A 70,718-nucleotide genomic window follows, 5' to 3' on the forward strand; every position below is an offset into this window, starting at 1 on the left:
ATTGTTCAGAAGAGGTGACATAAAGTTCTGCAGGCCATTAAGCTGTTGTCATATAAACATGGCGGGCAACAGAAGGCTTCACAAAGGGTTTGTGGAGAAGCTGGGTAGAAGTATCAGGGTATGGGAACGGTTTCCAGACCTACGGGAGGCTTTGCAGGGAGAAGGTGGGCCTGGGGAATTAGTGTGAGTCAGGGGACAGCAGAGAGCCAGAGACGTGAGTCTGGGAGCAGTAACTAGATGCAGGCATTGTGATTGGCCAGGAGCCCCTGGACCTCGTCCCTCATGGAGAAGGGCCTGGCCATCCAGCAGGAGACCTGGTCCTGAGCTGCCAGGCTCTGCCAGACCAATGTGGAAACTTCATGGCTTGGCCTGAGCTGCAGCCTGGGAATGTGATGAGGCTGCAGAAATGGGGCCTGGGCCCAGGGGGAGGCAGGGGCCCCGTCCTCAGCAGGGTGCCTGCTGCTTCCCAGAACCAGGGCCTGCCTCACCCATGGCCAACAGTTTCAGAATGAAGCCGGAGTGGAACCCGCTGCCTGGGTGCAAGTCTATGTGGGGGTCACGCTGCACTTCCTCATGTGACAACACAGACACCAAAGACCCCCTTGGTGAGGAGGCTGAAGAGGAAACTCTTACAGAGATGCTCATCCTCTTCTGGCCTGTGGTTGTTTCCACTCTATTCCAAGAGAAACCACCCAGGCTCCGAATGTCAGAGCAAGCAACAGGGTTGAACTGGTCCTTGTCATATTCCGAAGTATCGGTCACCTTGTAGCTGAGGCATTTTGCTCTGACTTCTGTAACCTCACCAAACCTTGGTGTTTCCATATGTAAAATGGAGTCAATGGGTGTCTTGGGGGACTGTAACCCTTTCAGTAAAGCAGTGGGTGGAGGGGGGCTGAGGGTGTAAGTTGGTAGGTAGAGTGCTTGTCTCACATACAGGAAGCCTGGGTTCAATACCCGTTACTGCCTAAACCAGGACAGAGTGGGAGGGATGTCATCTGTCATCCAGCACTCAGATCTAGGTGAGGGAAGCAGATTATAAGGTTAACATCATTCCAAGTTAGAGGACAGCGTGTGTCTCCTCGGTCTCTATTTTTTTAAATTTTTTTTTTTTTTTTTTTTTTTTTTTTTTTTTACCCGAGACAGGGTTTCTCTGTGTAGCCCTGGCTGTCCTCGAACTCACTCTGTAGACCAGGCTGGCCTCGAACTCAGAAATCCGCCTGCCTCTGCCTCCCAAGTGCTGGGATTAAAGGCAAGGGCCACCACTGCCCTTGGGTCTCTGTCTATTGACAGACATGGAAAGACTCAATAATTGACTACGGCTCCAACCAGCCAATGGGAGCTGGATAGGTGGGACTACCCACACAGTATTTACACCCACTCCCTAAATCCACATCTTCCAAAACTGCCCTCCGTACGATATACAATGCCACTGAACCCTCAGGTCCCCAAGCCCCCACCTCTTTCCCCTCTCATTTTGTTGCTCACTGAGCAAATGGGTATCAGGGAGGCTGGTGGGTGCTAGGCATTGTTCTGGGTGCTGGTACCCCAGACATTGCACACAGCATGGGTGTGCCTGAGATGGGGGAGGGGCGCTGCAAACCCCAGAACTTCATACACCCACTCTCTTGGCTTGTTTGGTTCCTGCCACATTGCTATTCCCCAGGCCTGCTTGTCCCAGGCGGAAGCCACAGCCATAGCTGAAGGGTGGGAAGTAGGAAGGAGGGGCAGAGAGCCTGCTGGGTCTGGATTTACTAATTAACTGGGAAAATCTAAGGCGGGTGGTGTCTGGTGAGACTGTTTTAACTTGCTTCCAGACCTGGAGCCTTGGGGGAAGGGGCTCCCCACCCAGCATCCTCTAATTGCAACCTTGGCCTCTATCTGGACTTTGCTAGGCCCATCAAAGGGTTGCCGCGGTCCCTGCAGCCTGGAGCCCAGGAAGGGCAGCTGAGAAGACCGAGGGAGGTCAGAGATACTGGCTCTTTTTAGGGTGGGAATGAACAGGCGGGTGTCGCAGGGCTGTTGACAGCAGGGTCACTGAAGAGTCGTATGGTAATGCAGGCGGAGGAGGCTTATCCTAGCCAAATGAAGCCCAGGTGTGGAAAAAGGTTAGCCACACCTGCAGATGATGGGTGTCGAGGCAGCACTGGGCTCTTCTGGGGTACACTCTTCCCCCCTCAGCTCCCTGGCTGGTCCCTGCCTTGCTTAGCCTCAGAAACCCTCTCTGGTTTCTTTTCCTAAGCATAAGCCTTACTCCCGTTGTCATGGTTACCACTTCTGCTGCTGAAGTCCTGGTGGAGACAGCAAGTGGCCTCAGAGGGGTCTGGATCAAGCCTGGTCTCTGTGCTGGCCTCACAGAACAGGAGTTTTAGAAAAGAACCAAATAGCAAGGCATTTGGGTGCCTGGGAGTAGACAGTACTCAGGGTTGGTCTAGAGCACCCCAGATCTTTGTCTCTGTCTCCCCACGCCCCTTTCCCCTTTGATCTGAGTCAGGGTCTCATGTAGCCCAGGCTAGCCTCTAGCTCCCAATATAGCAGAGATCTTCGAACACCTGATCCTGTCACCGAGTCGATAGGTGCGCGCCACCAAGTCCAGCCGCTGAGACCTTGTTTATGGAGCCCATGGTTGGCAGAGCGGGCAGCTTCCTGTTATGGTGATTGAAGATGGCACCCGGGAAGCTGGTCTTGACTTTTCTCCCTAGAGAGCTCAGTGGCTCTGGCAGGTTCCACACTGCCCTGGCCTCAGTATTTAAACTTTTTAAATGGGCCATCAGCAGCACTCACCTGGAAGGGTTGCTGGGCGGATAGAGTGGCACAAGCCAGGTACTCAGAGCAGTAAGTAGGTGGTGGCTGGCAGCCAGGGGTTCTCTGCTGTGCAATGTTTCCCTTTTACCCACAGCACTCTGGCAACATCTGTTTGCTTTTAACTGGCGAGGTTGACTTTGGTCCTTGGTTACAGTGACACTTGTCAGCTTTCCCCCACTGGAGCTCACCCTTCTCTTGTAAGTCTGACTGTTCTCCTACACTTCCTTAAGATTTTGTTTCTAAGCTGGGTGTCGGTGGTGCACACCTTTCATATCGGCATTCAGGAGACAGAGGCAGGCTGATCTCTGAGTTCAAGGCCAGCCTGGTCTGAAGTGGCTTTTAGGACAGCCAGGGCTACGCAGAGAAACCCAACTGGGAAAAAAAAAAAAGATTTTATTCTTAATTACATGTTGAGTATATCTGTGCACATAAGGGCAGTTGTCTGTGGAGGCCAGAAGAGGATCCCCTTGGAGCTGAGATGACAGGTAAGCTGCCATGTGGGTGCTGGGGATTGAAATCAGGTTCCCTGCGAAAGCCACTGAGCCATCTCTCCAGAGCCAACACTTTCTCTCTTTGGAAGAGCCGACTGTCCATTAGCAAGAGAGCAGGGACGTGAACTCTACCTAGGGTAGAGAGAATCTATGTGAATTATTTGGAAATCTGTAATATCTATCTGCCTATCTACCCATCATCTGTCTATTTTTGAAACAAGGTCTCTCTGTGTAGCCCAGGCTAGCCCCAAACTCATCATCCTCCTGTTTCAACCTTCCCGGTGCTGTGATTCCAAGGTGTATCACCATGCTTGACTCTCCCCCACTTATTTGTTAACTCTGCTGTTTATTTGTGCTAGCATGAACTCATGTGTGTTTCTTTCGTACTTTGGGCCCTACAGTGATGTCACCATATTTGCTCACCTTGCCCTAGGTCCACCCATTGGAGGCTTTGTCACCTTGTCCCTGTGTGTCAACACGGTTGTCTTCTCTGGAGGCCTTTCTCAGTCTCTGTAGATGGTCTCAGCTCACCTTGGAGTTTCCTAAAGTTTCCTGGCTATAAGGGGTGTCATTACATCCAGGCTGCCTAGGGAACACCCTTGGGGGTGCTTTCATTTAAAGAAGAAGTTTGGGGAGGACAAAATGGCTCAGTTTGCAGAAGTGTGTATGTGGATCTCAGAATCCCAAGGTTGAAGGAGAGAACTGACTACCAAAAGCTTCCCTTGGATTTTCACACCTGGACTATAGAGCGCACACACGTGTGTTCACACATACACACACAAATACACACACACACACTATACACCGATGAATAATGATACAATCCAATGACAAGTTAACTTTTGCTGATTAAAGCATTCGTTGGGATGTATGCCACCCCCTTCAGTCCCCTTGGCCTCTTGAGCACTGGGCCATCTTGTGTCCCCCAGTTGGTGCCAGCATCTTCCAGGTCCTTAGGAAAGCCTTATGTCCATCCGGTTGAAGGCAGAAAGCACAAGAGGCTGACACTCTTAATGCTGAACCACCTCCCGTCCCCATGCCTGCTCATGGTGGGACATCAATAGTTCCTTGAGGACAGGACCTTCAATGATTGTTTAGACTCAAGAACCTAGACTGTCAGTGGGGACCCTGGCTCCTCTTCCAAAGTGACACTGGTCACCCTGGCTAAGTCAGATAAGGGTCAGGCATAGAGAGCCTGATTCAGCCACTGTGACTAGGTCACTCAGGTGGTCTAGCCTGGGCCTAACAGGCAGGGACACAGCTGCCCGAGTGTCGGTGTGTGACCCAAGTCCAGCCACACCTGACACAGGCACATCTCACGAGTGTTGAGTGGGTTGGAACCCGGAGAGGTGCCAGACTGAGCAAGGAGCGAGGACAACACTCCAGAGTAAGCGGGGTGCTTCCTAGTCCCTCCTGTCTCCCCACAACTCCAGGCTGACAGTCAGGAAGCCTGAGCTCTGAGCTTACCTGACTCTAATCGTGCCACGCCCTGCTTAAACCTTCAATGGCTCCCTCTGGCCTCCGACTTAAAGTCCTCACTGCGGGACCTGCCTTACGAGGCCCGGGAGATCGCTCAGACACACCACGTCATGCTTTAATAACATCAAATTGCTTGTGGCTTCCTTGCACAACTGTGGTTTCACGCCCCCGCGCCGGCTCTGCCTGCCCGGCTCCCTCCAACTGCCTCTCTGGTTCTGCCTAGTACCGAGAGGCAGCCCAAGAGGCTTCCCCTCCTCTAGGGAAGCCTTCCTTTGGAAGCTTTGCTCACTTAATCATTCCCCCTGTGTTCTTCTTCTAAAGTCCCCGCTATGAACAACCTGACATGGAAATCCAGGAGAGGTAAATGCTTGGGATTTGAAATGGGGCTTCTGACTCCTCTTGAGGCTTTTGCTGTATGACTTTGAGCAAGTCTCTGCCCATCTCTGAGCTTTAGTCTCTTCATGAGAAAATGGGGCATTCCCAACCCCTCTTTCAGTTCTGCTGTCTTTAGCCTATGTGGCCTTAGGCAGGTTTGGTCATTGAACTCAGCCTCAGTTTTCCTCTTCCATAAAATGGGGATGCCCACAGAAATTCATGAATGCTAAAACTCCAACATGACAAAACTTGTGAAAGGCTTTGTAGCCAGTCGCCCTCCTCTTCTCCACAATGGCCACACACTCTGGAGTGGGAGGGAGGCTGACAGCTGCTCTCATTGGCCCCCCCCAAACCCTACAGAAGCCTCGAGATCAAAGGTGATCAGGCCTGTTGCTGTGGAGGCTGGGGGCATCATGCTCCTGGGCTCCTGCCTATTCCTTCTCCAAGGGAGATACAACACTCTCCCTTGTAGAAGCAGCTCTATTTAAACACTGGGACTCCCAAGGTCCCCTTTACTCCCAAAGGCAGCAACAAACTCCACTGAGCATCCAGGAATGAAAGCCAAAATCACTTTGAACCATCTGCAACTTTATTCCAGAGCAGAAATAAGTCATTTTCTAACAATAAATATAAAAAAAATAATAATAAGTTAAGGTTCAAAAACAACAACAACAACAACAACAAAAAAAAAAACAAAAAAAACAAAAAAACAAAAACAAAAACAAAAACCAATAAAACAAATCTGTAACACTGACAGCGACAGTTGTCCAGAGGGGCCGGAGACGGGGTGGCTGGGTGGAAAGTCTCCTGCAGGTCCGGCCAGCCCCAGCCCTGGGAACGTCTGTTGCAGGGTATCCTCTGTCCCCAGCCCTGGCAAGGTCTCTGCCACACACTCACTCTTTCCACAAGTATAAAATATATATTTTTAAAAAAACCTCAACACAGCCAAGCATCCTGAGAGGGCCCTAGGAAAGCAAGAAACTGGCCCTCGAGGGTGGAGGGCAGAGCCCTGGGTCTGTAGAAGGCACTGGGAGACTGCTGTGGCCCCACCCAGCCAAGTCCAAAACCTACCCTCTAACTAGGGGTGGGGCTTACAGTGCCCTAGTCATATGGTCCTGGGCTTAGTGCTTAGCCTCAGCTCCTGAGGTGGCCTCTTGGGGACAAAAGATGATGAAGTGGAAACATCCCTCATCCCTCGTGGATCCTGATGGTCTTGGCGGAACTCTAGCCTCCTGGAATGCTGGGAATGCCACGGCAAACTGTTAAGTGCTTAGCTGGGTTCTTTGCAGAGAAAGAGAACCCTGACCAGCATCCAGGCATTTCCTAGCTCATGCCAGGGTGTCATTCAAGAGCCTCCCTGCAGAGTCCTCAGGGAGGCATAGGCGAGGAAGACAGAAATAAATAAAGTTCCAGTGGCCCAGCACCAGGTCGGCAGGGAGATCACTGTGGCTCTTCAAGTATTGTTGGTCAAGGTGGGGCCCCGGCCCCGTCGGCCTCAGATGGGAATTCCCACTGTGTTGACCTGGTCCTTGAGTCCCAGCAGGCTGTAGGCAATGCGCTTCTGGTGGCCAGGAAGACGAACTCCGATCCTTTTGATGTCACTGTGGGTGAAGAGGAAGAGAGGGAGGGTCAGGGAGAGGGGGCGCTTTGCAGACCTGTGGTAAGGGGGATCCAGTTATGGAGGCTGGAGGGTTCATATTCTAGCATGGTCTGCCACCCATCCAGAGTTGAGAACATGATATGCTCACTCAATCAAGTCTTTACAGGGGGTCTGGGATAGGTGCTTTGTGTGTGTGCATGTATTCACATGTGTATGTCTGTGCACACGTGTGTACATGCACGGGAAAGCCAAAGCACAATCTTTTCTTTCTTTCTTTCTTTTTTTTTTTTTTTGGGTTTTCGAGACAGGGTTTCTCTGTGTAGTCCTGGCTGTCCTGGAACTCACTCTGTAGACCAGGCTGGCCTCGAACTCAGAAATCCGCCTGCCTCTGCCTCCCAAGTGCTGGGATTAAAGGCGTGCGCCACCACTGCCAGGCTTGCCAAAGCACAATCTTAACTTAGGAGCTGGCCACTTTATTTTGAGACAGGGTCTCTTGGCAGCAAGCTCAGAGGATACGTCTGTCTCCTCAGCACTGGGATTCCAAAGGGCAGCCACTGCGGCCAGCTTCTTTTTGGTGTGGGGTTTGGGGGATTTGAACTCAGTTCCTCACGCTTGCCAAGCAAGCACCGTGTGGCTGAACTTTGCCTGGCCTTAGATGTTCTTACCCATCTTGCAGATAAGGGAAGTGAAACTCAGAGAGATGTAGAGTTTTAGATTCTGAGGCCATTCAGCTAGGAGGTGCCGGAACTAGTGACTAACTACACCAGTAGTAAAGAAATGTCGCCCTGTCTCCTTCCCTTGCTGGTGAGCTCCATCCCTCCCCCTCTCTAAGCAGCAGGAGGCATCTTTAGTTGCTAATGAGACTTTAAGTCTAAGACTCTGCTAGACTCTAGGGATGAGGCTCACACAGGTCACCACAAGAAAAGGTTGCCTTTCCTTGTGGGACTCTGCGGGACAATAGTGTCCTACTGAGAGTTAGGATTCAGTGCCAGGCTGATGATAGGTCCCAGGGGCCCCACAGGGATAGACTGTCCTGGCCTCCCCACCCCACGCCCTATTCTAGGTAGAACCATGTCAGCTCTCAGGAGCTGTCAGCACAATGTCTGTTGCTAACTCCGGGGAGTTTTTCTCTTCCACGGCCCTCACCCGCCAGCCCTAGCTCATGAAAACACCCAGGTTTTTACGGGCCAGCTCTTGGCTGTAATTGGAGCTAATTATACGGTACAAGCTCCAGGAGTTCGCAATGCTGGAGACACGACTTTCCCACAGGCTTGGAAAGAGCCGAGCATTGAGCAGGGATGGGCAGACCCAGGTGGGGAGGGAGGGAGGGAGGGAGAGACTGCTCCTGCTGCAGCAAGAAGGCTGGAAAGTAGATATGGGGGAGAAGCTCTCAGCCTACCACCTGGTGGGGTGGGATGTTTTGCATGCCCCTGAAGGGACCACAGTGTGGGGGCCTGGGTAAGCGCTGAGTAACCAGAAAAGACAGGGTACTGGGCAACCCCAGACTCACTGGGCCTGATCCCACCCCGTGCAGCTGAGTAGATGGGTATGTATAGGAACACCACTGTAGGCCTTAGCACCCCTCCACCTTGAGGCCCTCTCCCAACAAAGCGGTTCCTTTTTACGAAGACAAGAGGCTTGGGTGATGTATTTCTAAGCAGTGAACTCCTTCCACCAACCAACCAACCAACCAACCAACCAACCAGCCAACTAACCAGCCAGCCAACCAACCAACCAATCAATCAACCAACCAACCAACCAACCAGCCAGCCAGCCAACCAACCAACCAACCAATCAACCAGCCAGCCAACCAACCAACCAACCAACCAACCAGCCAACCAACCAACCAACCAACCAACCAACCAGCCAGCCAACCTCCCTCCCTTGAGGCAGGTCTCGCTGGCTAGTCCTAGCTGGCTTGAACCCATGCTCCTCCAACTCAGAGACCCACTTGTCTCCACCTACCTCCCCAGCAGTGTGAATAAAGCCCACCCTTTCTTGACCTACAGACAGAACAATGCACTAGCCTGAGAGTCACAGACAAGCCAGGGTCCAAGCTGGTTCCTGCCCCAACCTCCGTTTCCCTCTCAGGGACCCCAAACATGCATCCCATTAACTCTTGTGCAGAAAGGAAGAGACACAAGTCACTCTGTACCCTGTCTCTCCTCTGAGGCAGAAATCCCACGAATGTAAGTGCCAATGAACACCTACCTACAGTATATGTGTGTGTTGGGGGGGGAGGGGTGTAAGTGCCTGTGAACACCTACTGTGTGTGGGGGGAGGTAGGTGCCTGTGAACACCTACTGTGTGTGTGGGGGTGTATAAGTAGTGCCCATGAACACCTACTGTGTGGGGAGGTGACTGCCTGTGAACACCTACTGTGTGTGTGTGGGGGGTGAGTGTGTGAAAACCTACTGTGTGTGGGGGGGTGAGTGTGTGAACACCTACTGTGTGTGGGGGGGTGTATAAGTAGTGCCCATGAACACCTACTGTGGGTCAGGGGAACATGATAATCCCCAGAGACTCAAGAGTTGTATCATTCACAACCAGCGACTAGATTCTGCTTTTTAAGATCCATCCAGTTGTGTGCGTACAGCTCGAACACAATCCGGAGCTTTGACACTGGGCAGGGCTGCCTTTGGGCCTGCTGTTCTGTTCAAGGTAGAGGCCAATAAAACATTTTCTATACTTTCTTAAAAAGCCGATGTGAGCTCATCAAGCTCATCAATCCCCACACAGCATGTCGGGAACACGGGCGGAGAACAGCTGGAGGCTACAGGGGAAGAGGCCAGGTCCTTTGAAAGGGAGGCTGGAGCAGAGCAGGGCAGGGTACCTACATCCTGACCCTAGCAGGAAGGGAGCTGATTTCCCCTGTTGCCCGCTCTTGTTGGGCTCCATGGCATGGTCAACAGTCTGTGGGTTTAAAAAATGCTCAGATCCAACCCCACATCCCTGCAGGGCATCAGAGGCAGCTCCATGAGCCAGTGGGTCTGACCACAGGAGGAAGGAGTGCCGGACGACTTCCGGGCTTTATCCAGATACTTTCCAAATAACCCGTGAGCATGCACACCGCCTGCCTGTCTGTCCAGGAGCCAGTCCCAGCTCGTGGGAAAGGACTTTGTGAGGGGTGCCCCGGGCTATTTTGGGATGTCTACGGCCATGTGTTTCCTGTAAACCTGCTCCATGCCCTCGGTGCTGGTCACAGAAGAAAAACTGTGCTGTCCCAGGGGAGGGGAGGGGAATACGGGACCTGATGGAACCCAGGGGTCTGACCCTGGTTGCCAAGGAAATGAGAGGGACTCAGGAACCAGGGCATAGAACTATGATTTACAGGATCCTAAGAATGGCAAAACAGAGGAGATATGGATACCAAGGTCTAAGTCAGACCAAATCGCTTGCACAGCAGACATGGGACATAAATTCAGGTGTTGTCTGCAAAGCCAAAGTCTGAGTCCAGCCGCTGGCTGGCAGCAAGAGGTATCCTAGGACCTGAGATTTTCCTTCAGTATTCTTATACCTCCCTCTGGTCAATTTTCCCGGTCTGATTCCCATGACCCGCCATTTTCTCGGGTTGGCCACATTCATGGTCAGCAGGCCAAAAGCCAAAGGCCCCAAAGAATGTTTGTGTCTAAGCCCAAGTCCCAGAACATCTAGAGCCCAGGAATATGGGAGGCCCAGGTCACCTCCTCTGAGCAGTTCCCAAAACCTTCCGCCCCAGGGCCTGTTTCTGCCACGGCCTTGGACACTTGGATCCTGGGCTGTTGGGATCTACAACTATTTTTAGAAGCAGAAAGGCTAAAAGGACAATGTTTTATCCCTCCAGGGACGGAAAGAGCTGTCCCTGCCAAGGCTGTTCGGAGAAGGGTCAGTGATGGAGACGGGGTGGGGCCAACAGTGAGAAGAGCTCTGAGGACTAAGGTCCAGAGCCAGCAGGGAGCGAATGCAGGCCAAGAATCAGCCACACAGGGGGAGTGGCCTGGGAGTGGCACCAGGAAAGGGATGCAAGGCTCTGGGTCCTGCTTGGTCAAGGCTAGACTCTATGCCCCTGTTGGCTGTAGAATTGGGGGAACAGGTAACCTTCCGAGTCTATATAAGCAACGGTTCCCTGCACTGTAGCCCAGGGTGGGCAAATACATGACATGAAATAACATACATGACATGACAGCTTTGGGCTGGCTATATATCATCAAGTCTTCCCATTGTGGAGGGAGAGTCTGGAAGGGAGGGCACCCAGGAAAGAGAGAGAGGTATATGCACACACACCATACCCACAAACATACCATATACACACAACAAACACCCCACACACACACCTCCACAAACACCTACACACACACACACACACACGCACTCAAACACATACCACATATATACACACCACACACACATTCCACACACCCTCACCACACAAACATACCAGTCACACACACACCACAAACACACACACCACACACCCACATACCCGTACACATAATATACACACACCTCCACACACACCCCACAAACACACATTACACACCCACACACATACCACACAAACACACACCAACCACACAAACACACACTACACACACACCAGACACACTCCCCACAAACACACACCCACACACATACCACACAAACACACACCAACTACACAAACACACACTACACACACACACACACACCAGACACACTCCCCACAAACACACACCCACACACATACCACACAAACACACACTACACACACACACCACACAAACGCACACCCCATACACACCATCGAGGGGGAGTGACACAGAGATCTGAGGCTGTCCCCAGTGAGCGGTAGGCAGAGTCACCAAGGCGTGTACTCACTCGTTGGACATTTGCACCACTTTCTCAATGGCCGTGTAGCCAGCCACCATGAAGTGTTCCGTGTACTGTTGCATCTTGATACTTTCCAGCCACTCGGACACCGTGCGGAAGGGGACTCCCTCTGAGCCACTGGTGCTGGGCAGCCGGATGGACACTCTGGGATGGAAACCCACAGATGAAGGCCTGCTGGACATGGCTACCCCAAGCACCTACCCTTCTATCTCAGGCAAGGCATACAGCTGGCTGTGCCTCAGCTGCCTCCTCTGAGCCACTGAGGAAGCCCAGACAGAGAAGGATCTGCAAGATTCCTGGCTTCTTGGTATTATTGCTGCTGCTCCATGCCTACCATCGCTAGAAGCTGTCCCACCACGCCCCCCATTACTGCTGGGACTCTGGATCCTAGAGTCTCGGTTTCCTCATCTGCATAGAGCCCACCTCAGGATGCTTCAGCAAGTTAGGAATACGGCTAACGTTCAGCCCAGGGCCTGCCCACCATTTGAGCTGATTTCCTACTGAGATTACTAGGCCATGCCTGGCTAGTCCTCTCCGCTTTTTGGTTTCTGGGGACCGAACCTAGGGTTTCCATGCATTCCAGGCAAACAATTTGCCGCTTGGTCACAGCCCCGTGTGTCACTTCTGAGCCCTATAACAGCCCTGACTCCGATTCCCACTAGCCATCCAGTCAGCCTGAGAGGCCAAGGAGTCCACACGAGTAAACATGGATGCCAGTTACCATAGGCACGGGACGTAAAAGACTCACCTGGGATCGAAGTCAGCCAGGGTCTTGAGGGAGTCGGGAGCTCGGATGAGCTTGTCCAGGATGCTAACGATGTCAGCAAACTTGGGCCGGCGTGAGCGATCCTGCTGCCAACACTGCATCATAAGCTGGTAGATGGCGGACGGGCAGTCCATGGGCGTGGGGAGCCGGAAGCCGTCGTTGATGGCTTTCATGACCTAGGGGACACAAGCATCGGGGTGGCCTTAGCAGGGGGGAAACCACATGGAACTACGACAGAGACCTCCCTTGGAGGCCCCAACATGGGAATAGAGAGGAGAGCCCAAACGGATAAGCACCCTTTCCTAAGTACAAACACAGTTTTAAAGCCATCCGTGGGGCAAGCGCTGACGGGCTGTCTCAGGGCCGCAGAGGTCAGCCCCGTGTACCCCACAATTCAGCCTCCTTCTATCTCTGCCCCCACAGATGGGGCCTCTCCGTGTCTTAGCCTGTCTGCCTTACCATCTCCTAGGTCTCTGCAGGGATATGACCCCTACAAGCAAAATCCCCGGCCTCCAGTCTAGGCAAGGCATCAGGTACATGTAAATGTGCATACATATATGTATATACACATATACACACACACACACACGTGTATATGTACATACACATCCATATACCTACATGCAGATATCCACATGTTCATATCACACATAGGTATATACACATGCACACCACACAGGGGCTCGTACACACACTCCTCCCTTTGGTTGCCGTTGTATTCACTGTAAGCAGAGGCTGGGTTCTCCCCATGGCAGTCCACAAAACAAGGACCTGTGCTGTCTCTACTCGATGCAGATTGACCCCAGAGTAAGCCTGTCAGGGAGGGCCCCAGGGTTTGGGAACTGAGGGGAATCTGACAGTGGATGGGTTTGGGAGAGAGAGGGGCTTACCTCGTGGTTTGACAGCTCCCAGTATGGCCGCTCGCCGTAGGTCATCACTTCCCACATGACAATCCCATAGCTCCACACGTCACTGGCTGAGGTGAACTTGCGGTAAGAAATGGCCTCCGGGGCTGTCCATCGAATGGGGATCTTGCCGCCCTGTAGGAGACGCAGCCCAGTTACCCCTGTCCCAGCCAGAACTCAGCACCCTTCCCCTTTGAGCTCAGAGACTCATCCTCGGCCCCTCAGGCCCCGAACCCAGGGTAACACGTGTGTCACCTTCGCGCCCTCCCTCCACACCCTAGGTGTGACCTCCCGGTCTCCGACTCACACTAGTGGTGTAGGTGGCCTCAGGGTCGTCCTCCAGCACACGAGACAGGCCAAAATCAGACACCTTGCACACCAGGTTGCTGTTGACGAGGATGTTGCGGGCGGCCAGGTCCCGGTGCACGTAGTTCATGTTGGCCAGGTACTTCATGCCGGACGCGATACCCCGCAGCATGCCCACCAGCTGCAGTACGCTGAACTCACCATCCTTCTCCTGCAGAGACAGGCCCTCAGTGCTGACTGGCTCCAGGCACCTAGCCTCTCCCTCCCCACCACAGACCGTGAGCTTACCCTAAGGAACTTGTCTAGCGCTCCGTTCTCCATGTACTCCGTGATGATCATCATAGGCTTATCTATAGGGCACGAACACAGGAGTGAGTGAGGCCAGTAACCACGTGGGTGGGGGGGCAGCCAAGGTTAGGAGGTCCCAGGAAGCAGCCCCTTTCCCTGACCGCCTGGGCCCACCCCACCCCCCAGCACGTCCCAGGCCGTACATTTAGAGACAACGCCCTCCAGGCGAATGATATTGTGATGGCTGAACTGGCCCATGATGCTGGCCTCACTCAGGAAGTCCACCCGCTGCTTCTCAGTGTAGCCGGCTTTCAGTGTCTTGATGGCCACGGGTATCTCCTTCTTCCCCGAGGATGACTTTAGCGTCCCTTTATAAACCTCTCCAAACTCTCCTGCAGGCGGGCAAGGTGTGAGAGAGAAGCCATCTTTAGTTAAGCCTGGGCACTGGGCAGGCCCCATCTGAACCAGTCAATCTGTTCCAGGCACACAGTAGGTGGGCCAGCCTCACCTGCTCCAATGACCTTCTGCCTTGCAACACAGGATGGGTGGATCTCGGTGGTAAACTTGAGAACAGCCTGGTTGGGGTCTTCATAAGTGTGAGGGTCCACATATGTCTTCAGGGGCTTTAATTGTTCTGGAAGGGGAAAAGAGAAGCTGAGGCACAGGTCAGGGAGGAGTACCTGGGAGGTGAGGCCCTAGAGAAGGGGAAGCCACAAGACTAAGAACCTCAGGATGATTTGGATCAAGGAGATCCAGCCAGAAAGATGCCAAATGGAGCCTCTAGGTCCACCACAAAGCTGGGACCACTCCTGAGTAGGGTATATCTTACCTGACTTAGAAAAATAGACGTCTTCAGAGGACTGGCGGGCCCGCAGGTTCCTCCTCCTAGAAGAAACCGGGGACAAGACACACGTGGTCAATACAGCCTGTACTGGCCAAAAGGACATCCCAATCATGCTATGGTCCTACAGCCCCCGTATGGGGAAGAAGGTAAGAGGGAAAGCAAGTCCACTGTCCCCAGTGGCTACATATAAGTAGACATAACGAGCCATAAAGAACTAGGTAGCTCATCCTGCCCACTCATCTATACCCTGTCCCATGTCCAGGGGAACCGTGGACACTCCATTAATGAGGAGCACACACAATAGCACTGACCACTGTGGTCGCTAAAACTGTCCATCCCACAGGGTTCCCATGGGCTTGAGCCTCTCTGCCTTTCTGAGCCCAACCCAGACCCTTGTGGAACCCGGGAGGAGGTTTGACAAACCTTCGATGGATGAAGAAGCCAACTCCCGCCAGCACTAGAAGCAAGACCACGCCAACAGCCACACCGCCGATCACCGCCATGTTGGCAGATCCTTCCGTGGCTGTTAGGGGAGACAGGCTGGTTGAGAGTTCACTCCAGATGTTACAGACACACCCTGCCGCACCCAAAGCTCTCCTAAAGGACATGAGAAGCCTAGGGACCAGCAGCATGCGGGGTGCTCTACCTTCAAGTTTCCTAAGAGTTTGTTTGTTTGTTGTTTGTTTTTTTTTAGATAGGGTTTCTCTGTGTAGCCCTGGATGTCCTGGAACTCACTCTGTAGACCAGGATGGCCTGGAACTCACAGAGACCTCTTTTGTGTGCCCCATGGCTTAGCATGGATTTTTTTTTTAATTCAGAACTATTTTTTAAATATAATATATTCTAGTCGAACCCAAGGCCTTGCGGATGCTAGGTAATTGAGCCATACCCCAGCCCAACTCTCGTGCTTTCTAGGCAAGCTTTGAACTCAGGCACACCCATGTCAGAACCGCAGCTTCCCACAGCTCTTAACACTACCCAGAACACACATGGTCCTACATGTCTGTCTCAGTGCTGACTACACCCACATACGGCTGTTCCGTGCCCTGGCTAAAAGGAAGGGCATTTCTAGACTTCTGGACCCACTTCCTCCTCAACAATGTCCGACTTAGTTCAGGGTCCTCTGACTCACATAGTGTCTGGAACTCATGCACTTTGCTGCCGGCGCCCTGACCCTCCTGCGTCAGTGCCTGCACCTGCACCAGGTATGTAGTATCAGGAGCGAGGTCATTGAGGGTCACAGAGAAGCCTTCCGTTCGGCGCACATTATAGCTGTTGGCATCCCCCTGTGGTGGGGAGAGGAGAAGGCAGTGAAGCTAAGAACCAAGACCCCACCCCGAAAGGTGGTTTCCTGTGTTATCCAACCAGGCAGACAGTCTCAGGAACAGGAAACTTCGGTACAGGAATACAGACTCACCAGAGGCCAGATAGGGAATATACATCCCCAGGAAAGTCTTAATCCCAAGAAGCCCATTCTAACTGGCTCTGAGAACCCAAAACAGTCACCCCTGTAAGCTTCTGTAGTGCTGCCCTGGAAGACTTCAGGCCTCAGTTTCCCCAGACACAGAAAGAAGGAAACACCTCCAAATTGCTGTGCACTGAATATCGCCATGGCCTGTGGCAACCTTCATCAAGTTACCTTCTTGTGGTAGGTGACTTCGTACTTCCACACACGGCTCTGCTGTGGCACCGGGATGCTCCAGGTGACAGTAAGGGAAGTGGTGCTTCGGTCCTCCAGCCTCACCTTGGGGGGCTCTGGGCAGAAGAGGGAGGGGAGGAATGTGAGAAGCCATTCAGGGGTGAAGCAGAGAGACAGAGTACCATGCCCTTCAGGCCCTGCCTGGGGTTCTTGGATTTCCTGTTATAGATGCTGCCCTGACGGCAGAGGCTAGCCCATCAGAGTTGCTCTGGGGACGTTCATGAACATATAAATAATAACTAAGACACTAGCTGACTGTCACTGAGGTTTTCTGGAGATCAAGCAAGGCTTGAAAGGCCTTATATGGTATATTCTATTTCTGTGTGGTGCATGCATGAACCCATTTGCATGAGTGCATGATGGTATGCAGGCATGCATGTTAAAGAGACAGATTCACTGAGCCTGGAGTTCTCATTCAGTCAGGCTCGAGCTTCAGGGATCTGCCCATCCCCACGACCCCGGCGTTCAACCACACGCAGGTGTTTGCCGGGTACCACAGTGCCGAGGAGCCAAACACAAATGTTTGTGCAGCAAGCACTGTACTGAGTGAGGCATCTTTCCATTCCCTGGTTTAAAAAAAAAAATTATATTTTCAAGAACATCTCTACTTCTGAAAAAAAAAATTTTAAAAAAAATCTCCAGAAGTAACTTGCAGTCCGAGGGCTGAGTGACTCGTCCATGCATGTCACTGGGTGTGAGTTCACATGTGTGCACATGCACACGTGTGGGAGTACGTGCATGTGGAGGTCAAAGGTTGTCTTCTTCCACTGTTCTCCACCTTGTATTTTGAGGCAGAGTCTGTTACTGAACCCAGACTTGACCGTATCAGCTGGGGATCCCCTTGCTCTGCCTCTATAGGTCTTAGGGATCCAAATTCAGCCCTCAAGCCTATGCAGAAAACACTGTAACACCTGAGCCATGTCCGTGTTTTCCTTTGCCTCGCACCAGCCTTGAACTCATTATGTAGCTGAGGATGGCCTTGAACTCCTGACCTCCCTGCCTCCACCTTCAGAACATGAGTGTTGGGATATGCTGTCACACCTGGCAGGAGTCTTAACTATGTATCTCTGGCTAGCCTGGACCTCACTATGTAGACCAGGAAGGACGGAACTCTTAACCACTTCCTGTTGCTTCTCTGAACACAGCTGAGTCCCGGGTTCCTATCCTTAAGTCTCGCCCAGGCAGGTCCCCTTGGATAGTCGCTACCACCCCTGGGCTCACCTGTTTGGTTAATGCTGACACTGGCAGTCCGGAAGCTTCGGCTAGTCACCAGGTCTGAGACGCCATTGCGGGCTTCAACAGTGAAGGTGTAGTTCATATGAGGCTCCAGGTCAGTGACTGTCACACTTGTGCGGGTCAGGGCCTGAGGAGATTCTGAATACTGCACACTGGCCTCACAGGGCCCACACTCGCCAGACTCTGGCCAACACTGTTGGCAAGTGACGCTGTAGACAATGTCCTGGCGGCCACCGGTGTCCTCGGGGGCTGTCCAACGCAGTTCTACTCTGGCACCCATGCCGATGGCCGTGAGGTAGTGGGGGGCAGAGGGTGGACCTGTCCAAAGAGTGGAGGTCAATGGAGCTGCTCCTCCCCCCCCCCTCAGCCATCCCCTCCCCCATCTCTGTAAGACTCACGTGTGCAAGGCACGGACAGTGGGTCCTCAGGTGCCCTGAAATAGCCTTCTTCACACTGGCAGGAGGTGGCACCCTCGGTGGATGGCAGGGTATGCTCCGGACACTCCAGGCAAGGGCTCTCAGTCGCTTCAGACTTGAAGAATCCTGGAGAACATGCTGAGAGGCACAAGGAGAGATAGGAGGTCAATTCCGTATGCCGTTCGTGTTCTCGCTGATAGAATATCACACCCATCCATGGCCAGCGTCCTCTGGACACCAAAATAACCTGTCTCAAGTGCCCCCAAGTTCCCCAAACCCCGGCACATCAGATGCCAGCTGCCTCTTGCAGAAAATGTCACACCTTCAAGTATAGCGCTGGAGGGCCACAGCTCACCGTCCAACACACACACACCTTCCTGTAACCTGCTTTGTGCAGACTGGCCCGGCGGGATCTCAAGTTGTACAGATTCTAACTGACCAGGGTGGAGATTTTATCTGTGTACCCCCCCACCCCTGACGAACCAGCTGGCCTTGCCCAGTCAGGATGCCCCCCTGTCAAGGCCCCTCCACCCTAGGACTCCATCACTTTCCTGTTCCAGGGCTGGCCTCCAAGAATCAGGAAAGGCCGGGCCCAGCTCTTTCCCTGGACTCATTTCCAAAGCCAGGTCATTTCTCCTTTCAGAGGGCTGCCAGGAAGTACCTCTTCCTCCTCCTTCTCCATCCTGGCCAGCTGGCTAGAGGGTCAGGCACCTGACTCTGGGGGCTTCTTCCTCCCACCACCTTACTCTGCTCCCTGTCCCAAGCTCTTTCCTGGCTTACAGGCAGGAAACTGCTCAGACAGGAGGCTCACCTCACAGGACTGGCCAGGCCCTGGGTGGCTTTGGAAGAGGCTGTTCCCGGGTCCTGCAATGCCCGCTTTCACTTTTTCTACAGGGAGGGTCCTGAGGCACCATTAACTTCCTGCACCAAATCCCCAGCCCCACGTGGTTCATGGATGCGGAGGTGAATGCTAACACTCCAGTACAGAGAGGAAACGCACGTATGACATGTCCGGATAAAGTGGCCGGCAGAGGTCAAAGAGTGTGGCCAGGCCTCTGCGGAGCCAGAGAGGATACTTCGGCTGGGGTTTAAAGGCTGTGTAGAAGTTTGTCAGGGCTAATGCTTTAGAGCAAGGAATTAGGGTTAAGCAAGAGCTTGTCACACAAAAGGTATGAGCAGCCTTCTAGATACAAATAGAAGGAACCGTAGCAACAAATAATGCAGAAGAATGCCAGGCAAAGAAGTCTGAGAGCCACAGGCTGCCCGACAGGTGCCACTCCATGCCTGATATAGAAAATGGCAATCACACGCACTGTAAGGAAAAAGCCCTGGACAAAGGCTTCTGGATGTGAGGCAGGCCTGGCCCTAATGGCCTAGGGACAACCCATCCAGGGAAGCCAATTTCAAGTCCCCTGCCCTCATCGGAACCTTTGACCAAGCCAGGCTGGAAATCAGATTCCCTCTCTCCTTGGGAAATATAAGTGTAAGGGAGATGGGACTGAGAGTGACACAGGGCTCCTTCAAGGGCTAGCCTACACCCTCCATCTGCTAGAAGTCAGGCAGACAACATCCTGACTCTTTGTGGTCCCTTGAGGTAGCCCAGGCTGGCCCAGCAGACACACACAGAGTGAACTTGGGTACCTATTGGGAGAAGGGCAGTTATTCAGAAGCAAACAGCAAGACAAAGGTACCCACCCTGAATCAGTTAACCTGCACAAAGCTTGAGTTCCTAAGGATGAAGCGCCTACTGTGTGCAGGGCCTGGACTCCACATCTATTGATTTAGTATTCAAGGGGATCCTTTACATGTGGGTGTGGCTAGTAGCATCTACCCCATTCTGCAGGTGAGAAGGCTGAGGCTCTGACAGGCCAATTTGTTCAAAGTCTCAAAGCCAAAAGGTAAACTGAGGATGCTTGAGCACCTCTCCTCTAGCCCCCTTCCTGTTACCAGGACTCCTCAGTTTGGAACAAAGTTCAGCGTTGGTGCGACAGGAATCCGGCTGACCCCTTCACCACCAGGAAGTCCAGGAAGCAGCCTAGAGCGGAGCGCCCACATCACCAGGACCACCCAGGGGGCTCTGGAGTTAGCTACACACATCTCCAGGCTACACATCTGTGTAGCCTCCTGGTGGGTTTGAGAGAGCTGTGTCTCTGGCTTCACTCCCGTTACATCCTAACATAGCTGTTACAATACGAAAATAGCTCTCTCCTTCGCCTAACTTTCACACCAAAATGAGACGCCAGAACACCAGGCCCTGCTGGTCCCGGCTTCTCATTCCCCTAATGCTCTCACTTAAACCCAGCGACACCTGCAAGAGAGTAAGTGTTGGTTCACTGGGGACCAAGGTCAGGGGACTGGTTGATGGAAGGTCCAGCCCCAAGGCTCAGCCTAAGAACGGGGTCACAAAGGCCTGAGCCACCAGCCAGCCTCCCCCTGGTACCCACATCTCAAGCCAGGAGAGGAAGTTGGGGAAGAAATGGGTTCTATTCTTTGGCCCCAGTGCCTGGGGGTGGCCTGCCTAACGGCAGGAAAAAGGGAATTTGGAGAGATTTCCGCTGCGGATATGCCAGATAATGCAGGGGAGGTGGCGTCCACGGGGCATGCTCTTGCCTGCTGAAAACACAGTGGCCCCCTCCTCCTCCAACCACAGAGCTCTGGGCATCCACAGGCCCTGCCTGCCAGAGTTTGCAAGTGTCTGACGAGTCCCAGAACAGTCGGGAAGACCACCAAGGACCCTAAGAATCTCCTAAAATTCCCCAGCGTCTAGGGAAAGCAAGCAACCACGGTGTCTCTCACACAATACACCCACCACCCCCAAGTACCACCCCGCTTAACTGCTCTATAACCTTCACTAACTGCTCAGTTTCAGGGCTCCTGGTGAGCCAATGGGACATTGATTGCTCAGGTTCAAGTTTACCAAACAGAAACAAGCCCAACCTACGTGTCTGGCACAATGCTGAGAACTGGGCTGTGGCGGTGTGACTGAGCGATTAGCATCTTTTCAGCTCCAGGGGAATTCACAGCCTAGCTTTTATGCCTCATTTGAAATTATCTGTGCACATATGAGGATCCTCTGTGCTCTCCTCTACCTCTCCCCTCCCTCCCTGAGACTGGCAGCTCCGAGGGAGCAGGAGTTGGTTTATCTGCCCCGTGTGTGGCGCAGCACACAGGAGAGTGAAGGAGGTCTCAACGAACCAGTCTTGAATAAATATATGAAAATGTGAATGAAGGGTGAAGGAGTGAAGGAAGGAGTGGAGGAATGAAGAAATGACTGAATGAAGAAATGAAGGAGTAACCGAATGGTAAACTCTCGGTCCACAATGAAACACACCACGGGCTGCAGAAGCGCCTCCCCAGGAACATCATCCACTTGGACACCCACCCAGCTGGCACGAGCCTGACTTGGGCACACCTGGGGCACCTGTGGAGTGCATCTCTGGCTCCAACTGCCTGGCAGGCCTGGGCCACTCCAAGCAGAACTGGGCCACAGGCACTGCAGCTAGGGCTGTACCCTGGTTTTTCCAGTTCCCAATGCCCGCCCCTCAGGTGGCAGTGCAGGGTGACTCAGGGACAGACGCCCTCTGTGTGGTGCTAATCCAGCTCCTTGTGGAGCCCCTCCCCAGGCCCTGCCGCCTCCCAGACTTTGGGTGGTAAGGTCGTGAGGTCAATAGGTCAGTCCTGGAGGCAAAGGGCCTCCCCAAGACAGGAGCAGCTGGCAACCAGAACATCACCTCGCTAGCTCAGCCATGCACGTGGAACCTGGACTTTGTATCCTGAGAGCGAACATGAACTGAGAGTTACTGACCCAGGGAGTGGAAGGGGCCCCCAACAGGCCCTGTGGTGTCTACAGGAAAGGGGAGCCCCATTCCCAGTTCTCAGGCTCCATCTCCTCTCCTGTATGCCCCAGGCATATCTGTGGGAACATCCGCCACCTAGAAGATAAGCTAGGCTCTCCTCCGCCCACCGACTCCCCCACCTCCAGCCTTTATCTTATTTGCTTTCTCTGCGGGCCTCCTTCTTCCGCTCAGGGGACCCACTTACCTCCGGTAACTAGGGAGGGGCTGAGCCTGCTTGGCGGGGCTATTAGGGCACAGAGATCAGAGCACAGGGGTGAGGCTGGGGGATTGCCACCATGACCCTTACCCCTGAACTCCACAGAAATATGATCTGGTATGACTATATGGAACGGGGGGGGGGCGCATGTGCCTGAGAACTACTATCAATAGATAGCTCTTAGATCCCCCAGTCCTACTGTAGGGCAAGATCTGTGGGGCCTGGGCAGGGAGTCCCTTCTCACTATCACATGTAAATCACATGTAGTATATCGCATGTAAACCACATGTAATAGCTCAGACAGAGCTGATCATAAGGTGGCCAGGTCCCTCAGAGCCACGTACAGACAGTAAGAATAAAGCCCAAAGGGGCACTACCATAGTTACAGGGCTCCACAGACAGAATTGGGGATGGTGTACCGCCATCTCCTCTCTGGGCCTTGATCTCCTCATGTGTAAAATGGGAGAGTCCTCACCCTCTCTGAGTGCATTGCGGACTATAGATCTTACCTGAGAAATGTTTACTCTGGTACCTGGCATGAAGTGTCCCTGCATATGAAAGGTGGCTATGAAACCAGAGCCAGGCAGGGACATCCTCCAGAGGCTGGCCTTCCAGCTGCTGGGCTGAGCCTCTGGCCTAGGCCGCTGGCCACCTGCTCACCTGGCTTCTGTCTCCCTGGGCTGAGGCGAGGTGCCAGTTGGGGGGAGGTGGAGGGGCTGCAGAGGCAGAGGCAGGCAGGAAGCAGAAACAAAGCAGTGCCTTCCCTCCCCCCCCCAACCCCCCACCCTGCCACCCCCAGAGAGGGCAGCCAGCCTGAGTGGCTCCACAGTTCCCTGGACAGAGCTGGGGGTGGGCTGGCTCATTCCTGACATAGCTCGCTCCGGGTAGTGTGTGGCAGGGCAGCATGCCCACCTGTCCACCTGGAAGGCACATCCTTTCCGCTGACCACTTAACCCTTTCCTGAGCGGCTCCAGTCTTCATCCCAGGGAGAAAACCTCCAGGAAAAACAGATCCACAACCTGATGACTGTGGAAATGACCTTGACTTGGTGCAGGATGACCTCAGGGTGCCACGCCCCCTGTCATCAGTAAAAGCTGTAACTGAAGCACCTGAGGCTCCAGGCAGGAGAGAGTCAAGTGAATTGCTCTTGTGCCCCCCCCACCCCCAACTCACATCCCCAACACACCAGCAACGGCCCTCCAGTCACCCAGCCCCTCCCTCTGGTGAAGCCCCAGTTCTGATGCCAAGACCTGCCATCCCAGAACTGCCCAGAGAGCCCATCTCAGTGCCAAGAGCTGAGTCAGGGATTCCACAGGATCTGGTCATTTCCTGTCCTACTTCCTGACCCACGGCAGCCTGGGCACTGTTGTGCACCATGAGTTAATAAACCCTGACATAGCTGTGTGATTCCAGGCAAACGGAGCCTCAGTTTCTTCATCTAGTCAATGGGACTACCAAGAGTCTCATACTCACAGAAAGAGCACACCACTGTTAATCCCTCAGTACCACTGTCCCAGCCTGCTGAGCAGCACGGAGAAGCAGGAATTTTGAAATTAACTGTATTTATCACGATTTCCTGCCCATGCACTCTCGGGCACTCACACATTCGTGTATGCCATGCATGTGTGCAAGTCAACTCCGTGAAGCTGGTTCTCTGAGAACTGAACTCAGGTTGCCAGTCTTGCACGGCAAGACCCTTTACCTGATGGGAGGGGCTGCTGAGAGGCAGAGCCAGGGCTGTAGGTGGCTAGAGCTAAGAGAGTTATGCCAGCTAAGTCAAGTGCCCCTCTGGGGATTGGTCTTCAGGCTGAGCGAGCCTGAGTCCTCCCAAGGGGGGCTCTTTTATAAGCTCTTTCTAAACAAGCTTGCCAAGAACCCTGATCCCCACAAGAAAAGGGAGCTAACTCACTGCATGAAGACCCTCCTCCTAACCCCCACTTATCTCTACAGGGTCTGAATCACCAGGGTGGAAAGTTTTCAACCACCCCTCCTCCAGCCCTGCATTCTTGTGTTAGGATGTCATGGAGGAGGAGCTCCTGGGCCCACTCGTTGTCCTGTCCTGCACCCCCCCTTCCATGGTCATTGTCTGAAGCTGAGAGTGTGCATCTGAGGTCACCTAAGCAGGGGGCCAGCTAGGGAAGGGGTCTCACTCAGCAGAAGGCAGCTGGGAGGAGTGGGGTGATGGGCGGTCACGTTGCCAGAAAGGCTCATAGGAAACCCCTCATCCAGGGAGGGGGCTTATGTTCTGTGTTAAGCAAGGTTCTGAGATCTGCCCAGGGAAGCACCCAGACCACCTATTAGAAAGGCTTCAGGGTCTCCCAGCCTCCTTCGTGGAAAACTAGATCTATAGGTGGAGGTGATTTTTTTTTAAATCCCATTTTACTCAAAGGAAAGCTGAAGCCAGAGGTGAGGAGGGAACTCCTCAGCCTAGGGTCAACCATCGGGCTAGGCACGGAAGCCCCTACCCCCCAATTTCTCAATACCCAGCTTATCACTGGGAAAGCAGCTCCCCAGGGCCTTTCAAAGGTCAGCAACATTCCTCACGCACACGTTCTGTCCCAGTTGCTTCCAGAGACATCCACTACAAGCCCGTTGTACATTTCCGCTGTCACAAGCCTTGGCTGTCCCCACAACTTCCTGTGTGTGAGCTCACTAATGCCCAGACCTGTTCTCAGAGAGTCACCCAAATAGGGCCCTTTGCAGTCTCCATATGTCATCAATAAATCCCAAGAGAGGATCTCGGGGTCCAAGGCTCTCCTGAAAGCTGACTGCACCCCACTTCACAGCTCCCCCCAATACACTCCAGGTGATTCCAGCATACCCTGGGTCTGAATCAGCACACAAATAAACTGCATGAAACAATGAGCCGAAGCCCAGAGAAGTTGGGCAATCTGTTGGAGGCCACACAGCAAGAGAATCAGAAGCAGCTCCTGGGAATGGACTTCAGAGCCTCAGCAGAACAGCAACTATTCAGGGGATGAATCAAAAAATAACAACCGCTCACCGGTATTTATGTGTCAGGCGCTGACGTAAGTACTTTACGAGCATATGAGGTCATGTGATTATCACAACTTCCCCCCAAGACAGATACTATGACCCTCTCTCTCTACTTTACAGATGATGAAACTCAGGTCGGGGAGTGAAGGAAATGCGCGAAACTAGAAGCCCTGGGAACTGGAAGACAAGCTTGGTCATCCTAGAACCCTAACCCTGGCTCACAGCCCCCACAGGGATCTTCCGGTCACGGGAGCACCACCTCCACCACCTGAGACATCCACTAGAGCAGCCACATTTCCAATGTACTAAGGTGTTCCAATCCCAGCGCCCATGACCTCCTACCCCAGCCGGGCTTCCCTGCCACCCCAGGAACCCCCACCCCACTCACCTCGGCAGGCATCCTCAACCTTCTCATAGCCTTCCTGGCACACGCACCGTCCGATGGGCACCAGCCACTCGCCGTCCACCGTGCAGTGCATGAGAGGCCCCTCATCCCTATTAGGCACCACGGCATTGTCCACGCAGGTACCGGCCACCCTGGCCAGGGGTTGTGCATCCGAGACGGCAACAGCAATGGTCTCGGGAAAGCGAGCCAAACTCTGCAGCATCTCGGGACACTTCTTGTAGTAGACCCGAACGGAGAGCAGCGCCACGCAGGCGCCAATGTCCTGGAAGGCCAGATAGAAGCCCTTCCGGGTAAGGGGCCCCACCATGCGCTCCTCCACGTTCAGCTTGACGTTGCGAGCCTCGAAGTCGCTACTGACTGTGATCTCGTCGGGGGCGATGGTGTCGATCTTGGTGAACTGGCGCTTCTGGAAGTTGGTGCCATAGTCCACGTCTGATTCTGCATAGTAGAGGTTGAAGGTCTCTTTGCAGGAGCTGGCGCCACCCGGGAAACTGTTGCAGTCTCGCACCGTGAACTTGAGCTCAATAAAGATGCGTTCGGCTTCCTCCCGGTACACCCAGTTGGTACGGAGCCAATTGTCCTGGTCACCGGACACCACGTTGCATACGGAGTACATGTAGATAGGCATGTCGTTCATGATATTCTGCATTAGGTCCCACTGTGTGTGCGTAACAGGTGAGGGTTAGTGGGGGAGGGAGGGCAGGGACTGGATCCCATGGGCATGGCTTCATAGTTTTTTCCCTTTCCGGTATTGTTGTTCTGTTGAGAACAACATGTAGTCCAAGATGGCCTCAAACTCACTGTGTCATGAGGGATGACTCCCAACATCTAATCCTCCAGCCTCTACTTCTGAAGTGTTAAAATGACAGGTATGGACCGCCACACCCAACTCTCCGTTCTTAGTGCCTTCATTCTACAGGGAAGAAAACTAGGGCCTAGAGGAAGGCAACCAGAAAACAGCCAAGGCCAGGACTAGATGACTGTGTGTCTTTTTGGCCCTAATGACTGGGTACTGAGTCAGTCTCCCCATCAGTGTGCCTGGGCTAGAGTCTGGGGCACCTGCACATCATGTGAGCCTTCTAAACCCAGCGTCTCCATCTCTACAATGAGAGCGGAACTGTTGTAAGCATACATGACAAAACGCTGAGCACAGAACAGGGGCGCTCGGGGCTACAACCACACGAAGCAGCTAGCACGTGTCACCGTGTAGGGTCATTGCTGTGTGCCATGGGTGTTGACAGATACAGTAAGTGAGGACAATGGATGACCCTCCCAGCACCTGATGGTGATCAGCTCGTGTTGACAATATAGTTCAGGCTCCTCCATGGTGCCCGGGAGGGGCCATGTTCCCCTATGAGCTTCACGTCCCCGCTATCATCGTCCCCGCTATCATCGTCCCCGCTATCATCGGGGAACTTGGCATATGGTGACACAAGCCTGGCTTCCAGGGCTGTGTTCTGAACTCTTCAACAACTGACTGAACTCTGAGTCCCCAGGGCCTCCTTGGCAAAAAGGGTGGTCTCAGGTGAAAGAAATGTGTGAATAAAGGAAAGAATACAAGTCAACAAGTAGGGGCTGGAGAGATGGCTTAGTGGTTAAGAGCACTGACTGCTCTTCCAGAGGTCCTGAGTTCAATTCCCAGCACCCACATGGTGGTCCACAACCATCTGTGATGGGATCTGATGCCCTCTTCTGGTGTGACTGAAGACATATATAATGTAAACAAACCTTTAAAATAATCAACAAGTGAATAAATAAAGGCGGAGGCCTGAAGACCCACATGCCTGGGGCTCAGTTTCACTGTATGTAGCGACTGGGTTGGATAAGGCTATCTGCCTCCAGCCTCCAGCTAGATCTTCCAGGAGCCTAGAAGTCTTTTCAGGATACATGCAAATCACTCAGATCTGGCCAGCAGTAGGAACTGTCCCTAGAGATCCCCAGAGACACACCCCTCTCCCTGCCTCAGAGTCCCAGGACCAACTAACTTATCATGGGTAACTTATAAGGGAAACTGAGGCCCAAAGCACAGTAGTGTGTTTCCCAAAGTCCACAGCCCCTTGGACTAGAAATCTGAGGTCAGGACAGGACCGTAGAAAGCATAGCAAAGCCGGGCGGTGGTGGCGCACGCCTTTAATCCCAGCACTTGGGAGGCAGAGGCAGGCAGATTTCTGAGTTCGAGCCCAGCCTGGTCTACAGAGTGAGTTCCAGGAAGCCAGGGCTACACAGAGAAACCCTATCTCGAAAAACAAAACAAAACAGAAAACAAACAAAAAAACAACAAAAAAGCATAGGGGAAAGGGAGATTCCCCAGTTGGGGGGTGGGGCAGTAAGGCAGAGTAGAGAAGAGAAAGGGGCCTAAGGCAGGAAGTCACTGTCCTGTATCTCACTTCACAGCCTTTAACCCCACCCCAGCCCCACACACAGAGGCAGACAGAACCACTGGAGCATCCCACTCTGCTGGGGTCCTGAGCTGTCTCCCCAGGTAGGCCACCTATAACAGTCCCTGCCTTCTGCCCAGCTCCAGTCTGGGCCGCTAACTCAGTGTAGTAAACAGTTTGAAGCTTGGTTGATCCAGAGTCTGATCCAGGCTCCCATCCTCCATCTCTCAGCCCTCCTCCCACCCACCCTCAGCCCTGAAGGTTTACTCACCCCTTTGCCATAGGGGTGTGTGAGCCAGCCAAGCTCCCCCTTCATTGCTGCGAAGTCCAACAAAACAACTGTGGGAAAGATGGGGGAAAAAGACCAGTGAGCAGGGGCTTTCCCAGGGGACACACAGCAGAACCAGGGTGGTGTGATGTGTGTGCACCTCACACCCCAACAACCCCAACCCAACCCCAACCCCAGGATCTAGACACGGCTTGACCTAGGAAGAAGTGGAACTCTGTGCCACATAGCCGCCTGTCACCAGGCTTTCAGCTATGCTGTTCCCTCAGCCCCCAGCTGGGCAGGGGCAGGGCACAGCGGGAGGTCGGCAGCTGGGTAGTGTGCTGGGGTGAATAGGATAGAATGAGAGTCCACTGCCCCATCTGCTTCCTTGAACAAGGGAACCCTTCACGCGGGTCACAGAGGACGGGACCGTCTGCTTCTGCCTCATCCCCCTGGCATAGAACACCCTGACCCAAACCAGGCCACCGAGCACACACAGTAGCAGAGGGTACATAGACGTTGACTTACTCCATAAGAATGGGTTGTTGGCCAGGCCTGGCAGCAGCACTGTGTTAACCCCCGCACTAGAGAGGCAGAGACAAGTGGATCTCTAGGAGTTCAAGCCCACCCTGGTCTATATAGTCAGTTCCAGGCCAGCAAAGCTACGTGGTCAGACTCTGTACCCCACCTTGCCCCCCTCAAAGAAAAAGAAAGGGCAGTTAACACGAGGGGACAAATCTGGGGTATCTTCCCACCACAAAGTCACTGATTAGGAGAACCTTAGCTTTGAAGACACGGAGGTCTCTAGGAGGGGCCCAAAGCCATCACTGGCCAGGTCTCCCTGGGAAAGCCATTCTTAAGCCTGGCAGAAGCACCTGGAAATGATGGAAGAAAACCCTCACAGGGGACTGTTCCAGCCTAGAGGGATCAGAGGGATCAGGTGCCAGGGCCACACTATTTCCTCTCAAGAGGCATCTGGAGGGGGCTGGAGAGATGGCTCAGCAGTTAAGAGCCCCTTAGCTGTTCTTCCAAAGGCCCAGAGTTCGATTTCCAGCATCCACGTGGTGCCTCATAACTACCTGTAACTCCAGTTCCAGTGGATCTGATGCCCTCACACAGACAATGCAGGCAAAACACCAATGCACATGAATATAAAATCAATCAACCAATCAATATCAATCAATCAATCAATCTGGAACTGCTAGGGCCTAGCCTGGCCCTGGGACTCTTTCCTCCGGCCACTCCTACTTCTCTGCCTGGTGCAGCAGCCAAGACTCAAGATTCTGTTTCTCCTCTATTCCCAGGTAAAGGCTAAGTCCTATCACCCCGCCCAGAGAGCAAGGTATTGGGGAAAGTGAGGCTTTGGACCCGCATAAGGTTCCCAGGTCCAGAAACCAAGGCCTATGGTTGAAGAAACCGCAATGTAATTACTTTGTGGTCAAAGCCAGGTTCAAGATGTGGCCCCAGAAGCAACATTCCTCCATACTAAGAGCTAGATTGTGTCTCAGTGGGTAACTGAGGCAGGCAGGCTAGGGTTCCAGATATAAGAGGAGACTGCAGGGGTCGGGTCATGGCCCTAAGGACAGTGTAGCTCAGCCGATGAGTACATGCTTAGGAGGTAACTCCCTGAACCACCACCACAAAAAATAAACAGTTAACCAGGTGCTTGCCCAGTATGGACAGAGCTTTACACCAACATAAACCAGATGTGGTGACACACACCTTTGATCCCAGCACTCCAAAGGCAGAGGCAGGCAGATCTCTGTGAGTTTGAGGACAGCCTGTTCTTACAAGGCAAGTTTCAAGTTAGCCAGGGCTATATAATGAGACTGTCTCAAACAAACAATAAATATCTTAAAATAAAACTAAAACCAACGGCTGTGTATAGAGCCAAGAGGATTTCTGAATTGAGGCCAGCCTGGGCTACATAATTTCTGAATTGAGGCCAGCCTGGGCTACATCATGACATTCTGTCTCAAACAAAGAAAACCCTTTCTGAAGTTAGACTGTCTCTGTCCTAGGAAGCCCTGAAGCCTGGTGAGCACTGTCGCCCTGGTCCTGGACTCACTCACACCTCTAGCAAGGGTCTGGCGGCCCAGACAAGGAAGAGGAAGTCTGAAGTGGCTCAGACACTGTACCACAGCCGTGGCAGAGACTGTAGTTAGGTAGTGGAAGGTGCGGTGGGTAACAGTGCGGATTTGTTCAGACATGCCCAGGGCCTGAGCTTGAGAAACTCACTATGCTTATACAGGAATGGTTCTGGGGGCTCCTGACTCCAGCTGGGTAGGAGGATGAGGGGAGTGCTGTTCAATAAATCTAACACATAGTACACAGATACCACACACACACACACACACACACACACACACACACACACACACACACACAGCATATACACAAGCAGTATGCAAAGTTCAAGCTAAGCCCCTTGGGGCAGGGGCTTTGAAGGGTTAAACCTGACAGGCAGGCCAGCCCAAGCCTGGATCTAGAACTATCTGAGAAGAAAAGAAGGCTTCATGCAACCCAAGGCTTGCCAACCACAGCCCCCTCCCATGGAAATTCCCTAGAACCAACCATCAGGAACGGGAGAGCCCAGCCATCCCCTTGTGACAGAGGCCCTGGGCTCTGGTAATCAAAGGTTCTGGCTTGCTGAAAGCAAGGAGCTTTGAGGGTCCCCCTTCATGATCTTCTCAGGGATTCATCATAAGGCTGACATAGATGGGGGTACTTCTTAAGTCCTCTGTCCCCTGAGAGACACTGGTGGCGGGGAATCTGCTACCATAATGTCACCCTTGTGGGCTATATTACTTACAAGCTTCCCCATAATGCAATATGCCCCTTGCCACCTCCCTGCTAACCTCATCCCTCTTTACCCAAGATCAGCTTACACCTAAAAAAGGAGGAGACCAGGGACTCCGGATACAAACAGGCAAGGGACTGGGAGGCGGATGAGGCACTTGCTGAACTAAGAAACCCAGCCTTCTCCTGTGGCTCCAACCACCACCCATCCCAGCGGCTCTAGAGTCACTGGCAAGCACTTCTGGCTGGACGAAACAGCTAGATGTGTGGGCAGACCCTCTGTGCAGAGGGCCCTGGCTCACCAATACTGGGCCTCCCTCACTCTCTGTAAGGGAGGACCAGGCAGTGAGGTGGCTCAGAAGGTAAAAACACTTGTCTGTCACCCGAGTTCCATCCCAGAGCTCACATAGTGGAAGGAGAGAGAACCAAGTCCTCTTGCAAGCTCTTGAACTCCACACTTGTGCGTACACACACACACACACACACACACACACACACACACAAGTGTAAGAAAAAAAGTAAAGGTCACTGTAGGTGGTAGATTCAGCAGCTGTCAAGGACCTAACCGATTCCCCTGGTTTTCCAAACCCAGCAGAAAGCAGAAGAGAAGTCTGCACAGCTGTGCCCAGGCTAGAGAGGAGACAGATCATACCTGCCCTCAACTTCCCCTCAAGGGAAGTGCAACCAGCTGGCTCATGACCCCACTCCCAACCACCACCCACCCCAAGACACAGTGTTCCTGGGGAGTCCGGAGCTTAGAAAAGAATTTTCCACAACCACGGGCAATATGCACCCCTTTTCTCCTCCATCCCATGCAGAACGGGATTAATCACAAAGGCTGGAGCGAGGAGGACAGATGCACCCAGAAGCACAAGTACAAGATTGTTTGAGGCTTCCCTGCTGGGGGCTGGGGGCTGGGGGCTGGGGGTTGGGGGCTGGGGGTCAGGAGCCCGCGCCCAGCAAAGCAGACGTCTAATCCTCAACTCCGTGGCAGCCTAGGAAGGGCTCTAGCAAAACCAGCTGTCTTTCCCTTCTCCCCAACTAGTTCCCAGGAAAAGCCACAAATTGAATGAGGGAGAAGGGAGTGAGGGTCTCAGAATCCCGCCCGGTTCACACCTTGACAAAAGCAACTTCGGGCTGGGGGGGGGGGGGGATTCTTTATCTGTCCTCAGGATAGGGGCAGGATCAAACACACCATTCACCCCTAACTCTCTCCACCCTCCAAGAGCTCCAGGCTGGCCCTTTACCCTCCCAACGTGGAAGGGGAAAAGAATAAAGAAACTTCTCACCCATAAGGGGTTCCTCCGCGCTCCCCACCCCCGACCCCCAGCGGGAGTCGTCGGGAGACTCGCTATGCCCAAAAGCAGGGAAAAGTTTTCGCTGTGGGAAACGGAAGCCAGCTCCGGCATGGTGGACAGGAAAATCCTCGGCCAAGGGCAGGGAAGGAATCCCCACCCTCTCGGAGACCCTAGCTGAGGGATAACGCCCCTAAGCACACCCCCGGTTGCGCCTTGGGCGAAGGCAACCTCTGCGGCCCCCTCACCTTGCGTGGCTCCAAGACGCTGGGGCGGGGGCAGGTGATTCACTCCCCCACCTCCAGGTGCCTGGTCTCCCGGTGGCCCCGAGATGACGGCTCCACATCGCGGGAAGCCGCAACCCCACCTGCCGCATTTCCTCCTTCTGAGTCACCCCTTGCTCAGAACACTTGACTTTGGGACTTCCTGTCCTCGCTCCCAGCCCTTAACCTGTCTCCCGAACCTGGGAGGGAGGCTTGGGAAGGAGGGAAGGTATGAGTGGCCAGGGCTAACCCGGGCGCTCCCAATGCTGGCCCAGAGGATCCCAGTGAAAAAGCGGATGGGGCGCAGAGAGACCCTTTTGCTTGGTACGGGGCACCGAGAAGACCCCTCCCCAAAAAGCAGGGCCTGCATCCAAATGCCTTCCGCGAGAAATCGGGGCAGATGAGTTAAGAGAACCCGAGTTACTAAGAGGCTGATCGCCGGGAAACCCGACTTAGACCCCTTCTTTTCCTCTGAGGGACCCCGCGCGTCCTGCGGGGGTCGCGTTCCAGAAGCCGCCGCAGGGCTGCAACCGCGTGGAGGGCGCTGCGTCCCTCTTTCCGAGGCCTCCGAGGCATGCGCGCCCCAGCCGAGATCCCTTAGACCCAGAGAACCTGAGATCTCAGAGAATGGGTCCCCGAGATCGTCCCCGGCCGCAGCCCGCGCGCTCTGATTAACCCTGCGCGCTGAGACCCAGCAGCCATAAGTCAGCTTCCAAAGGTGCGCCCCAGAGAGGAGGCTGGAGCGCCCGGGGTCCCGTGTCCCGGAGTCCCTGCTAGCTGCGGCCACCGTGTAGACACTCACCTTCTTTTCCCTGCGCTGCCGCGGCCGCCAGTGCACAACCCCACAGCAGCGCCAGGCAGAAACCGGCTGCCCGGAGCTCCATGCCGCACCCCTCGCTCCCCGCGATCCCTGCGGTCCGCACGCTTGCCTCGATGTCCCGTTCCTGCTCGCCCGCCGCCACACACAACTTCTACCCTCCTGCCTCAAGTCCTTAATGGAAGTTGGGTGAGAACCCGCTCCTGTTCATTCATGCCCTGCGCTGACGTCACCGAAACCACGCCCTCAGGAATGTCTTTAAAGGGGCCGGACTGACACCCTGACTAGAGGGCGGAGAAGTCAGAGGGAAGTTGGGGGTGGGGAGAGGGCAGGAATTTGGGGAGGATTGTGGGGGCCTGTGTACGGGTCTCCGTGTGCATGTGCATGGCCTGTACAAACCTTGAGGAGTTTGCTCACTTCAAAGCGCCACCAAGGGTTAGTCCCCAAATGTGTGCAATGAATCTGTGCCTACTCTCCCCTTTCGCTCTTGGGCTTCGGGACGTGAATTGTAAATCTGAGAAGTAGCAGCCTCCTTAGCAAAGGGCCTGGAGAAGAACTCCTGATAACACACACACACACACACACACACACACACACACACACACTCCTGAGACCTCCAGAAGATATGCCACACCCAGGAAGGTCCTCTAAGCTGTGTTCCAAGAGCAGTGCCTCTGGGAACAAGTCAGACATGCACGAGTCTTTACTTTACAGTGGAGGGTTTAAGGTTCCTAGGTATCCTCGAATGCCCACAGGCGGCACACCTCCCCAGTCATAGTGATAGTGGCAGGACTTGAAGCTGGGTCCAGATCTGTTTTAACCACTGTTCCATTTGGGGACCCTGCAGCACAGACCCTCACGGGTACCTCTTGACCTCTGCCTCTGAATTCCAACAGAACACCCTTGTCCCCTGATCCCTGGATGACAGAATGAGATTACCTTTTGATACCCTGGAGACGTTTACCTCCTACCCACCCTTTCTCTGCCAAGGTTCCTCAAATCTGAGTTCATCTTTTCGCTTGGCGTCTAGAGTCAGTGAAACAAACGGACATGAAGTGAACTAAGCAGCTAGTCCAGCCGCCCACAACTGCCTGTTGCTCTGTTACCATTTGGCCAGTGGGAAAGGAACGGTTGTAGCAGGCTTGGTTCTCCATGGACCATTCTGCCTACCCTTTAGTCCCTGGTCTTCCTCTCTGTGACTCCCCTGTCCCTGGTCATCCTGGTCCACACTATACTACTCTGGTACCAGGTCCTCCTGGGTCCTACCCACCAGCTTGGCCTTGGCGCCTGTTTCTGAGAAACGGGTCCAGACATTTCCCCTGGAGGGGGAGAGAAAGGGTTAATTACAAGTGTTGGGGTTAATTAAAGTCTTTGATCAGGGATGATGGGAGAGGAGGCTATGTCTTCTGAGAATGAGAGTGAGTGAACATGTGTGTGTGAGCATGTTTGAATAAAGTACTGGAGTGTGTGAGCCTGGCCATAAGGGTTAGTGTGTGGGAATCTGTAAGCCCCTTGTGTATCGAGCGTGGACGTGTGTCAATGCAAGTGTCCATATGTATGTAAGTGTGTGCTCAGGTGTGAGAGGACCTGTGTGTACCCGAGTGCGCCACACACGTCCCAGCAGTGGGGAGCACAGTGGAAGAGGCTGTAGTCAAAGTCTGGACAAGTCATTTGGCCCCTCTAAGCCTCCCTGTGCTCCCTAAGGACACAGTAATCTACTTGGAAGAAGTCACGGAGAAGATCAAATAAGGTCGAGCATGGAAACCGCACAGTCTGGGACACAGACCCTCGAGTCAAATCTCAGCTGTTATTACGGTTACATGCGGTTCAGCAAGAGGAAATCACATCTGGGGTGGCAGGGACTGTGGTGTGCCAAGGTCCTGTGGACAGGCACGTGCACGTGTGTCGAGATGAGTGGAACATGTGTGTAGTATACACATGGCATGGGTAAGTGTTCTGTTGGACACGCTAGGCTGGGGACCCTGTGGTTTGTGTTAAGATTTCCTGTCAGTTCCTTTTGTTTTGTTTTGATTTTTTTTCTTGGTATGTGTGTGTTTTGGGGGTGCCTCTGAGGCCAGAGGACTGCACGGGATCCCCTGGAGTTGGAGTTACAGGCGGTTGTGAGCTACCTGATGTGGGTGCTTGGATCCGAACTCAAGTTCTCTGAAGAACAGGAAATGTTCTTAGCCACTGAGCCCGCCCTTCAGCCCCTGGATCTGACTGTTGAGACAAGGTCTCACGTAGCCCAAGATGATGTGGAACTTACTATGTAGCAGAGGCTAGCCTTGAATTCCTGATCCTCCTTCCCTGCCTCCGTCTGTTGTCTGTAAGACCTTGTATATACATGTGACATGGTATTTATAGGCTCTGGATTTTAAATATTCGAGTACTAGAAAACTTGATGTGTGCCAGGCATCATGGTGCACGCCTTTGATCCCAGCACTGCGGAGGCAGAGACAGACAGATTGCTGGGAGTTTAAGGCCAGCCTAGTCTATATAGTTATATAGCTAGTATATAGCTCTGAGCTGGCCAGGGCTACATCATGAGACCCTGTGTGAAAGAAAGAAAGAAAGAAAGAAAGAAAGAAAGAAAGAAAGAAAGAAAGAAAGAAAGAAAGAAAGAAAGAAAAAAAGAAAGAAAGAAAGAAAGAAAGAGAAAGGAGAGAGACAGAGAGAGGGGGAGAGAAAGACAGAGAAAGAGACAGAGAGCCGGGCAGTGGTGGCGCACACCTTTAATCCCAGCACTTGGGAGGCAGAGGCAGGCGGATTTCTGAGTTCGAGGCCAGCCTGGTCTACAGAGTGAGTTCCAGGTCAGCCAGGGCTACACAGAGAAACCCTGTCTCGAAAAACCAAAAAAAAAAAAAAAAGAAAGAAAGAAAGAAAAGAAAAAGAAAAACCAAAAGAGAGAGAGGGAGGGAGGGAGGGAGGGAGAGAGACAGAGAGAGAGAGAGAGAGACAGAGAGAGACAGATAGAGAGAGAGAGAGCGCGCGGCGCGAGAGAGAGACAGAGAGAGAGATGTTTGTAGAAAACAGACAGTACCCATCCAGCGTTCAGATACTTATCCAGAAACTCTTGTTGAATGAGTGAAGGTGTAAGTGAATGGGGTGTTGGCCAGTTCTCCAAGCACTGGTTCCTGTGTCGAGTTGGCTGTTTCTCTCTGTGCCATGCATGTGCTTTATGCATACCCCCAAAAGTTGACCCTCCCCGACACGCCAGGATGCTGTCAGGCCTCCTCCATGTTAGGGCCATATGCTGAGAGACGTGTGCTGGAGTCTGGTCGGAGCACAGGCTGTGTGCTCACCCATCTCCACCGTGGACCATGAGCTGAAGCTGGTGTGGAGAAGAGATTTGTGCAGTGGCAGGCAGGAGGCGGTCGCTTTAGTCACCCACAGGCTGGCACTCCCTTCCCCTCTCCTGACTGGCTCTGGGTGACTGATGCTAAGGGGAAAGTTCCCTAGTGAGTCTCATAAATTGGCCAGGGAATGTGGGATTTATTGCAGTGTAATCGGCTGTAATGCAGATGGAATTACCCAGTAAAGGCCCCAAGGAGCCCTGGGGGCCTAAGTGCTACTGCAGCGGGCTAGGCTTCCCAGGACGGGGCAGGTGGAACCAGAGAGAGAGCCTGCCAGTTCACCTGCTGGCTCAGGTGCCCACCTTTGCTAGGCTCTGCTTCGGGCTGGGCACAAGCAGACCACCCATAAGAATGTTGACGCCTCCGTTTCCCTACCTAGCTTTGATTTGCATATGCTCTTGGTCAAGAGCCAGATAGAATCAAAAAAGGATGAGGACTGGAGCTATCTGGGACTGAAGGGCTTACTTACTACGGGCTAGGCTCAGTTCTCAGCATTTTGTCACGCTCATGTCTGCCTTATGAGTGCAGGGGGGAGAAGTGAACTCAGGGAAGTTGGAGACTGGATCTCAGCCAGTTCGGACCCAGTATATACCCTTCACCTGTCTCAGAATCCCACAGCCCTCCACCTGGAATGACGGATCTGCTTTCTGCAAACCAGGACTTCCAGGTCACTGTCATGACTGTACTCTTAGTGGCTTCAGGGGACAGGTCCTTTCCTCAGCCTCTGAGTCCTCCTGAAACAATGAAGATCTTCAACTGGGCCAAAGGAACTCTTTCTCAGATTCCTGAACCTCTAACGGTCTCCCAGACAGCCTGACTCTCTCCCTGAGGCAGGAATTAAATATGACGTATCTGCATCCCTGAATCCAAGAGAAAAGTGACCTGCATACAGGAGTCACTTCATAAACGCTCATGGCTTGGTTTTGTTTTAAGACAAGGTTTCTCTGTGTAGCCCAGGATGTCCTGGAACTCTCTCTGTAGACCAGACTGGCTTCCTACTTTGAGACGAGCCTGCCTCTGCCTTCTGGGATTACAGATGTGCCCAACCACCGCTACCCGGCTTATTTATTTTTGAGAGGGTGTCTCGCTAAGTCCCCCAGTCAAGCCTTTAGCTCTTGATTCTTGTGCTTCAGTCTCTCTAGTGATGGCTACAGGAGTTAGTCAACACACCCAAGGACATTCCTGCCTGCACACTGACCAAGGTGTACCCTCTCCACCTGGACAGTTCTACCCATTCGGCAGGACCTATCTTAACGAAACACCAGAGAACGGAGACCTGAAGTGCAGTGGGAATGTGTGGATAGAGAGGGATGGAGGTAAGATCAGTGGATACATGGATTTAGGGAGGCCTGGGTGGGTGGATAAAGGGATGCTAAGATGGAAAGATGGCGGTCCAGCTGATCTGCCTCCTGCTGCATAGGATATATGTGATTTAACTGTGTGGTCTGTAAAACTAGGAAAATAAAGGGTCTGTATCCTCCAGGGCAGCAGCTAGCATTCCGTGAGATCACTGAGCACCCGCCGAAGCTTGAATGGGTCTACAATCAACCTTAAGTCTCAGCTGTTCCTCCCTCTATGGTCAGATCTCTTCTGAAGGCTGACTGGCCAACTAACTGTCCTTGGAGATCAAATCCAGGGGCAGGTGTACTATAGTACTCTCTCCTTAGGCAGGGAGATCCTTGAGAGACAGGGGACTAATTCATTCCTTCTTTCTGGCCCCAGTGGTGCCTGGCATACAGTAGGTGTTCAGCAAATATTTGTGGACCGCAAGGCAGGCTTTGACTAGAGCCCCCTTTTCAAAGGATCGCACTTTCCAAGCGGCAGGGGGAAAAATGAAATTGGTTGATCAGCTTTTCGGTTGAGGCTTTCGGATGATCTACGGGATAGCTTTGCTGAGCACCGCTTCCCGCCACACACACACACACACACACACACACACACACACACACACACACCACAGGAACAAGGCTGTTTGAGGTGAGGGTCGGAGACTCACGTGTGGGCTCTTAGATTTTAAGGGGGTGGCACAAGACGAAACCCCTTGTGTAATTGCGGGGCTTCCCCTACTCCCCCCCCCCCCCCCCCGCCCTCCAAGAGCTGGATTAGAGGCTGCACCGCTTCCTCTGGGGCTTGCAAACGCTTCCTGGGACCCTTTGAAGTGGGTTCTTCGCAAATCCTGCCCGCGGGGCACGGGGCGGGGCCTCCGGGAGGGCGGGGCCTCCCCTCAATCCCCAGGGTCACTGGGGTGCCTTCCGCCTACCTCCAGTATGGTTTCTCAGTCCCCTCCCTCCTTCAGCCCCTGCCCCTCATTCAGCTGGGCCTTTCCACCCCCATCTGTCCACATCCTCCTGGTCCTCCAGCTGGGCTTGGATCACAGATCCCTAACTTTCCTGTCCACCCCAGGCCTTGCTCAAGGCTCAGAGTGTCGGGCCTACAACTGAGTATTTTTAACAGTAAAGCAAAGGCAGGCATGGCTGCTCAGGGCTGCAAGTTCACAAGTTCAAGGCCAGACTCGATTCATAATGAAACGTCAATGCAAAAGGGAAGTTCACATGAGATTATGACTCCGCTGTGTGCCAGGGGAGCATTGTGCCATCCTGCGTCATCCAAAACCTGTGACATCATCCAAAGCCCGTGACACCATCCAAAGCCCGCGAGAAGCGGGCTCCCATTTTACACGTGAAAACACGAGTCCAGCCCAGAAACGGAGTTCCCACCCCAAGCCCACCCCACTCCACTCCACCTATATGGAATACAAGAAAATCAACGTCATACTTGATAGGTTATTTCTCCCTGCCGACGAAATGAGCCAATTTAAACCAGATTAGATTAGATTAAAGGCAGGTTTATTGGAAAGCTGCTCTCCGGTGGGCAAGTTCAATGGCCCCAAGGACCAAGGCCAGGGAAGTCACTGTGGGGAAGAGGAGGGGGGTAAGGGAGAGAGAGAGATGTGTAGACCTGGTTGGCCTCAAACTCTTACAGATCTGCCTGCCTCTGTCCCCTGAGTGCTAGGATTAAAGGCATGGGCCACCACCCACCACAACCTGCTTCTCCTATTTTTTTTTTTTGACATGTATTTATTTTATGGTACCTGCTTACCATGGGCCCACGTGGCGGTCAGAGGACCTTTGTGGAAGTTGGTTCCCTTTCCGCCATGTGGGTCTCAGGGATGGATCTCAGGTCAGCAGGCTTGGAAGCAACTGCCTTTACCTGCAGAGCCACCTCTCCAGCTCCTTTTTTAAGAAGGAGCCAGATCCACAGAGGGGGCGGGGCTTACAGAAAATTCCAGAACCACAGTGAAGACTCCAAGTCTGGCCAGACTTCTACCTTGTGCTGTCTCTCATCTTGTCACATCTGCCCCGAAGAGCACCTGAAGGCTGTCAGCTCCAGGGGAAAGTCTCATCACAAACCCTGTGCCAAGAAGTTTGTAATACAGGCAGAAATCAGGGGACCCCGCTTCTCACTGGCTCTGGTACTTCCTGTCCTCTTTGCCCGAATCACTCACCCCTCCTCCGTTTCCAGGGCTGCTGTCTGGTTCAGCTAACCTGTGACACCTTCACCTAACTTCCCTGCACCCCCTCTTTGTTCTTCCCCACACTTTACCCATGGGCACACGCAGGGCTAACAGTAGCTCACCCACTAAGAGATGTGTGAGTTTGGCACACCTAGCACAAAGCCTGGCATCTAGCCCAGAGGCCTTGGAGGCTTCAGAGAGAGAAGAGTGGGGGATTCCCGGTGCTACAGAGATGGAGCAAAGGGATCTCCAGGAAATGCCCCACCTGAGTTCCAGAGTCCTCTGCTCTGACCCTGGGGCCTCCATTCTAGGTGCTTTCCCAAATTGTCTTATTTCATCATTTGTTGTAGCTCCATTTTACAGGCAGGGAAACTGAGGTCCACACTGATGAAGGAACCTGCTCAGACCTGCACCACACCTCTGTGGCAAAGATCACTTCCCTCTGACACTATGGCCCTGGTTCAACTCTACTGTGCAGGGGGCCTCCCATGTCCTCTCTCTAGTCTGGTTTCTCCACCTCCCCCCCCCCAAAAAAAAACAGTGTCCCCTGGGCAGATCAGAAGATAGAGCCATGGCTGGCCCTCATTCACTGTAAAGAGCTAGAAGCTGTGGGTGTGAGCTCCAACCTTGCTTTTCCCCATGTCAGGTGGGGATAAAAATATTGCAATATCCACCTTGCGGGGGCAGACATGGAAGTGTGAGGAACGGGCAGATACTGAGCCGTGGTAGCTGCACGAACATCAACCTGGCTTATTTTTATCACTAACACCCTACTTGGGGGCCCCAGGCTGGCATGGGACCTGGCTGGTGTCACCTGCTTCCCGAATCCTGACAGCTAGGCCAATGGCCTGGGCGGAAGCCTAGAGGAAGGAAGAATGGAAGGGTAGGGAAGCCACACTGTGTCTTTGAAGTCCCTGGGAATCCCCCAAGCCTGCCCCATAACCCCTCACCTCCCCAGTACTGCTCCAGGCTCAGTACAGTTTTACTTGGTATTGGAGAGGTGGTTCCAAAAGTACCTATGGGCACACACACACACTCGCAAGTAAGTGGCTTGCATGATGGATGGGCTGGTGGATAGATGGATGGATGGGCTTGGAGACAGATGGATGGATGGGCTGGTGGACAGACAAACAGATGAGCAGCCAGGAGGAGACTACCTGGCAGCCAGGGCTGTCTGTAAGCTGATGGATGGGACACAGGGATTGTTGAAAGAGATGGGGCCCAGCAGGGAAGGAAGGAAGGAAGGGTGGATGGATGGGTGTACAGACAGACTGACTGACAGATTAGGGAAACAGATAGGAGGAGGAGGGAGGGGTGTGGGGGGTCTGGGTGAGTGATGAGAGGCCCTGCTGAGGAAGGGGGGGCTGGAGGGGGTCCTCTGGGGTAGGTGTGGCTGAGATGAAGGAGGGGTCTCAGTGAGGGGGGATGCTTCCCTGCCAGGGTAATTGCAGATAGACAGATAGATGGATTCACACCTCACACCGGATGGGATGGATGGCTCAAGGGGGCTGGGCGGGAGTCAGCTGGGTCCCCCTGAGACTGGCTAATGGAGAAAGACGGACAGATGGAGGGAAATGGGAACAGGGACAGGAGAAGAATCCAGGACTCTGTGACCCAAGTTGGTCTATAGGAAGCTGTAGATTTAGCCTTTAGGAAAATGCATTTCTCTTGGGCACACACAAGTGAGTTCATAGACATGTGTGGTCCAGATGAAGATGCTTGCCTCTGGCTGGGTACTGGGCACTTCTCAGCATGTGTGTGAACCTGTGGGGGTGCAAGCCTGTTGATGAGTGTGAGAATTGGGAGCCAGGAGGGTGGGGAGACCCTGCCCTTCTCTCAAGGCTCCAGTGGGAACCTGGGGATCGCCTTGCTTGAAGACCAGGTGTAAGTATTTGGGAACTCGGAACCTCCTGGGGTGGGTGTGGGTGGCTAGTTTACTGTGTGTGCGCTTCCTGTGTGTTCTTTGCGTTTCTCACCAGATCCATCAAAGGCCTCTTCAAAATAACACACAGGAATGGAGTGTGGTGGCTCGCACCTGGGACCCCAGATGTTGAAACAGGAGGATCGTTGTGAGTTTGAGGTCACTTTGGTGTGGTGATTCAGGACCTTAATCCCAGAGCTAGAGAAGTGGAGGCAAAAGGATGAGGAATTTCAAGGCCAGCCTTGGCTACTTAGCAGAGTTGGCAGCCAGCCTGGACTACATGAGGATCTGTCTAACCAAATAAAACAAACCACAACCGTAATTGGAGGTGTTTAGCAGGGTCCCGCAGGCGAGAGCGGGGCTCAGGCAACCCTGCCCTGGAAGACCAAGAACCCAGCCCTCCCCAGGACACTCACTGCCACACTCGGCTCCTCCGCCCTCCTTGCTGCTGAGAGTTGAGCGGGCCTACGAGGCTCGGGTGGAGGGGGGGTGACAAAGGAACAGCAGGAGCCCAGCAGCAGAGCCACGTGGAGCGTAGGGCCAGACCGGTCCCAAAGGCTGGGGGAGGGGATGTCACAGGTCTTTAGCAGCTGCCCCGCCCCGTCTCGCTCCGGCCGCCCCACTTCCGACCCCGCAGGTGTCGCCTTTGAGGGTCGCCACGTGAGGTTTATGGCGCGGCCGCGTCTGTGCCTCGTAAAGGGGGTCGCGCCAGCAGAGCTGCTGCCCCCGTCGCCTTGGAAACAGGGCGTATCCCCGCGGAGGGCCAGGCGGGTGGGACCCACCTGGGGTCACCGGACGCTCCCGCTGCGCGCTCTGCATATCTCCTCTAGCTCCTCCGGGTGGTCCGCACTCCCCTGCCGCCCCTCTCCGCCCCTAGCTCCGGAGAGCCTTTGAGAGTCACCTCCTCCCGGAAGCCTTCAGCCACTGCCACCTGTAGGGGTCCGGGGTCCGGGACTGGCGTTTTCTAGCCATGCCCACCAATGAGCATAGTCCCACTGTGAACCTTGACCTCAAGCCAAGCACCAAGAATGGCATCTTTTGTTTTCATACCCCCTCCTAGAAGGAGCCAAGGACCAGCGAGAAAAAAAACAAAAACAAAACAACAGCACCCTCAGTTTCCCTGTCTGTAAGGAGGGACTGATGACATGGGTCCTCTAACAGACGCTTACTGGTTTGCCCGCTTTCCTAAATTCGATGCCTGGAGCCCACAGGGCGAAAGTAGAGGCCCGATTCCCACTAATTATCCTCTAACCCACATGCCTGCCTCCATGCATGGCTCGGGCTGCGGGCGGGATGTGGACACAAAATAAATAAGGGCTAGGCATCTATCTGCCTTTAACCCCGGCGCTAGGGAGGCAGAAACAAAGGGGATCTCTGTGAGTTTGAGTCTAGCCTGGTCTACATAGTGAATTCCATCCAGTCAAGGTTACAGAGTGAAACTATCTCCAAAATAAAATATAAGTAATTAAAATTAATATATTTTAAAGGGAAGGTGTCAGTACCAGACTCTTGCAACTTAACACCCAGAGTAGGAATCCTTCCACTGAGCTCCACTCCCAGCTCTGGCTCCGAAGACCCTCAGCTAGGATGGGCAGATTCCAGATGGTCCTGGCCCCCGGCCCCCAGTGCCTGCTGCACCACAGTGAGCCCCACCCTTCAGGCCCTGATTGGGGCTCTCCAAGCTGCTGGTGAGTCTAGACTTCTCTAAGGGACCTGCAACTCCCACATCACCAGGCATGATTTGTGACCCCCACTTTCCCCATCTGCCTCTTCTGCAGACCCAGCACTATACACATCCTACCTTTTGCTAAGATCTGTGGTCTCTAGACATGCTCAAAGCCAGGCCGATCAGGATCGCCTTGTCTTGCCGAGGACAGGCACATTCAGGAATCCTCAACCTCCTCCCTGGCCTTAAGACCTAGTGACTGATTCCAGGGCTAGACATAGGACAGGGACATACTTGAAGACCCTTCCCAATACAGGCTCAGAAGGGGAGAAAGAAGCTCAGAGATGACACCCCTCCAGGATGGCAACCACCCACAGCCATCATCCCTCCTGTTGATGAGCCTGGCTATATGCTCTTGAATATAAACAGCAACTCAGCCAGGTGGTCATTTCATGCTTATGGATGGAAAAATTGAGTCAAAGAGAGAAAAAAAAATCACTTGACAAACATTACCCCCTGGCATGTGGCAGTCCCATTCCTTCCCGGGCACCCTGCATTTCCCAGTGTACCTCGCAGTGACTCACAACTGGCTATGGATGCATTTGCATCTGGTGCAGGGTGAGCGAGCACCTTTAGGAATTGAGACTGGTTTTACTTTGCTGTCAATCTGAGGCTCCAGTGCCCAACTCAGGGCCTAGAACATAACAGGTTTGTTGAAGTCACCTGGCAACAATGTCTTCTAGGAACTCCACAGAGGCCCTGTCTTCCGGTGGCCACACTTCCGGTTGAACATGTGGCTCTGACCCTAGGACACTGACTATATCGGATGGACCCTCTCACAGAGTCCATCCCATGACTATTACCTCCTGGTTTACAGAGGGCAGAGACAGAACGAATTGGTCAGTCCGGATTCGAAGCCATCTCTTTGTAGCTCACAAAAGAACTTCAAACCCTGTGGGGTCTGGCTGACTTGGGGGTCTGCCCTGGAGATAGCATGCGGCAGGTGTAGGGGGCGAAGGCTTCCCTTGGAGCACAAGTCGAGTTGTAGACACTTGAGTGGGCCCTATGGGAAGGCAGGTGACACAGGGGCCCTGAGGGCAGGGTTGGCTCAGGTGAAAGTATGGGGCCCCCTCCCCCTGCACAGGCATCTGAGTGTCTGAGGCAACTGGGCAGAGACTGAATCAGGTGGGCGGTTGTCAGCAGCCTCCACAGATGAACAAGCACTGAGAGGTGAACGGTTTGCTCAGTCAGACAGCTAAGGCTGGGACTTAGCTTGGTGGTCCATCTGGTGCTTGCAGGAAGCCCTGGGTTTGCCCCGCCCAAACTGGGCATGCCCGGTGATGTGTGCCTGTAATCCCAGCACTCAGGTGAAGGCAGAAGGATTGCTGAGAGCTTCGGGTTAGCCTGAGCTACATTGTGAGTTCCAAGCCAGCCTAGGCTACAGTGAGACCCTACCTGGATAAACCACAAGAAAGAAAGCCAGATGGGACAGACGCGGTCTTGTAACGCTACTTACTTGGGAGGTGGAGGAAGGAGGATCAGGAGCTGGAAGCCATCCTTGGCTACTTAAAAACCTGTCTTTCCTTCAGATTTACTTTATTTTCATGTGCATGGGTTTTTAACCTGCGTTATTCGTGTGTGCCTGGTGCTCCCACAGGCCAAAGAAAGGGCATTGTGTCCCTCTGGAACTGGAGTTACAAATGCTGGGAACAGAACCTGGGTCCTCTGGAAGAGCAGCCAGTGATCTTAACTCCAATGGCATCTCTTCAGCTCTGAGATCCTGCCTTAAAAAGTAGTAACGGCAGGGCGGTGGTGTCGCACGCCTTTAATCCCAGCACTTGGGAGGCAGAGGCAGGCGGATTTCTGAGTTTGAGGCCAGCCTGGTCTACAGAGTGAGTTCCAGGACAGCCAGGGCTATACAGAGAAACCTTGTCTTGAAAAAAACAAAACAAAACAAAACAAAAAAGTAATAACGGGGGTGAGGTGGGGGGAGGGGGAGGCTGGAGAAATAGTTCAGTTGAAGAAACATTTGCCTTGCAAAAAGGAGGACCAGAACTCAATACTTAGAATCCACATAAAATGCAGGTGTAATGAATACATTTTTCATCCAGCCCTGGGGAGAAGACAGCAAGGACTATTTTCCACTGCTTACCAAGCTCCCGGCCTCCAAAGGGTGCAAACCTGAGGGACATTCCAGGTTGTCCTCTGGCATCTGTAAATAGCATCTGTACATACATAATAAGTATACACACCCTCCCACACACACAATGATACAAGTAGTGTGTCTTCCGTGGGTGCATGTGCAGGGCAGTATGTCTGTGGAGTGTTGAGCTGGGCTCAGGAAGCCTGCCTGCCGCTGCCCGATAATAAAGACTCTGTCTTGGTCACCTCTCCCCAGGGAGCACTGCTGCAGGCATCTGCCTGTGTTACAACCTGCACATATGCCTCAGGCTCACCTGAGGGAGACTCCTCTCCTGTGAAACTGTCTTCCTCCAGGCCTGACCTCAGGGTCCTGAGGTCTCACCCCGACTTCCTCTCATCCAGACTGGCATGCCTACACCCTCTGGTTGTGAATTCCCCAAGGGGGAAATCAATCCTCCTTTCAGCAGAGGATATAGGAGCTTCCAGTGATGGAAGATGCTGTCACCTGTGGCCTTGACTCGAGTCACTATCATCTGTTTTGAGGGAGCAGATGGGGGCAGCGGGGGCCTCAGAAATGGGCAGAACAACGAAGTAAAAAGTGCTTGGCCACCTTAGAGTTAGCCCCACCCACCCCATGTCCCAGTGACTCTGCCATTCCTTCTTCCTCTTATCGAAAGCTACCAAAACCAGCCATCGAAACTCCTGGCCTCTTGACACCCTCCCCCCACCTCACCTTCTGCCCCACCCTGGCAGCCAGTGCCCACACCCAGCAGGTCCACTGTCAGCAGCACCAGAGGGAAATGACCCGGCCTGGAAAGCTAACATCCCAGACTTCCAACGACTCTTGCCCCATCTGGCTCTGGCCTTCTGCTCCAGGCTGTTTTCTTGGGAGGGAGCTGTATCTTACCCTCAGGATGCCAGGCTGGGGTGGGGAGCCCTCAGGCCAAGGGTGCTACCTATAAAGATAAGGGGAATCTGAGGGTGCCGGCTGTGGCGGCGGCCTGCTGGACGATCAAAGGCGGCCCCAGGGGAGAGGCCGGTGAGGGCTGTCACCTGTCCTCTGGATCCCCCAGGCACAGTCTTTCCTTCCTTCCAGGACATAGAGACTTCTGTGAGCCTCAGCCGTCGTAGGAAACCGAGGACCAGAGGGAGAGGGTCTGGTTCAGGCTCTCGTTGCCAGCCCTGGGATACATCTCGGTTTCCCCACACACAAAAATGGAGGGTAAGAGAGACTGAATCAGTTTTATTACATGAGATAAGGGACCGAGACGCAGCAGCCAGCTTGGCGCCGGTCACGGCCATCTGCGTGTGTGCCGCAAAGCAGTCCCCTTTCGCAGGGTCCAAAATCCTCAGCTTGGTTCCTGAAACACACGGAGCGCCCCCCACCCCCAGCCAAGGTCTCCGCTGGCTGCGCCCAGCTTCTCCCACCCCTCCCTGCAGTTGAGGTCATATTGGAGCTTCAAAGCACGCCCTCCTCCAGGGGAAGAGGCAGAGAGTCTTCCCTGCCTCCTTTCAGGACCAAACTGGTGGTGACTGGGTTTCCAGAGAACGATGGGCACCGAGCGTGCTGACTCAGCATCGGGAGCTAAGGCTTACTTAGCAACGGGCCAGGCCCTGGGCAAACAGAGTTGTGGGCAGCCACACCCCGCCACAGGAATGCAGTAGCATTCCTGGGGGCTGCCACAGCAGCAGGGCTGGGACCTGGGGGGCAGGTAAGCTGCCTCCTCTTCCTTCCTCTTCCCCTGGGCAGGAGGGTGCCTCACACTAGGGCCCAGGACTCTGCAGCAGCCTTGGCTCTGGGTCCTAGCCGAAGCAACAGACCACTACCAGGCCTCAAGGGAAGGGGGCCCACGTGAAGGTCAAAAGACTCTGAGATTTGTTGTCTATGTGACCTTGGACAAGGCCTGCCTGACCCTAAGATGTTGTCTGAAAAGCAGTCCTAGCATGAAAACCTTCAGCAAGGGAACGAACCTTCAGTTATATTAGGATGAGGGAAGCCTTGAGGGTTTGAGACCCTGGACTCCTGTACAGAGATCTGCTTTGGATCAGAGAGGGGTTGATACCTCCCTGAGGCAGCACAGCATGGCTAGATTCCAGGATAGGTTGCCTTCACCCTTCATATCTACTGTCTTAGGCAAATCTAAGCCCCTGGTCGTAGTGACCCGTGAGCCTCCTCATGGGGGCTATCGGTAAAGAAATTCTGGTTTTCATTTCCTCTCTTCCAGGAACTGTGTCCTGGTGGGGACCCTTCTTTTTCCCCACAGGAAAGCCTCTTTTCCTTCCTCTCCTTCTTCCTCTCCCTTCCTTCCTCTGGCAAGACCTCTTCCTCTCCTTCTTCCTCTTCCTCTGACTGCCTTTGTTCTTTTCTTAGTGTCTCTGGAGCAAAGGAGGCAGCTGTTTCAGGAACAGAACTCTTGACTCTGGAGTGAACCTGCTCAGTGATCAGGTCTTGCCGAGTGCTGTTGGGTAGATCTCCTGTACTCTCTGGACCAGAACTATTTCAGATTTTAGGCTATATGTCGAGACTTTTTCAAGGCTGAGAGCATCCTTATTCTGAAAATCCAAAATGTGAACTCGACTGGCCATCCCATGTCACTCACAGACACCCACAGTTTGAGCTTCTGAGTTGGAGATAATTGAGCTGTTGCCAAAACTGCACTGAACACGGAATACACCCAGCTACTTGTTCCTAGAAAACCTGAGTCTGTCCAGGTGTGCACCCCAGACCTCCGCCACCTCTTTTAATGGCCCAGGTAGGCTTGCTTTTGCTTCCCCACAGGGTATGGAGCCAGATTCTGTGAAGCAAGCTAGGCTCTCCAGTCCCTAGAGGAGCTGCTGGCCCAGGGTTGCCAGCCCAGCCGAGGGAGGGTACCACAGCCTCTATTCACCATTCACTGCTAAGCCTGGATCCGGGGGCCTTTGTGTCTGGAACAAAACCCGAGATCAGCTGTTATCTGAGAGGCCCCTTCCCGGAAGTCTGAGAGGTGTGCCGCCCTCCCTCTGGGCCCTACAATAGGGAGCCATACCCAGCTCCTCACTCCCCTGGGTGTGAGGTTGTGGGGGACAGGCAAGTAAGCTAGAATTCTGACTCCAATTTCATCCTCATAAGACTGGGGTGTGGCTTGATCCTTTTTTTTTTTTTTTTTTTTTTTTTTGAGACAGGGTTTCTCTGTGTAGTCCTGGCTGTCCTGGAACTCACTCTGTAGACCAGGCTGGCCTCGAACTCAGAAATCTACCTGCCTCTGCCTTTGATCCTATTATCAAATTTGAGGCTCACAAACCATACTCCAAGTCAGGTCCTGCCATCATCCCAAGTAAGATAATTTAAAATGGGAAGTGGGCTGGCCCTGGTGGCACGCACCTTTAATCCCAGCACTTGGGAGGCAGAGGCAAACAGATCTATGTGAGTTTGAGACCAGCCCGGTCTGCAGAGTGTGTCCCGGACACACAAAGAAAATCTGTCTCAAAAACCAAAAACAACAGAAAAAGATTTCTTGAGTGTGGTCGTATTGGGAACAGGGACAGAGAGCTCACAGACTCCCCACTCCTGTCCTCGGCTCTGAAGTGAGACTAAAGGTTAATGAAGGGCCAAGGAAAGGTATCTCTAAGCTGCCTGGGTCAAGGTGCGGTCCACCCACCACCAACCCATTGTTGTCTGGGCTTCAGCCTCATCAGTAAGGTGGTCAGACAAGCTGTGTGGATTCTCCCTCCAGGAGACAAATTCCCTTCCCACAGGGGTGGAGCCTTTCCCTTTTCCCATTTTGAGATTCCTGGGGAAATTCCAATTTATGAAGTTGCTATTTATTTGGGCTGCACTGTTTCAAAGGCCTGATTAGTCAAGGTTGAAAGACAAGGGTATCTCTTTAGAATATTGTCATTTCTGCCAGGTCTGTTTTAATGACAAGTCTCTGTCTCATTGTTCATGAAAAGAAGACATGGCAGGTGCGTGTGTACGTGCCACACACACACACACACACACACACACACACACACACAATGCAACTCGAGACCAGGTAATGGGACCACTAGCAGGTTGAAGATTCTTTGAGGTTGCAGTGTGTGGAACTTAGATCGTAGCAAAGGTTGGGTCTGAATACAGACTATGCATGCATGCCTTTGTGTGCACATGTGTGTGCAAGTGTGCACGGTGATGAGGGCTCAGATTCAAGCAGAACCCATGAGTGCTTAGAGCTCACCTGCTTCCCTCCCGGATCCTCTGGGAATCCCTTTACAACCTGAGAACATGCACCTCACTTTCAGCCCAAAGCCCTATATTACAGAGCTGGGAACTGTGTCCCCAGGGAGAAACAGAGACCTTGCCTGCTGGGGCTGTCCAGACCCTACTGATCAGACTGCAAATTAAAGCTGAGAGTCAGAGCCTGTGACTCTCAAAGGCTTCTGGCTACAACTTTTGCCTGGCTTGGGCCCCAGGCTTTCTGGGGGCTAGAATTCTCCCAGACAGGAGTGATCAACAGAGTCAGCTGTAGACCGCCCTTAGGGGCATCTGAGAACATCAGGATTTTGGGGGATGGGTGGGGGGGTGGAGGGTGTCTGTCTCTTCAGGAGCCCTCAGACCTGAGCCAGGGTCAGGGGACAAGGTTCCCAAGTGGAGGAGGTTAAGGCAGACAGCCATGACTTTATTTCCAGGCAAGGGGACTGGAGCCCCAAGGTCACACTCCAGGGCTACCTCCAGCCATCAAGGACAGACATTAGGATTCGTTTATTTAACAAGAGTCTGGAAGCATATGAGGCTTTTCCTCCCCTCCCCCATCCCTGGCTTTTTCTCTCTATCACAATCTTTCTCTACTGGCCTTCTGGGTCTTCCCTTTTGTATATCTATCTCTTCTCTCTATCTCTCTTCCTTGTTTCTAGGAGGCAACAACTTTCCCCTCTTCGGCGACTCTGGTGAGCCTCAGGCCTCAGGCAGGAGAGCGTCCTGCCCCTCACCGGGAGGTCTGTCTGAGAAGCTGAGAGCCCTGGCCCCTGCTTCCAGTCAGATCTACTTCTCCAAGTCTCTTGTGGACACTCAGCATCTAGAACGTAGTTCTGAAGTTGGAAATAAGTTTTCAAACAAAGTGGAATGCTTGCCTCTCACAGACGAAGGGAGGCCTTGAGAAACATCTCCAGCCCTGAGCAACACAGTGACTGGTGTGGCATGCGGATCTCATTCTGCAACTGGAGAAGGATACCAGGGATCCCGCGGCTAAGGATCATGGGAGAGCGAGGGGCAAAATCAGGCAGCAGAGGAAGGCATCCGAATCGCTAAGGATCATGGGATCGAGGGGCAAAATCAGGCAGAAGAGGAAGGCATTGAAATCGCAGATTCCGGGGGTGTTGTTGATTGTCCTGGTGCTGTTTGTATCTTGATGCTAATTCTGCTTCCTCTAGAAGGGCTGCCCTGACAAGGAGTGGGTCAGGTACTCAGGTGATTTCAAATGAACTTTCTCCCCACGTTTAACTGGTCCAATAAAGGCCAGAGCCTGGGATTGGGCAGCAGAAGGGGAGGTGGGGCTGGAGGTTTTAGACAAGGAGAAGAGAGAAGGAGAGGCAGAGACAGAGGAAGAGGGAGGAAGAGGAGGTGGGAGGAAGATGGAGCAGAACCACATGGCTCAGAGAAGTAGCAGGGGATCTCATAGCTGGGGAATAAAGGAGTGTAGAGGTAGATCTGCCCAATCTAGGCGTGTGGCTCATAAAGCTTGTAACTGAGTTGTGTGTTCTTTGCAAGGGGTTTATTGGGGTTGGAGATTTACTGCAACCCAGGGCCACATTAGTTCCTGTGCTTCTTGGGTCCCTGGGTCTTCCAACAGGGAGCTGTGCTTCCTAAGAGGGCAAGCCTCCCCCTCCCCACCCCCCACCCTCCACCCCCCCACCCCACCCCACCCCCGCTTCCTGATGTGTTCACCTAGCACGAGGGACTTCAAAGCAAAGAAGTACCAAGCCCTTGGCTGGTCACCCCTTCGCCCAGGACAACCACACTGTACTCTTCTCTCTCCGCCCCTGCTGCTTATACCAGGGAGGGGAAAAAGTGCTGGACAATTCAGGGACTGAGTCACTGGTCCTCCATTGACTTGAGACACAACCTTTGTCCTCCCTGACCTGAGCTTCCCCATCTGTGTGAGGTTTGCCTCTGCACGGAATGCCATCTTCCTGTTGTCATTCTTCATGTTCCCATCTCCATTGTGGAAGGAAATTCTGAAACATCTAGACAGGAATGCAGCCCGCCTCCCAACCTGAAGAGGCACCCCCCCCCCCCACTTTAGGCCTGACCTCAACTCCCCCAGACCTGAGGCACACAGGCACTCAGGGGTGTGCAAGGACCTTGGATGCCATTATTGAGAGGAGAGGGGTACAGTGTGTATGTGTGTGTGTATGTGTCTGTGTATATGTGTGTCTGTGTATATGTGTGTCTCTGTGTGTGTGTGTGTGTGTGTGTGTAGTCATGATGGGGCTAGGGAGGGGTGGAAGGGGATCCTGGCTGTAGAGGGGACTTCTCACCTCCCAAGCCAAGGTAAGGACCAATTGGTATGAGAAGCACAGTCAGGACAACCTGACATCCCAGCTGCAGCACAATCTGTGCCTGCTCTCTGCTTGGCTTCTGAACACAGGGAGGGAAGGTAAGGCAGCCATATGTATACTTCTGCTGGCTAGCATGAACCTGGAGTCCCCTCCCTCCCTTCCTCCCTCCCTCCCTCTCTCCCTCCCTCCCTTCCTTCCTTCTCTTTCATGTCCCTCTTCTATTTTTCCCCCCACCCTTCTCTTCCTGAGAGTCTGGTGTTAAACATTTACCAGCCTCTGGCTGGAGGCCACCGCCAGTGTCCCCAAGGGATCCCTGCCTTAGAAAGTCCGAGTTCAGATACCCTGAAGCCTGGTCTCAGGCCAGGTGACAGATCTGAGTCTGTGGCCCGAAAAAAAAAAAAAAAAAAACTGGGGGAAAAAGCCATGTGTTCCTTGTCACTAACGATTAGCTCCTCTTTTGATGCCATCACAAGAATTTCCTGTGTGGGGCAGGGAACAGTCCTGGCTGTCCCTTTGGGGTAAAGATTGAAGGGCTTACAGGTTCAGAGCCTCTGGACAGGAGAGCAAGCCCTGCCCTGTGACATTGTGTCATCAATTGAGTCAATATTTGCCAAGTACCTCACTTAACCTCTGGGGTCTGTTTCTTCAGCTAAACCGGGCTCATTGGACTGCATTCTCTATTCATCCATTCACTCACTCATTCATTCACTCACTCACTCACTCATTCACTCACTCGCTCATTCACCCTCCATACATTCTCTGGGTAGCTCCTAACTGTCGTATGTAGGAAGATAGCAACATCTGGATATTTATGCCTTGAATTTTGGCTCAGTCCTGGCTCTGCCCCACCTTCTCATGTTTCCCCAACCTCAGCCTTTCTGCCTGTACAATGGCGTCATGCAAGGGAACTTTCCAAGTTCTCTCAGAATCTACCTGGTGTAACAAAGCCCCAGCAGCAGCCACTGATCATCAGGGTGACTAGTATAGCCAGAACTCAAAAGGTCCGCAGGTCACACCTAGGCACAAAGCTCCTGCTGGAAGCTCCTGCCAGTAACCTTAGCTCTCATAAGGCTGAGGCAGGAGGATGGCAAGTTCAACACTATCCTAGGCTACACAGCAAGACTCTGTCTCAAAAGGTTGAAAACTAAAACAAAGAGTTACAATGGTCAGTTGTAGATTGTGTACGTTACCATAGTAAAGACCCAAAGGGGAATGGTACATGGCTCAGTGAGTAATGTAGCTTGCTGCCAAGTTTGACTGAGTGGGACTGTAGGACCTACATGGTGGGAGGACAGAACAGACATCTGAAGGCTGTCCTCTGACCTTGACACATGTCACCACATACACACACACACACACACACACACAGATGCACAGACATGCAGACACACACAGACAAACACACACACACAGAGACATACAGACAGACAAAGACACACGCATGCTGAGACACACAGACGCACACAGAGACACATACATATACAGACACACGCACACTGTAATACAAAGAATTTTTTTGTTTGTTTGTTTTAATTAAGAAATGTAGGGCAGGGCATGGCAGTGTGCACCTTCAATTTCAGAATTTGGGAGACAGAGGCAGGAAGATCTCCGTGAGTTCAAGGTCAGCCTGGTCTACAAAACAAGTTCCAAGCCAGCCAGTGTTACATAGTAAGATACCCCTCCCCAAGAGAGAGGCAGACAAAGACAAAGAGACAGACAGGGAGAGACAGATAGACAGGGAGAGAGAGACAGACAGAAAGAGGGAGAGACAGGCAGGCAGAGGTGAGGGAGAGAAAGAGAGAAGAGGAGGGCTGATTGCTGATTTCTGATTTTATTTTGAGTGCTTCACTGGATGCTGTCACACAGCAATGATCAAACCAGAGAAACATCCCTGGCTTTGCGAAGCGCATTCTGGAACGGTGCTGTCCTGAGAACTCTGGCTGGAATGCCAGGTGGATGGGCGTGTTCTGTATCGGCTTTGCACAACCCATTGGCCACTCACTTCCAGCCGCCGTTAAGCATTCTAACCGCAAACAAAGAGAAACTGCCTTCAGTGGTGCTCACTTTAATGGGTTTAAACAAAAGCTGGATGTGTTGGTACAGGCCTGGAATTCCAACGCTCAGGAGGCAGAAGCAGGAGGATTATCACACGGGGCTGGCCAGAGCAACACAGCAAGACCTTGTCATAAAAGATAAAAGTTAAGGCACTGAGGTGAAGCTCGGGTTGGTAGAGTGCATGCCTAAGAGACACAAGCCACGGATTCCATGTCCAGCGGTGCATAAACTGGGTGTCATACCACACACCTGTTAGCCCAACACTCAGGAGCTTGAGGCAGGGGTACCAGGAATTCCAGGTCATCATCCTCAACTGTGTAGTGTTTGTGTTCTCTCTCTCTCTCTCTCTCTCTCTCTCTCTCTCTCTCTCTCTCTTGTTTTTTTTTTCTTTCAAGACAGGGTTTTTCTGTGTAGCTCTGCCTGTTCTGGAACTCACTCTGTAGACCAGGTTGGCCTCTGTAGAGCCTCCTGCCTCTGTGCTAGGTTAAAGATGTACGCCCACCTGTCTGCATTTGCTTTTTCAAGCCCCTAATTATTGCTCTTGGGCTTCTTGGACATCCTACATCAGAGTCTTCCAGACCCCCCCCCCCCCGGGCCTGGCTTAGACGCCTAGAGTCTACATCTGAGACACAGGGTCCTGGACTCTGTGTTTACTCAACTTCCCCAGTGATTCTGACAGGAAAGGTAGGTTCTGAGGCCCATGAGCAGCTGCTTCCAGATTCCCTGCTGGAACGAAATTGTGTGAGGTCTCTCTTCTGTATACTGAGGCTCCTGGTCCCGACCAGGTCATACTTAGAGGTGGCATAACAGTCTTCCTTCTCCGCACAGGGCCCCCCCAGCCAAGGACACACAGGTTTCAAGATAATGGATTCTGCCCAGCAGCCCGTGAACTCCCTGCAAGTCCGCACTGTTCCCAGTACACAAACCAGTTGGCATTACCATCCTGTGTCCAGAGGGTCTGGAGGGCCCCTGAAGGACCCTTTCCCATGTCCCAGAGCCTCCCAGCTCTCCGTGTCAAGGCTCTCTGGCCCTAACTGCTGGACAGTGAGAGGGAGAGGCTTGGCCAGGTGCCCCACCCTACAGACTAGCCTGGTCAAGCAAGCAAAGGAAGGAAGTGGAGAGAGGCCCGGGCCAGCGGACTCCACTCCTGGTAGGGCTGACACAGGCCTCAGGAATTTGAAAACAAACATTGGGACAGGGAAGGAAGAGGCTGCCCCTGGCTGCTGAGCCAGGGCTGGCCAGGCCAGCCCTTCTCCGGGGCAGTGGTGAATTTCAGCGCTGGCTGCCGACTGTGGCCCAAGGCTGGAGTTGGTGTCTGGAGAGTTTCCACTCCACAGATCATAGTGTTGGGAGGTGGAGGGGCGAGGGGCAATAGAGGGTGGCTCCCCTTCCTCCTCCAAACCCTGGAACACCCTGGATGGAGTGAGGGAGGAGAAAGGGTCAAAGGAACAGAGAGCTGGCAAGTGGCCCAGTACCAAGCGGGGTGCCCAGTAAGCACCTGTTGGTCACCTACTGTGTCCCAAAGGCTCAAGATGGAAGTATCTTACTATATAAGGCTGGGGAACCCTGAGGGGAGAGTGCCAGGGAGCCAAGCGTGGAAGCAGAGTCTGGACAAGGTCTCCCAGAGAAGGCAGCATCTGAGATGAGCCCTAAGCACGCAGGATGAAATTTTATTAATGTCACCGTCTACAGTCCCACAGCCCAGTGAGTGGATGACTGCCATCGTCCCATCGTGTGTGTGTGTGTGTGTGTGTGTGTGTGTGTGTGTGTGTGTGTGTGTGTCCATTCCTCATGGTCCCACTTGGAGACTTTGGAGCCAGCCTGCCTGGGTCCAGTCCTCACTCAGACACTTCCAAACTGTGTGGCTGTGGGCCAATTACTTAGCTTCTCTGTGCTCCCACCCCTGAGATGAAGACAGTAACAGTTCAGTCTTCATATGGCTTTTGTGTCAGCTCAGTATGTTCGCACAGGTAAAAGAGCCTGGGACAATCCCCGGTGTTAGTAAGAACCATAAACGCCTTTGATGACATCATTATTTAAGTGCTAGCTCACACATTCACCTTCATTCATTCATTCACCCTTCACTGATTCACTTCCTCCCTCAGCCCACCACGCCCACATCTCTCCTTCGACACCAGTCATATGTTGGGCAATCCCAGGTATGCGGCTGGCTGGCTCCTGCCTCCCAGGCCACTCTCCCATTCCCAACCGGGCCACCAAGCTGCTAATGACGCTTACTGTCTTCTAATTCCCACAAACCTCAAACAGTAAAGGAGATGCCTGGGCAGGATGGCATGCTGAGACCAGAACCGGGTGTGGACCCTAAGCCCCCAGCTCCTTGGCCAGAGCCAGCACTGGAGCCAAGAAAGATGCTGAACCCAGGGCTCCCACAGGCTGCTTCGGCTCCCCACTGATCTCCACACCTCCCCTCTCTTTTCCCTTTTGGTTTGGGGCAGGGCTTCACTAAGTTGTCCAGGCTAGCCCTGAATTTTTGCTATGCCCAGCAGCTAAAACTATAGGCAGGTGTCATCGGCCCATTCCCCCACCCTACTCCCACCAGCTTTATTGTTATTCTTCAACAGGGTCTCCTGTATGTAGCCCAGGCTGGCCTTGAATTCTGTAGCTTAGATGATATTGAAAAAAAATATTTTGTTGTCATTGTTGTATTTGGTTTTTTTTAAGACAGAGTTTCTCTGTGAAGCCCAGGCTGTCCTGTAAGCTCACTCTATAGACCAGGCTAGATTCAGACTCCACCTGCCTCTGCCTCCTGAATGCTGGAATCAAAGGGGTGTGCCACCAAGGCCTGGCTGACATTGAACTCTTGATGGACTCTCCTGACTTCTGCTCCTGCTAAAGCCCCAGACTCAAGCTAGCTATCCTGAAGCTGGAAGCCCAGACCTGCTGGGCAAGCTTCGAATAGAGCTGACTGACAGCCAGCAGCACTGAGCAGAAAGCCCCTTGCTTTCCTCCTTCCTTCCTCACAGGGCCTTGGAGAACAGGTTGGCCTGGGGAGGAACCTGCCATGATTCCGAGAGAGCCATTTCCCGAGTGCCGTCCTCATGCCCAGTCCTCATACCTTACGGGACACTTTAGATACTTTCCATAGCATCACGCGGTGGCTAACATCTCACTCACAAGGCAACTGTGCCTCAGAGAAGTCGAGGGACTTACCCAAGACTGCACAGCAAGGAAGCATGGTCCTGCATTCAAATCTAAGTTTGATACCTCAGCCTACCAGAAGCAACAGGGTTGGCATCTGGGATTGGAGAGAAGCTGGGTTGGGCATGAGGTGATGTTGGGGCCACAGGGTGGGACCAGAGAAGAGAAGAGTGAGGAGCCACAGTCCAGGGCGGGTAACGGGAACCTGGCCAGGCCAGGCCCCAGGCCCCTGGGCAGGCCCTGAACGCAGCAGGCTTGTCCTGTGGGGCTGCTTGGGCGATACCAACTGTGTGTGCTGACTCAGTGACTGCGTTGGCTTTTTCCTGGAAAACAGCAGCCATGATGGGGGTGAGAAGTTCCGGGAGAAGGAGGTGAGGACACCTCTCCTACTTTGCATACACAGAGTCCTGAGTTCAATTCTCCACACTTTCCCACATGCTCCAAGTGACTTTGTACCTCCTCTGCAGACCCAGGCCCACCTCAGGCCTAGGGTGGTGCCAGCGGAGCACGCACAAGTGCCCACCTTAGCCACACAGCACAGTGTCAGGGGCCTGTCTCCATGTGTCTTCTGCAGAGACTCATCTGGCCTCACCCTAAGGGGAGGTAGAGAAGGCATCTGGATGACGATCTCCTGTGCCATCCATCTCCTTAGGGACTTCAGAGCTACATTCTGCAGTAGGGACTAATTTTAGGGACTCAAAGGCCTCAGTGGATTGTCGCCTCCCACCATGACTTCACACTACCCAGCTGGGCCCAAGAGAGATGGAGTTCTAGAGTACCCCAGTCCTCGAGCACCTGGCAGGGCCAGTCACAGTCCTTTGTCACACCCCAGAGGGGATAATGGGATCAGGGACTGTGGCCTGTTGCAAATTGCATTGGCCCTCACACCCAGTGGGGGGCATGGGCAGAGTCCCAGAGAAGCATTTGTGGGGCTAAGCAAGGGACTGATGCCAGGGGTGGGGTCTGGGTCTCCCCCTCCCCCATTCATCACCTGTGGCTCTCAGCCTCAGTGGGCTGCTGTTCGTAGGGTGCTGTGCTGGTAAATGTGGGAACCGGCTCGGGTACAGGGCTGGGAGGACATGGGGAAGCTGCCTGGTAGGCGTGGGGAAGCTGATGATTGACAGGCACGAAGAGGCTGATTTCCCTGCTGTAATAGTCCCAATCTGGAGCATCACCGAACTCCCCTGTAAGGGAAACCGAGGCAGGCTACTCTGGAAAGGCCATCTGAGGGAGCCTTAGCTCAGCACTAGCAGGTCCTCCGCACCTCAGCCGCCAGCCCTATGCTGTGAGAACAGCAAGCAAGCTTTTGAGAGCTAGGGAAGAGGGGAGGCAGGGGTGAGCTCATTAGAGAAAAGGCTTTGGCTGGGAGATGCCTCAGTGGGTAAGAATGCTTGCTATGCAAGCATGAGGCCCTGAGTCTGAGTGCCCGGGACCCATGTAAAAGCCTGGGTGTGGGTGAGCATGCACCTGTAACCGCACATAGATGAGGGGCAGAGACAGGAGACTGGCCATGCACCTGTAACCGCGCATAGACGAGGGGCAGAGACAGGAAACTCTGGGGAGTCTGGCAAGGAAGTCCAGCTGAGATGCTGACTCCAGCATCAGTGGGAGACTTTGTATCAAGGGAATGAGGTGAGTGATATAATAGGATATTGACAGTCTTCTCACACTCACTTACCCGTACACCACACACAGGCATGTACAGATGCACACGCGCACTCACACACCACACACACACACACACACACACACACATACGTACCATATATACACATATCATACATACCACAAGCATATACAACACACACACAATACAGACACACACACCCCATACACATACACACCACGCATACATACTACACACACACACCACACACATATACACACACCACACATACACCACACACACCATACATATACACACACTGCACACACACCATATATACACGTACCATACATGCCACAAGCATACACAACACACACCCCACATACACTCCCCACATACACACCACACACGCCCTAAAGACAGAACACAGATTACAACACACACTCACACAAAGGGCTTCATGGGGAGACAGTGTGTCAGGTGGGCCTGAGTCCCCGGGAGCCACTTGCTGTGTGAGCTCAGACTAGTCCCAGCTCCATTCTGAGATGCAGTTTTCTACATGGTCGAATCTGGACAATACAAACAGAAAGGGCTCCTGGGGCTTCTGCTAAAGGAGGCCCTTCGGTAAGCAGCCTGATACTCTGGTAAACCACTGTCCATGTTGGCAACTGTTCTGCCAAGAACTTGGGCAAGCTGCTGGAGCAGCTCAGGCCACGGGTCACGAGTGTCTGGGAAAAGCGCATTCCAGGCTTGGAGGGGAGACCAGTGCTGAGAACAGGCTTCTGATCCCAGAGGCTGTGCCTTCCCTCAGCCCCTGTCCAGCCTGCTGCAGCTACCTCTACCCTACCCCATGACACAACTGAGAATCAGGCTGACTCCAACCATCATCCAGCATAGGGAGACCACAGGGCGTGGCACGCAGTCCTCCAGCCCAGCTTCAGCCTCTGCTGCCCCCTGGTGGCTTCCTCGAGAACTGCAGCTGCTGAGGTGGCCGTGGCCCTTCAGTTTGTGGAATACATACATCCTCCCTCGACCTGAAGATGCATTTAAGCAGAGGGCAGGATTCCAATGAGACCAGACCGGACCACTCTCATATCGTTCTGTACCTTATGGCACACTTGTGGTGTGGATAACAAATCTGGGAGTCTCCTTCCTTGTGGGTCCTGTGGATTGAACTCAGCTGGTCAGGCTTGGCAGCCAGGGCCCCTAACTGCTGGGCAGTCTCCTCAGCCTTCAGATGGGGTTTCATCAGAGAGGAGTGGGACCTTGGCAAGTCACCTTTCAGAGCCTCAGCTAGCTGTAGAATGAGATGATGAAATCAGGGTGTGGGAAGGATTAAGAGTCCTGAGCCTGGCGCCAAGGTTGAGGTTGAGCTGCTGACAAGAGGAAGGCTAGCCAGGGTTCTAAGAATCACAGCTGTGTAAGCACGAGACTCTCTCCCCTTCATACAACACTTCCTCAAAGTCTTATTCACTTGTGTGTATGGTGTGTGTGTGTGTGTGTGTGTGTGTAAGTGCAGGCACAGGCGTGTCACAGAACAACTGTGAAGGTCGGGGGTAACTTCCGGGATTCTGTTCTCTCCTTCCATCATGTGTGTTCCGAGGATTAAATTCAGGTCATGGCCCTGTGCGTGTGAGCATTTAAATCCGCTGAGCCCTCTGACCACAGCAATTTATTTATTCATTTATTATTTTGTGTTTGTTTAAAATTTTATATGTATACGTGTAAAAAAAAAACATGTGCTTAGGTACCCACAAAGGAAATCGGATGCCTGACATGGGTGCTGGGAACTGAACTCAGGTCCTCTGGAGAGCAACAAGTGCCCTCAACTGCTGAGCCATCTCTCTGCCTCCTCTTCTTTGTTTGAGACAGCTAAGGGTGACCTTGGACTCCAGATCTTCTTCACAGCCTGCCCAAGTGCTGCAGGCATGCACCGCCACACCTGCTTTTATTAACTGTTTTAGAGACAGGGTCTCACCTTGCCTCCCATATCAGCACTGGGCCACCAGGCCCAACCAATGAACATCCTCAGCTCAGGGGCCCACACGGGCCAACACCAGTCTTGCAATTCCCATCCTGTTCATCCCCCTGCACCCCGCCCAAGCAGGTGCCTGCACATCCCGTTCTTCTCGACGTTCAGTGGTGAGGATTCCACAGCTCCACTTCCTCCACCCACCCAGCTGTTTGTGACAGTCCCCACAGAAGGTAAACCCTGCCGGTGTTAGACAGGGGTCCCTCCCTCCCTCCAGCATGTCACCCATTTCTTTTGTTCCTTCTCTCAAGAGTCATGAAACTTGACCTGGGGAGGACACTTGAGAAGGGTACCTTGAGACAGGAAAGAGTCACTTGGGAACAGGAAGTAAGGGCTCAGCCCAAGTTCAAACCCAGGTCAAAGCGGCAAGAGTGGCCAAGCTGGTCTCTTGGTGCCCAGGACTGCTCAGCCCAGGTAGGACAGCTTCCTCCACAGCCTGAGGACACTCTTTCCACAGGGGCGCCATGGTGCTTCTTGGGGAGCGGAGGCAGGGAGGAAAGGGAGCGGAGGAGAGGCAAGTGGCTCCGACTCACCACTATGCAGGCTTGGATGTGACTCCTGTCCCCACAGCCTGGGGTCCACATTTTCTTCTCCATGCAGGGCTATTACACACAGCACTGGAGGACAGCTGAGGTCCTTGCCCTCATGGACATCACAGCCCAACATGGAGAGTGACAGACCGTAAATGAGCCCACAAATGAGCCAACGGGGAACCCATGGTGCTGAGGGGGAGGGGGGAGCGTGTGTGCAGCAGCCATCAGGAGGTGAGTGGGTAGCACTTGAAGCCTGGGCTGTGAGGAGAAATCTATGAAGGTCTATGGGGGAAGTGGACCTGTTCAGCAATAGTTCCTTGGGAGCGAGCACGATCTTCTGAGCAATTCAGTCCCATAGCAAACACCAAATACGACTCAGTAGCTTCAGACCAGTCCTCTAGGCAGGCAGACAGCAGGCAGCTGTAGTTCAATCCTGAAGAAACCTCCAGGCTCACCAACCGGCCTGGGAAGCTGCAAGCTGCCACAGGAACTTCACGAGCAGTTCTTGGGCGAGTTTCTCTCAATGGCGGCGTTATCACAAGTTGAACTCAACAACGCTGTGTAAGGCAAACCAGTACATGTGTGTCTTTGGAAGAACAGCAAGGCAGAACAAACCAAACCAATGCTCGGTGCTCGTCCCACACTGTCTGTGGGGTCGCATTTACACTCCTTCATCAAGGGTCTTTTCCTGTGTTTGCTATGTACAAACAGCCTTTCACCAGTGTCTGCTTCAGGAAAACAGTCTTTCCTGGGTCCGCTTCAGCAAAACATCCTTTCACCTGTGCGCCCCAGCAAAACAACGCTTGACATAACTAACTTTCCAAAGAAACTAGAAGTTTTCACCTCAGAGGGTTTTACAGAAAGCAGTTTTGGTTTTGTTTTTTTTTTTTTTTGGTTTTGTTGTTGTTGTTGTTTGTTTTTGTTTTTTGTTTTTTTGTTTTTTTGTTTTTTTTTTTTTTTTTTTTGAGACAGGGTTTCTCTGTGTAATCCTGGCTGTCCTGGAACTCACTCTGTAGACCAGGTCTGGAACTCAGAGATCTGCCTACCTCTGCGGAAAGTGAGTGTTGTTTTTTCCGTGTGCGTTGGTGTGTATCTTGCCTTTATGTGTGGGGCAGGATGGCAGATCCCCTGAAACTGGGGCTATGGACAGTCGTGAGCTGTCCTGTGGTTGTTGGGAATTAAAGCCAGGCCCTTTGGAAGAATGGCCAGTGCCCTTAACCATGGACCCATCTTTATAGCTCACAAGAATGCATTTTAAAAGAGTGGTAGGAATTAACCGATGCTTTAATTTTTGAGGAACTTTTTTAGGATTTTTTTATTTGCCATGGTCCAGCCTAAGACCTTCAGTTGTATCAGGTTTTGTGCACAAAAGAAAAGCACAGAAGTTGAATGCACCTGAGGTATGTGCTCTCTGCACACCAAATATTCAGATGGGCTTCTTTTTATAGGCCTACAGTCTGTGTCTGGAATTTTTTTTTTTTTTTGACTTTTTTTGACTTTTTTTTTTTGACTTTTTTTGCTTTGTATAGTCATAGAATCTATTGCTGCTGATTTCTATAAGAAAAAAAAAAAAAGAGTGGTCCTTGTCTGCAAAGATTGACAGTTAATGTCCAGCCAAAATGAGAGGTGTCTGTCTGGCAGAGTCCTTGTCGGTGTCTTCCTGTGTAAGAAGCTCACGGCTCTATTATGAGAGTTGTCATTAGCTCCGTGGGAATCAGACCCCTCCACCAAGAAGTTTCTCTTCATTTCCAAATTAGGGATTTCATTTATTTATGTTTGTTTATTGAGGCAGAGTCTCACTAAGTAGATCAGAGTGACCACGGACTTGCAGAGATCCACCTACCTCTGCCTCCCAAGCGTTGGGAGTACCCCCAAGCCTGATGACATGGATCCGATCCCCAGTCTCCATGTGGTAGAAGGAGAGAACCAACTCCCACAAGTTATCCTCTGGTCTGGAGACATGTGCTGTAGCGTGTGCGCACCAAAACACACCCCCAATAAATACACATAAAAATACACGTAATACTAAAACAGCAAGGGATTAGAGAGGCCGTTCAGCAGCTTCAAGTCCTTGGCATTCCTTCAGAGGACCTGAGTCAAGTCAGTTTCCAGCACTCACACCAGGTGGCCCAGGACTCCCTGGAACTCTGGCTCCAGGAGATCTGATGCCCCCAACCGGCCTCTGTGGTACCTGCACACACACGTTCATAAATAAAGTAAAAATGAAGCCGGGCAGGGTGGTGTACAGATTTAATCCCAACACTCAGCAGGCAGAGGCAGGTGGATCTCAGGAGTTCGAGGCCAGCCTGGTCTACAGAGTGAGTTCCAGGACACTCAGGGCTACAGAGACAAAACAACAAATAAGCAAAAAGCAAAAATGAATCTTGAGCGAGAGAGAACAGACCTCCTAGTGGCTTGCTTCATGGCAGCTGGCAAACACGAGAGAGAAGGAACCAGAGTCACCATTATCTCCTTTAGGAGATGCCACCAATGAATTATTAGTAACAGGATATATATATATATTTCATTATTTATATTTCATTATTTCATTCTTGGGAGAAGTGAAGAACCACACATCCTTGGAGAGATTAAGCCACTGAAGGGTTCCCAGACAGCTGTGACTGGTTTGTAAACACACTTGTGATGCAATCACACAAGGATCTTTATTCACAAGCTCAGGCTTGGACTTAACTTACTATCAACCCACAGGGTGGTTTTGGTAGAGAAAAGCCCTGGACACACATCAGGACAAGGTTTTATAGGAAATGACAAACTCGGTGTGAGAGTTTCTATATGCCTGGCAAGCATCTCATTGGGGGGCTACTGTGTCCTTTAACATAATTGGCTGAGCCGGGCAGTGGTGGCGCATGCCTTTAATCCCAGCACTTGGGAGGCAGAGGCAGGCGGATTTCTGAGTTCGAGGCCAGCCTGGTCTACAGAGTGAGTTCGAGGACAGCCAGGGCTACACAGAGAAACCCTGTCTCGAAAAACAAAAAACAAACAAACAAAAAAGAAAATTTGGTTTCTCCCCACGACTTCCCACATAAAGAACATGACCGCTAGTCATGTAACACAGAACACAGAGTTCTCCATGCTAATGAGGTAATTAGATGGACCCTGAGGATTTAGCCAATAAGCTTCCCTTCCTGGACATTCCTCCCTGCAAATGGTATTTAATCTCTGGTCCACCCTGAGGAAGTTGTATCCACCCATTTTCCACAATGAACAATCAATAAGCAGTTTGGAACCAAGGAAGGGTCAGAAATATGAAAGAACCCAAATAAAATAGATTAAAAAGATTATGTCAACATTACCTAAGTGCTTTCATTCTTATTGTGTGCATGTGTGCACGTGTATGGAAAACACAGGACAAATGATGGTGTCAGATTCTCCGTCCATCATGTGAGGCCTGGAAACAGCTTGCCACCCGACCTGGCAGCAAGTGCCTTTACTAACTGAGCCATCTCATTATCCCCTTTTTTTCTAGAGACTTACTTTATAATTTTCATTTATTTATATGTGTGCACGTGAGTGCAGATGGCATAAGAGGCCAGAAGAGGGCGCCAGATCCACTGGAGCTGGAGTTACATATCATTTCAGCTACTTTTCTATTGCTGTGACATAAAACACCATGACCAAAGCAACTTATAGAAGGAAGACTTTATTTGGGGCTTATGGTTTGTAATGGTTTATATATGCTTGGCCCAGGGAGTGGCACTATTAGGAGATGTGGTCTTATTGGAGTAGGTGTGTCACTGTGGGTGTGGACTTTAAGACCCTCATCCTAGCTGCCTGGAAGGCAGTCTTCCACTAGCAGCCTTCAGATGAAGATGTAGAACTCTCAGCTCCTCCAGTGCCATGTCTGCCTGAATGCTGTCATGCTCTTGCCTTGATGATAATGGACTGAACCTCTGGACCTGTAAGCCAGCCCCAATTAAATGTTGTACTTATAAGAGTTGCCTTGGTTATGGTGTCTGTTCACAGCAATAAAACCCTAACTAAGACATGGCTCCAGAGGGTTAGCGTTCATAATAACAGAACAGGGGCAGCAGGCATGGTGACTGGAGTCAGTGCTGAGAGAATGACCCTCAAGCTCAAAACAGAAAGAGCACACTGGGAATGTGTATGGCTTTGAAAACTCAAAGTCCACCCCCAGTGACATACCTCCTCAAACAGGGTACACCTCCTCAAATAGGCCACACCTCCTAAGCCATACCTCCTAACAGCACCACCAACTTGGGACCAAGTATTCCAGTCTCTGAGCCTACAGGAGATGTTCTCATTCCTGCCACCACACAGGTGATTTTGAGTCACACGACATGTGTGTGCTGGGAGTCAAACTGGTCCTCTCCTAACCACTGTGTAACTACGGGCTTTTCCACTTGTGCCCCAATTCCCAAAATAACAACTCTGAGGCTTATTATTTATGAATAAATGCTCAGGCCATAAGCTTGGGCTTCCTTCCAGACTATCTCATAGCTTAATAACCCATTACTCTAGTCTCTGTGTGCCACGTGGATGTTACCTCTACTCAGTTTCATGCATCTGTCTCCTCAGAGTTTGGGGCAAATCTCTCCCGCCCCTTTCCCAGAAATTTCTCTTTCTCTCTCCACTGGATGTCCCACCTTCTATTTCCTGCACCAGCTAATAGGACATCAGCTTTTTACTGACAGGTGATGGCTTCACACAGTACACAAGAGACTCTCTCTATATTTTCCCCTTGTAGTCCAATAAAAGGCTCTTTCTCTTAATAAATAATAATAAATTATAAGCAATAATAACAATTACAAAAGCTATTAGGAAAGATGACATTTGTGATGTCCAGTCCATATGTATCTAGCAACCTTGGAGAAAGTATTCTATCATCTATCTTACCTTGGGAGGTTAAGAGTTCTATACCTAAATCGATTTCTATTGTAACTTGCATTACCAACCTAAAAACAGCTTTTTAGACCTTAAAACCAGTTTTCTAAATCCTAAACAACTTAGGTACAATACTTTAAAGGAGAATTGAAACATACATGCAGAGTAGGCTGTAACAATGTATAACCTTAATCTGTATCAATATACAAAATCCATAGTAAATACATATTTACATAGTAAATGTATTTACATAGTAAATGTAAAACGATTTGGCTTGTTGATGCTCTTTGGTGTAGCAGCAGATGCAATAATCTACCCTTTTATCCCGTTATTCCTACACCACTGAGCTGTCTGTCTCTCTGGTCCGGAAGTACATTTTGGTTTTCCAGGTAGGATCTGTGTAGTCTTGGCTGGCCTGGAACTCACTAGAGTAAGTACTTCCTCCCTCTGCCTCCCAAGAGCTGAGATTACAACCATGCACCACAAGCCTGGCTGAATCACATGCTTCTTTTGTGCCCTCCTCACTCTTTGTTTTGGTGGGGACAGAGATGGAACTTGGGGCCTCATGTGTGTGAGCTAAACTCTAGTCTTAGTAAGGGTCTTTCTCAGCAGCCCCACTTCAGGACACAGTCTTCTGACTTTGGGTAGAGTTGGGGACCAGAGGATAGGGCAGGGCCACAGTTGTATCTAGGCTATTTGGTGGGTGGGGCAGTAGGTGTGTCTGAACTACTTTGTGGGTGAGACAGTAGGTGTGTCTGAACTGCTTGGTGGGTGGGGCAGTAGGTGTGTCTGAACTGCTTGGTGGGTGGGGCAGCAGGTGTGTCTGAACTGCTTGGTGGGTGGGGTAGTGGGTGTGTCTGACTACTTTGTGGGTGTGGCAGTGGGTGTGTCTGACCTGCTTGGTGGGCGGGGCAGTAGGTGTGTCTGAACTACTTGGTGGGTGGGACAGTAGGTGTGTCTGAACTGCTTGGTGGGTGGGGCAGTAGGTGTGTCTGAACTGCTTGGTGGGTGGGGCGGTAGGTGTGTCTGACTACTTTGTGGGTGGGGCAATGGGTGTGTCTGACTACTTTGTGGGTGGGGCAGTGGGTGTGTCTGAACTGCTTGGTGGGCAGGGCAGTAGGTGTGTCTGAACTACTTGGTGGGTGGGGTAGTAGGTGTGTCTGAACTATTTTGTGGGTGGCAGTGGGTGTGTTTGAACTACTTGGTGGGCAGGGCAGTGGGTGTGTCTGAACTACTTGATGGGTGGAGCAGTAGGTGTGTCTGAACTGCTTGGTAGGTAGGGCAGTAGGTGTGTCTGAACTACTTGGTGGGCAGAGCAGTGGGTGTGTCTGAACTGCTTGGTGGACAGGGCAGTGGGTGTGTCTGAACTACATGGTGGATGGGACATTGGATGTATCTGAACTACTTGGTGGGTGGGGCAGTAGGTGTGTCTGAACTACTTGGTGGGTGGGGCAGTAGGTGTGTCTGAACTACTTGGTGGGCAGGGCAGTGGGTGTGGCTGGGCTACTTGGTGGACTCTTCTTTCTTCTACCCACTCTACAATTTTCCCCCACCCTTTCAATCCCCTAGCATTAGGTAAGTGACCCCACCCGAGGGTCAGTCAATGGGATCTGCAAGGGAGAGACTGGGGATGGAGGGGCAAGAGATGCAAAGAATGGAGACAAGACAGAGTGTCTGATCAAGTCTCGTTTATTGAAAGGCAATTTTGGGTATATAAGCACAAGCAGGGGAGTGCAGCTGGAGACACTCCAACCACCAGTGCCTTGCAGCCGGGGGGGGCACTAAACAACAAGCCCAGGATATGTCTGAGAAAATCAAGATGTTTATCAGAGTGTGCTCAGGTGTTGTGGGCTGCTTACAAAAATATGCTAGGAAAACAAGTCTCTTATCAGGGTGAAAAAGTATCAACCTATAAATATATGGCCCAAGATAGCTGCAAAGATGATAGCCACTTTTAGCTAGGAGTTAGCTCCCAACGGGTCCCCCTTTTTAATTTTTTCAAAAGGGAAGGCTGGGAAAACTTACGGAAACTCTGTCTGTCTTAGGTTGGAACAGACACTAGCCTCCCTTTCCCATCTCTGGATACTCAACAGCCATTTGATTGAACTTCTGTCTTAGGTTAGTGAGGCCTCCCAGTTAGGGGCAAGGGTCTTGAGGTGTTCTCTTACCCATTGTTGACTATCTGATTTAGCGTGTAAGTTAGGGGCTAATTCTCACAGGTCTCAATGACAGAGGTTTTAGAGTCCCCTACTTCCAGCCTGTGATAATGGACCTGTATGGGTTTCATTTGAATAGCATCTCTCTGTTGTCAGACAAAAGTCATCAGTTTATTGAACAGTATGGGCCCAAGAGACAAGAGAATAAGTTGCCCTAATAGGGGTACTAAGATGGATGGGAGTAAATTGGAGAGCCATGGCAAGGTACTAAACCAAGCCTTGAACCAGCCCTGTTCATGGTCACGCTGGAGTTTTCAGTTTTTCTAGGTCTCTCTAACCTTTTTCATAGAATCTTTAACAATGCTTGAATGGTCGGTATAAAAGCAGCACTCTTCTTTAAGGGCAGCACACAACACCCCTGTTGGAGGAGTAAAAGGTCTAAGCTTCTTCTATTCTGTAGCACTACTTCAGCTAAAAAGGATAATGGATTTTACAAATGCGATATAGCAGATTCTATTCTTTCTAAATCTAAATCTATAGAAGTACAGAGCTGATCATAGCTTTGATCTTGCAAAACAATTGAGGCAATCCCCGTCTCTGCCCCAGTCAATCCCAAACCCAAAAGGACAGCTACAGTAACTGTGGTAATGGGTTCTTTCCTGGATCTAAACAATGTACCCCACTAAATCATAAGTCAGGAAACCAAGGGTCCAATGGAACCACCTGATGATTACTTCCTGCTGATTAGGGGTGTTCCTTGGGGCAAGTTTGGTCTTTGCTGTCTGGATTTCCAATTTCTCTCTCTCTTTCTTTCTTTCTTTCTTTCTTTCTTTCTTTCTTTCTTTCTTTCTTTTTTTTTTTTGTGCAGGACTACTGAACAAACTATGACCACCATCACCACCAACAACAACCAACAACCCACCACGCCTCCCAGGGCCCTAGCATTTATCTACCCTCAGAAAACTCCCCAGAATTCCAAAAGTCGCACAACCACAGAAACTGTCAGCAGCTGGCAAAATCGCTCCTCAGCTAGAACATGAGGCGAATCATGTCAGCTACTATGGATAGTCTGTAACAACTCTCTTCCATACCTGGATTAAAACAAAACCACATTCTTATAATATTTTGTGTGTGTGTGTGTGTGTGTGTGTGTGTGTGTTTAAGAAACCAAAATTCTAGACTTTTCACTACAAGCAGGTCCCTAGCAAAGGCAGGAATGAGTACCAGAGCCTTCAGAACCAGCTCCTAAGAGCCAAGGCGAATCATGTCAGCTACTATGGATAGTCTGTAACAACTCTCTTCCATACCTGGATTAAAACAAAACCACATTCTTATAATATTTTGTGTGTGTGTGTGTGTGTGTGTGTGTGTGTGTGTTTAAGAAACCAAAATTCTAGACTTTTCACTACAAGCAGGTCCCTAGCAAAGGCAGGAATGAGTACCAGAGCCTTCAGAACCAGCTCCTAAGAGCCAAGGCCTGGGGACCAGTTGGGTAGACAGTGCTGGACCTCTGCCCCTATGGTGCTCTCCCTACCTCCTGTCCTGCAGAAAGCAGCCTGTGTATCTCCTTCTGCAACAAGCAGAGTCAGGGCCTTGGGTCCTTAGCCAAGGCCAATTGCCAGGTCAGGGCCTCCTGGGCAGGGGCAGGTGAACCCCGTGATTCTGCCTGGAGCGGGGAGGGAGAGTGATGCATGGGGCTCTTGGAGATCTTTTGTAACATTGTTTTTCTGGCTGGCAGTGTGTGCAGGGCCAGCCCAGGCTCCCAGTGTATAGCCTGGACCCTCTACCAGCTGAGACCAGATGTGCCAGGCAACCCAGCTGCCAGAGAGCTTCTGTCTTTTTTTTTTTTTTTTTTCTCCTTTGTTTTTTGA

The 70,718-nt window shown here is 52.3% G+C and overlaps 1 protein-coding gene and 1 long non-coding RNA gene across 2 annotated transcripts; both read right to left on the reverse strand.

Moving 5' to 3' along the window:
- Positions 1–3,180: 3,180 nt before the first annotated feature.
- Epha2 (EPH receptor A2) lies at positions 3,181–33,511 on the reverse strand. Its single transcript, XM_034503069.2, has 18 exons — positions 33,317–33,511; positions 28,161–28,228; positions 25,494–26,169; positions 18,038–18,193; positions 17,625–17,957; positions 16,344–16,459; positions 15,837–15,990; positions 15,128–15,227; positions 14,690–14,745; positions 14,369–14,494; positions 14,064–14,252; positions 13,861–13,922; positions 13,574–13,783; positions 13,252–13,401; positions 12,344–12,537; positions 11,584–11,739; positions 4,761–6,748; positions 3,181–3,425 (listed from the first exon to the last, which is right to left on the reverse strand). Exons 1-17 carry the CDS (start codon positions 33,396–33,398, stop codon positions 6,643–6,645), a joined length of 2,934 nt encoding a protein of 977 aa, XP_034358960.1. The 5' UTR covers positions 33,399–33,511; the 3' UTR covers positions 3,181–3,425; positions 4,761–6,642.
- Positions 33,512–41,156: 7,645 nt separating this feature from the next.
- LOC143442189 (uncharacterized) lies at positions 41,157–42,749 on the reverse strand. Its single transcript, XR_013110199.1, has 3 exons — positions 42,536–42,749; positions 42,175–42,317; positions 41,157–41,214 (listed from the first exon to the last, which is right to left on the reverse strand). It is a non-coding gene; the product is annotated as an uncharacterized LOC143442189 (long non-coding RNA).
- Positions 42,750–70,718: the final 27,969 nt, after the last annotated feature.

This window comes from Arvicanthis niloticus, chromosome 5 (assembly GCF_011762505.2).
Source record: "Arvicanthis niloticus isolate mArvNil1 chromosome 5, mArvNil1.pat.X, whole genome shotgun sequence".
Taxonomy (NCBI): Eukaryota; Metazoa; Chordata; class Mammalia; order Rodentia; family Muridae; genus Arvicanthis; species Arvicanthis niloticus.

What these genes read in the sequence shown, in the direction of transcription:
- Epha2 (XM_034503069.2), bottom strand. Translation starts at nt 33,398, where the DNA reads ATGGAGCTCCGGGCAGCCGGTTTCTGCCTGGCGCTGCTGTGGGGTTGT. An exon ending in CGTCTATTTTTCTAAGTCAG is followed by an intron (nt 14,495 to 14,689) that starts GTAAGATATACC and finishes TTCCCCTTCCAG; the next exon opens with AACAATTAAAGCCCCTGAAG. An exon ending in CGCTAGACAAGTTCCTTAGG is followed by an intron (nt 13,784 to 13,860) that starts GTAAGCTCACGG and finishes CTGTCTCTGCAG; the next exon opens with GAGAAGGATGGTGAGTTCAG.